This window comes from Acomys minous (assembly GCF_964271855.1).
Source record: "Acomys minous genome assembly, chromosome: 12".
Taxonomy (NCBI): Eukaryota; Metazoa; Chordata; class Mammalia; order Rodentia; family Muridae; genus Acomys; species Acomys minous.
Genome location: NC_140493.1, coordinates 24,696,181 through 24,757,128, shown reverse-complemented (window position 1 = coordinate 24,757,128; position 60,948 = coordinate 24,696,181). Strand labels below are relative to the sequence as shown.

The 60,948-nt window shown below is 48.0% G+C and overlaps 3 protein-coding genes across 7 annotated transcripts; 2 read left to right on the top strand and 1 right to left on the bottom strand.

Moving 5' to 3' along the window:
* Positions 1 to 4,195: 4,195 nt before the first annotated feature.
* On the bottom strand, positions 4,196 to 12,445 carry LOC311579914 (apolipoprotein L3-like). The gene is made up of 4 exons (XM_084750959.1): positions 12,333 to 12,445; positions 9,893 to 9,978; positions 8,481 to 8,607; positions 4,196 to 5,597 (listed from the first exon to the last, which is right to left on the bottom strand). The coding sequence occupies exons 2-4, from the start codon at positions 9,933 to 9,935 to the stop codon at positions 4,742 to 4,744; spliced, it is 1,026 nt and encodes a 341-aa protein (XP_084607085.1). The 5' UTR covers positions 9,936 to 9,978; positions 12,333 to 12,445; the 3' UTR covers positions 4,196 to 4,741.
* An 11,953-nt stretch (positions 12,446 to 24,398) lies between these two features.
* Positions 24,399 to 29,152, top strand: LOC311579783 (apolipoprotein L3-like; the record flags this gene model as incomplete). The annotated part of the gene is made up of 2 exons (XM_084750626.1): positions 24,399 to 24,448; positions 27,857 to 29,152. Coding segments are annotated over 2 exons (543 nt in total), but the record flags the coding sequence as incomplete, so codon positions are not given.
* Positions 29,153 to 31,685: 2,533 nt separating this feature from the next.
* Positions 31,686 to 48,704, top strand: LOC311579906 (apolipoprotein L3-like). Of its 5 annotated transcripts, none has more exons than XM_084750938.1 (6): positions 31,686 to 31,855; positions 42,812 to 42,889; positions 43,652 to 43,778; positions 44,200 to 44,304; positions 45,044 to 45,145; positions 45,973 to 48,704. In XM_084750938.1, the coding sequence occupies exons 2-6, from the start codon at positions 42,877 to 42,879 to the stop codon at positions 46,835 to 46,837; spliced, it is 1,212 nt and encodes a 403-aa protein (XP_084607064.1). In that variant the 5' UTR covers positions 31,686 to 31,855; positions 42,812 to 42,876; the 3' UTR covers positions 46,838 to 48,704. The 5 variants fall into 5 exon arrangements, with proteins under 5 accessions (XP_084607064.1, XP_084607062.1, XP_084607061.1 ...); XM_084750936.1 differs by having other exon boundaries at positions 42,792 to 42,889; XM_084750935.1 differs by lacking the exon at positions 31,686 to 31,855 and adding an exon at positions 35,566 to 35,982 and having other exon boundaries at positions 42,792 to 42,889.
* The last annotated feature ends 12,244 nt before the right edge of the window (positions 48,705 to 60,948 follow it).

Genomic DNA, 60,948 nt, shown 5'->3' with positions numbered 1-60,948 from the left:
CCTGGAACTCACAGAGATCCACTTGCCTCTGCCTCCCTGAGTGCTGGGATTACAGGTGTATGCCCACCACATCCTTCTCAGAGTGGGATTTTTATATCTACATTTTTGCTGCCAGTATCAAGTGGTCAGGGCTCTCAAGTACCATGGATTGTTACTTAGAGCCTATCAGTTCTGTGGCTCGGGAAGATGGGCAGAGGCTCTGACTGGGTCCCCGATTCCTGATGCCTCTGACCAGTCCATGCCCTCTTAAAGCTTCTATTTACAGTGGGATTGTTGATGTTTCGGTGTGCCAGGCAGCAATGGCAGGTTATAGCCTCTCTTGTACCAGTTTTCAAATATGCATGTGCATGCATGCACACATGCACACACACACACACACACACACACACACACACACACAGATGGACATACGCAAACACAGGTATGAGCACCAGCACACAATAAGGACATCGAACTAACTGGGGAGCCCTGTATTCTGACATCACTTTGCGATGCTAGCAGAGAGTACATGGGTGTTCCATCATCCTGTGAAGGGGGCCTTCAAGACAGGTCTGTGCACAGATCTGTCTGGAGCTTTTAGCCTCAGACCTTGTAGAAGCTCCTCCGATCAAGCTCACCAAAGCCCAGGTCCTACAGTGGCTTCTCCCAACACCTCCAGGGTAGGCTCAATTTTCTTAACAATTATATTTAATTATAAGCTTTCTAACAGAGCGTACCTCACTTACAACCAGACTAACCCAAACAATGGGAAAAGGAGATTAAAGAACACAATAATGAAACCTTAAGGATATCAGTTCCAGGGAACGATTCTCCTGGTGTAGTCAGCAGGCCCTCAGCAAAGCCGCAGTTCAACCAAGGTTGCTGCTGGAACCTGGAACAGCAGCTGAGGCCCAGAGCCTCAGCCGAGCCCAAAGCCTTGAAGCCTTCCCTGGAGCAGTTCTCTCTAGGAGCATCTCTCGAAGTGCAGGGATGAACAGCCAAAACAATCCCAAGTCCTCTCTCAAGCCCCCTATTTTGGGCTCATATATCTAACTACTCTCAAAGTCTCTACTAGGATGTTTTCAGCTGGCAACATCCAAGCTTCCCCATGAAGTGGTTTGATGTCTAAGTGGAAAACTTCCTTCTCTCTCACTAGTATGTTCCCCATCCCACACTTGGGATCAGCACAAGAGCATGTTTGTGTCCTCTTCGCTCCACTGATACCACAATCCCAAGGGCAGCCTTCTTCCTCCTTGAGAGTAACTGACTGATTTGCCTATGACAGGAGTGTCTCAGGATCTTTGACTGATGGACGGATGGATGTTACTAGTGCCATGTGAGGAGGAATGAATAATCCAGCACATCTGAGAGGTGTCTCTATGAGGCCAGTCAGAGGTGGCCATGGCTCCCAAAGGTTCCTTCTCTCAGCAGCTGGTTTTGGTCACTGACCTCAGCACAGCAGCACAAAGACTCCCAAGGTCCCTGATGTGTCTTCACTGGTGCAGAAGCCACCCCTCTACCCCTCCCTTAAGCCTGCATTCCCTCTTGGACACTGGATATCAGTTTTCTAGTTATGGTGCATGCTCAAACTAACAGTGATCATGTGACACAGGCCAGGCACGAAGGGCAGGCTGATAAGGACTTCTGGGACTCTTGCTACAGAGACAGATACGATGGGAGGCCAGGCTGTCCCTTCTCTTTCTTCTTGCTTCACAGCGTCAGGACTCCAGAGACATGAGGACCATGTGCCAAGCAGAGCCAGGGAAGAGGGCAGAACATGATGGGACAGCATCTTTGGTGACCGCACACATAGGCTATAGCATCTGGACCTTGGGGCCCATTCTTCCATATGAGAGAGAGGGGGGCACTGCAGATGTGGCTGAGCAGTGGGACACGCACCTAGCATGCAGGAGACCCTGGAAGTTGGAGGAAGGCTCTCTTAGTCTGTTCTGAACCTGCCTAGGACCGAGCCATTCTTGGATGAGTGTCCCCTGCATAGGTGTTTCGAGGGATCTTGGATGGTGTCTGCCTTGTCCTGCTCCTAGTGACCAGGAAGTCCAGGCAGGGAGCCTCCTTCCCCAGCAGTGCTGAGCTCTCCAGATGAGGCAGGACAGAGACTGTCTGCACGGCCTTTCAGTGGCAGTGGGATACCCTGCCTCTGCTTCAGCGGGGAACACAGGGGTTAGGACCTCATGCTGCTCCCAGGGTCAAGTTCAAGGCCTTCTGCACAGTACACAGCCACAGCTCTCCTCTCTGAGCAGCCCCTCCCTCACCACCCTCTCCTCAAATCTAGATGCCTTCCAGAACTTAGTCCTTTTCAGGTCCTGACATAACATTTCTTTCCTGATGATTCCTCTCAGCCTGGATGTTCAGGTTTCTTATGGCACTTTTCTAACCTGCCTCACAACACCTAGGTGTCCCCTACCACCAGGGGACTTGGCATGGTTCCAGTAGCAGTCCAGCGTTGGTGGCCAGGACTGCTGTGTAGCCTCTTTCTCTAGGGCCCAGCAAGGGTCCCATAGGCACCTCACATCTAGGAGGGAGACAGCAGAGTGTGTCCTTGGAGACAAATGTCAGGGCCAGAGCAGCTTGCTTTGTCCAGGTGGTTGTGGGTTGTGAAAGAACTGTCCAGACAACCATAAGAAAGTACAGAGATAAGCCAGAGTCTCCAAGCACCAGGAAGTGCTCTGCCTCCATGAGACAGAACAAGGGAAACAACAGGCAGGCAGTAAGTAACCATGGAGACCCCTGGGACAGAGGTTGAGACAGAGCTTGGCTTCCTGGAGCTGGCTAGTTCTGACCCCCGGGATGCAGGGGTGTGTCTGAGTCTGTCCACATTCTTCTCCCAGGTACACAAGACAGTGCCTGCCATTTTAGGCCTTCCCCCAAAGGCTGTGCAGAGACCAGGTGATACCAAGAGGACACAAGCCCCGCCCCCAACTGCTCAGCCTCTTTTCTGGGATCTCAGACAAGCCACTGTCTCCTGGAGCCTCGGTTTCCACCCAAAGACTGATGCAGAGTAGGAGCTTAGAGACACGTTGGGGGACACACCCAAACCACAGCTGCTTATATCTCAGACATCAGCCTTCGTCCCATCCTGCTCAGCACCAGCACCTCAGAGCCAGCTTCACTCACCAAGCTCCTGAGACTGGCAGGCTTGGTTTCTTGCCCTCCTCTATCTCTTTGCTCCCCCATTTCTCAGTGGAGTGGGTACCTTCCCTCTAGGGTTCCAAGCATTCTGTCCTCTAAGCTGAGGCCTGGCAGCTCAGGAATCCCACTTGAGGGCAAACCTCTCTCTCAAGTCCAGGGAAACCCATCACGGCTTGGAGTCCAGTTCTCCTAACACAGATGTGTAAATAAAATGGGTCCACACCTTTCTCTAGAGCTGTAGTGAGGATGAACAAGTGAGAAAACTGAACACACCCCACAAGTAAGCGAGTTGTCTTGCTCTGGCTGAGTTTGAGCAGCACCCAGGTCTTGTTAGGGTTGGGTGTCACCACTGGCTGTGTCTCGGGGAAAACCAGACAGAGGGAGAGAGGGAGGCTTCTCTTCTTAGCAGCTCAGACCCAACAAAACCTCATGCTCAGGTGCTGATCCCCACCTGCAACTCACTTTGTCCACCCACTCACAGGACCACCACAGGCCGACTTTCTAGATTCTTCTATACGCACCACATGTTGTTTGTGGATGCGGCATGGAGTTTAGGCGGAAAAAATCTGCACCTTAGGCTCAGGAACCACTCCCCTTCCCGAAGATCACTCTCCACACCTCCAATTGCCAGGCCCCATCTCCTCAGGCACACCTGCCCCTCCTCCCCAGTCAACAAAGCTCTTGGCTCTGGAGTGGTTGGTGCTGACCGTGCTCTGCTGAAAGTGGGGAGAATGGCACTTGGAATCTGCCTTTACTTCCTACATTGCTTCCTCTGAGAAGTTCCCAGCATCCTCTTCGGCCGACTCCACAACCTCCTGTGCCACTCCTCTGGAATCTTCAATGGAGGGACCAAAGTCTTCTCCTCTACCAGAGACCTGCATCTGGACGGCTGTGGGATCCTTTGCTTTGACCGGGAGAAGGGTCTGAGAGGGGCTGGACACCAGGGGACAACATAACCCTTTCTTTGGGGGCCTTTTCTTATTGTACAAAAATGTCACTGGGTTTGATCACCCTGTCCTCACAGCCTGAGGGAGGGAGAGCCAGTGACGACTCAGGACACATACACTCTAGATTTCAACACATTTATTCCACTATTTGGTCAGAGTTTTACAATCATTCTGTAAGATACACATCTTTCCACATTTTTCAGTTTAGTGTGTAATTACCACATGTGATACAGGGCTGTGCTGTGCTGTGATTTTGCAGATGGGGAGACTGAGGTGAGGAACAAGGCATCCATCATCTTTCACTGCAGAACTCAGAGCCTGAGTCTTCAGGTGGAGTCAATCTGGACCACACTTCCTCATAGAAAGCTTTTTTTTTTTTAAATAAAAATACCTTTCTTACTCTTATTGTTCTTCTTTTGCCAGCATGACTTTAGCTTGTTAGAGAAAAGCACAGTGAAATGCGGGACTATGTAATGTCCCTAGAAGCACAGGCAGCCATGACGGGCTCCCACGATCTGACTGAGGAATGGACCGGAACATTTTTGAACCCCTTAACTGTCGAGATATGGCTACAGACTCATATGGTGGGGAATAAGACACTCTGATCTCTAAGTGCAAAGACATAAGCAGAGCTCCTGTCACCTTGAGGGCCTGGGCAGCGGTCACTAGGGCAGGTCTTGCTGCAGAGCCTTGTAGGTCTGCTCGAATCCCTGCACCTTCTTCTCTAGCTTTTTAGCTAGGTCCCGCAGTGCCGCCCCTGACTCTGTTTTTGCCCCTGTCGCCAAATCAATTGAGTCTTTTATAAGATGATAGCCATCGATTATTAACATGATAGTGGGAAAGGCTATTGCTCTAATCCTGGCTCCTCTGGTCATTGGGAGAACGGAGTCGGGCAAGGCACTCTCGACCTCCATAGAGCCTACGTCAGAGATTCTACCAATGGTTCTGAGGTTCCTGCCTTCTGCTCTATAGAGAGAGATTTCCCTGGCAACCCTGTAGGAATGCATCAGCTGTCCCAGTGTTCTCCATCCAAGGACTAAATCCAAACCTGTATTTATAGCTACGATTGGAAACTTAAAAAGGATCAACATCTTCTCAAGTATGCTCCTGCTGGCTCCAACTAGACGCTTGGCTTCAGCTTCATCTATCCATATCCTTGCTTCTTCCGCAGCGCTGCTGGCGGCACCAGACACACTTGAGAGTGCTCCTGTCCCCGCTGCAGCTCCTGAGACAAACAGTCTGACCCCTCCAGCCGCTGGTCCTGCCCATAAACCAGCGATATCAGAGGCAACACCGAAAGCACTGGACACCAAGTTGGAGATGGTGCAGTCCCTGTGCACCTTGTCAAGATGGTCAGCCAGGTCTCGGAGCTTCCTGATGTTTTCTTCAAGTTTGTTTTTCAACTGAGGAAATTCTTCCAAAATTCTTCTTCTCTGTAGCTCCCTTTCAGAGCGTTCATCTTCTGTGGGCCTCTGTGCTACATGCTTCTTCAGCACCTCACGCAGTGTGGCTGTCTCCTCGCTGTGATGAAGAAATCAAGAGCATGAGAAAAACAGACTTTTAATGAAAAAAAAAAACTAGTAGTTTCTTCAAACATCACTTTCATATTACAAACCCACTGGAAAGTAATTTTACAGAGACCCATAAGCTTGCACTCCATCATAGGCATTTAGTACACTATAGGTGCCTGTCGTCTTAGTCCATAGGGGTCATTGTGTAAAGGAGAGGCAAGACACCATAGTGGAAGGCACTTGATAAAATGTCTCCACTCTAGGTCAGCATCATTGCTCTCGGTGGTAAACCTTTGATGAGCACAGGGATGTGGTATCAGAGCAAATACTGAACCTCAAGAACTGTGTGTGCTGTGAGGGATGCACCTGCCCCAAGAGTCTCCCCCCTGCCCTTGCTGCTGGGAAGTCGTCTGCATTCCTTGCAACATCCAGCCTGCAGGATGCCTTGCTGCTTGAGGAACTCTGCATTGGGATGTGCAGACTGAGCATGCCAAGAGTGCAGTCCTCAACCTGAGAGGCTCCCAGGCCTAAGCAGTCGAAAGCAGCACATCTGACCTCATGAGGCAGTACACAGTGACAACACACTTGCTCTAAAAGCTTTGCACAAAGACCTCCACCTACTGTGCACAGGGTCAGCGTTGAGGATAGATTTGGATCTTGTCGGTAAGATACTTCAGTAACTATCTGTATGTATTTCATGTGGGGAAATACAGGGTCTGCGATACAGTGTTTGTAAGAGTTTCCTATATAAAACTCAGCCTTAAAGAGGTGAGGTGTGGTGGGGACTTTACAGCAATCTCTAATATCCAGAGGAACTAAGGCCAAAGGCATTAACCTTGGCAAGAATCCCATGAGGCCCATTTTAGTAGAATTGACCTGTTGTTGGTGCCCTTGTAAGGGATGTGCTGTCTCCTGCTCTCACTGCAAGGTTTCCCTAAGTCCCAGCTCTCTGTGTGTGCAGAGTGGCTCCACCTCTGTCCCCTGGGGTAATAGGCCTGAGCAGTGTCCTTGTGGCCCCTAGGGCCTGCTTCACCATGGATGTTCTTTCCATGGGTGGGCTTCCTGGTGAGCAGGAGCCATGTGACTCAACACACTCTCAATGCAGCACAGCACTGCACCCTGAGGAGAAGAAAAGTCAGACTTGCAGCTCTCTCACAGATGTGCCTGGTGCATGTCTTCATAGCCTTATTTTAACCCTCTGTGCTCCATGGTCAACTGTGACTATGTGACAAACGATCTGCTATGTGAGTTTTATGGATTGCTTTTGAAAGTTCTCAGTCCTGTAGTTGGTTTAGCCTAGTCCGTCATCAACAGTTGGTGTCAAAAAGGACAAGAAGGCTCGGGGGCAATGAATGTTTCCTCAGACTTTGACATTTATCTTTGAAAACTTAAAAGTAAAGGAAAGCATCTCCCTCAGAGCCCTGAGATGCTCCATATAATTTCGCCGGCTCTCTGCTCTCTCTCTCGATGCCAAAAGCCCGTTCTCTCCCTGGGTGCAGCTCACAAGGTCAGTGGCTGCCTCCACTCACTGAGACAGGACAGCTGCCTCTCATCCTGGCTGCATGCTGACTGCGAATCCACCACCACCTGCTAGTTCTTGTTCAGGATCCTATAGGCAGAGGTTACCAGGCTCACAGACACCACAGCTGGTGACAGTGTCACAGCTGAACACAGCAAGTCCTCATGCAAAGATGCAGTGGGCCTGGAGACTACACACAGTGATTGGTCAGTCAGGAATCCCATGACTTTGGACAAGGACATAGTGGAGGGCTTCGCATCAGGAGTCCCCGTCAGGCTCAAGTTATGCGAACTGTCCTCCAGCAGCACTGACTCTGAACTCTCTCTAGTCACACGGCCTTCCTAACTAACATTCCTAGAGCTCCATGTAGAACGGAAAAGTGTCCAAAATGCCATTGTGACCTCTACAGCAAAGACAGTGTGTGGAGGGCACAGCCAAACACAGCCCTGCACACCCGTGGACCATGAGGCTGGAGGCGGGGTTCACTCCCCCTCCCTCTTCATGTCCTCTGCTAGGCCTCCCTTTTCTACCTTCCTTAACCCCCTCTCCTTCCAGATGTGCTGTCCTAGCCTTCTCCCTACGCCCCATTCCAAGGTCAGGCACAGTCTCTCCTGAACCCTGGCAGAGACCCTGGTCCTGGTGTGTCTGGGGTGAGGGAGCAGTTCTGGACTTGGTTCTCCATCCCTGACCTGTTGCCCGTGGCAGGCTGTCTCCATGGCCCATCAGACTGAACTCCTGTTCCTATAGAACACAGCCTGTGGCTCCTAATCTGAGTGAGGACAGCCAGGGTCCAGCCCAGCTCTGTGCGGCTGCATCATGTGCACAGACGGATCCTGCTTGTGGTCCAGCTCCTCAGATGGGAGGAAAGTGACCAAGCCACAACTTGGGAACATGGGTTGGTTGTGTCTACACTTTTCTGACTTGTCTCAAAATCAGTTTTTTTTTTATTACAGGAGACCCTGATAATTACAGGAGACCCCTGGACCTGGTTCTTTCCACTCTCAACAGTAGCTCTTAGCTGACTTTCAGGAGCACCCACTGTGCACTGGGAACATCCTGAGAGCTCCACACACATGATCTTATTTCCTACACTACAGCACCATGGCGGTGAGACTCACAAAGCTGTAACTAATTTGCCAAGGACACATAACCTTAGATGGCAGAAATGGTCCTGGCACCTTGAGTGGCACCTTCAATCAACCTGAGGTCATTTCCATGAAGGAATAAGATGGTGGACACACTCCTCTTGGATTGTTGAGAAGGAGAGTCTGGAAACCTATCCCTTGGGAGCGCCTAGGGTGGGCATGGCTGCCCAGGAAATAACCCTTATCATTATGGTCTGGCGGGCAGGGCAGGGTGCACCATGTGGGTAACCTTGACAACTTTGCTGCCTCCACAAACGCCTTCCAAGCTTCATCTTCAGTTATCAGGGTCTTCAGGTCTTTTATGGCGAGGTGGTTCGTCAGAATCATATAGATTTCTTGAAAGACGTGTCCTCCCACTATACACCAAGGAGAAAAAATGAGGTTAGAGGACAATGTGGAAGAGATTAAACGGCAAGTACCGGGAGGCGGACACATGTCTCAGCATGTGTATGTGGGTCCTCATGGAGTTACCAGGGTCAGAGACTCAGTGCTGTGCCCCAAATGCGCATGTCCAAGCTCTTAGGCTCAGCAGCTGTATCTGGGGACAGAACCTTTAAGGAAGTGAAATACTGCAGACCACGTGGTGCCATAAAGCAAGAGTGCTGCTCAGTGGGTCTGGGGTCCTTACAGCAGGATTCCAGATGTTTATTGTCTACATTTGCCATCATTTTATCATCTGTCATGTGTGTGTGTGTGTCGCTGTGTGTCCTCTTCCCCTGCACTTGTTTCCTACTATGAGAGAGAGTCAAGTTCTTCACAGCAAGGGCTCTCTATGAAGTCACCTTCTGTATTAGCTACTTCTCTGTTGCCCTGACAAAGGACCATGGCAGGAGTCCTTTAAAGATGATTTCCTTTGTCCTACAGCTTCAGAGGTGAGGTGTCCATAGTGGCAGCTAAGAAACAGAGGCAGGTGACAGAAGCTGGGAGGTCACATCTCAGCTGAAGCTAGGAAGCATAGAAATGCACTGGAGGGGGAGCAAGGCTATGAATTGTATTTTACATTGCTTTATTTTACTTTATATTTGAGACAAGGTCTCACTGTGTAGCCCTGTCTAGCCTGGAACTCACTTTGCAGCTCAGGGGAGCCTCAATGTCACAGAGATCAAGCTGCTTTAGCTTCCCAAGGGCTAACACTAAGCATTTACACTACACTAGGCAGGGCTATTTACTCTAAAGCCCATCCATAGGGATTGACCTCCTCCAGAGAGGTCATACCCACAGGGATGGACCACCTCCAGTGTGGCCACACCCACAAGGATGGACCACCTCCAGAGTGGCCACACCCACAGGGGTGGACAACCTCCAATGTGGCCACACCCACAAGGATGGACCACCTCCAGTGTGGCCACACCCACAGGGACAAACCTCCTCCAGTGAGCACCAGTCCTGGAGAACAGACATCCTTTAGTGAGTACCCGCCCACGCCCACAGAGAAGGACTTCCTCCAGTGAGACCTCAAGTCCTCTGTGTTCCATAACCTCCTCAGGCAGCAACACAACTGGAGACCAGCGTCCAGATGCAGGAGCCTCTGGGGGTATCGAACACGCCAGACAGCACACTCACACACACAGTGACACACGACTCCTCTTCCACAGGGACCTTTGTGACATGGAAGCAGACAGAGAAGAGGAAAATGGCTACCTGACACTCCCGCAAGGAAGTCCGGGTGCTGATAACAAGCCATCGGATTTCCAACAGGTTTTCTTATGGCTCTTGGGTTGTCTTAGCTGGAAGAAGAGGGAAAAAACTGTAAACTGTAAGCTGCATGAGGACAGCTGTAGGGAGGTGGGAGGGGCCAAGGCCCAGGAGCTCCACAAGGTGGCAGTGAAGGACCAAAGGACTGACAGAAAGAGTCCCACTCCCCCAGTGCCCTGTAGGGCTCCTTACAGGTATCAGCCATCTGGATTCACCCTCTCACGTCATCCTGGCCAAATCAGAGCCCCTTGTCCTGTTAGCGTTGAAGGAGGATGTCACCAGCTAGGGACAGAGCCATGAAGAAAAGCGTTATACAACCTACACCCAGGAGAGATGCTCTGTGAACGACATGGTGGGAACACAAGCAGCTGATGAGAGCAGCAAATCCATACTGTGTGTGTGTGACACACAGAGACCCTCATACAGCATCCTCATGGCAGGAGGACTCCAGTGAGCTGCACTGGGAAATGAGGTGAAGACCACTGAGGTTTGCTGTCTCCCCTCACTGTATTGCTAGACCAGGACTTAACCTCCAGCTGCTCTGATTGGAGCCTGGTCATTTACATAGGAATCTCTGCTCTCTTAAACACACAGCAGCATTTCCTCCCCTTCTTACTCATGGCAAGGCCTGTGCCCTGTCAGAGGGTTAATTCTCAGGTGGCAGAGTGCCCTCTCAGAGCCCATACCCTCTATTCTGCAGGAGCCTGCATCCCACCAGGGCTAGAGTCCTTCAGACCCTGTCCCTGTCCCTGTCCCTGTCCCTGCTCTGGCCCATGCAGTCCCTCTGTCCTTCTTCCTAAGTGTTCAACCATCATGTGAACTGCAGTGAGAGAACACTGTCTTGGGGAACCTTCTGTGCTGGGGCTCTTAGCTGTCAGATACTTCTAGAAGTAAAATAACTGCACCACAGAGCATGACCATTTAGCTTTTTCATGGCCTGAGGCTCAATGTGCGTTAAATAAAGTGTGAGACCCTACACTCACGGGGCCATGGATGAGGTGGACATTCTCCTAGACTCAAGTGCACAACAGGCTTCAGGGAACAGCCTTGTGCATGGGGTGGCCTCAGCACTGGAGAAGCTGAGGGAGGGTGGCTGCTGGCAGCTGAAGCCAGCTGAGACTCCCATAGATCCCCACTTCTAACTAAGCACATTCAGCACTGAGGTGTGTGGCTAGGGTTGCAGTTCTGTGGTGGAAAGCCCCTCAGGGCACCATGCCCAGAACTCAGTCACTAGTGATACGAACAGACAAGATAACCAGTCCTTCCCTGTTGGCTGGTCCAGTCCTTCCCAGCCCTGAATGTCTAGATTCCCTGGGGGCACTTCTCCACATTGCACCTGTCTGCTACCCAACTCCATAACTCCCCATGGACCAGCGGAATTGGCATGATTCCTCAAGCAGTCCAGTGCTGGTATCCAGGACCATCTGTGCAGCCTCTTTCTCTAGGGCAGAGCAAAGGCTACACATGCCTACCAAATCTAGCAAGGAGACAGCAGAGTGTATCCATGGACACACTGTGAGGGACAGAGCAGTGCTTTGTTCCAACTGTTAGGAAAACCATATGGAAGTAGACAGAAAAACCAAAGTCTCCAAGCACCAGGAAGTGTTCTTCCTCCATGAGACAGAACAAGGGAAACAACAGGCAGGTAGTAAATAACCATGGAGACCCTTAGGACAGAGCTTGAGACAGAGCTTAGCTTCCTGGAGCCAGCTAGGTCTGACCCCAGGATGAGGGTGTGTTTCTGTGTCTGTCTTGTTCTTCGCCAGGATACACAGGATATTGCCTGCCATTTCCCCCATCCCCCACAAGCTGAGCAGAAACCAGGTGACACCCAGAGAGCATAATCCTGTCACCCACTCTTCAGCCTCCTTTCCAGGATCCTGAACAAGCCACTCTCTCCTGCAGCCTCAGTTTCCACACAGAGCCTACATAGAACAAGCCCTCAGAACAGGTGTGAGAAACACTGCTGCCCTGAAGGGCTCCTGGGATCTCATCAGTCAGCTGTTGATGTCCCCTTCCCACCTCAGTGGCAGCACTCCAGAGCCAGCTTTACTGAGCAGCCCAAGGACTGGCAGGCTCAGGCTCCTGCCCTCCTCTGTCTCTTTGTTTCTTCCATTTCTCAGGGGAGTGAGCACCCACACCAGACACCTTCCCTCTGGGGTCCTTAGCACTCTGTCCTCCAAACTGGGTCTTGGCAGCTCACTGGCCCCATTTGATGTCTTCCCCAACCTTTTTGGTGCTTAGGAAAAGCAGTCAGGCCCAACAGGCCTGACAGTCCAGCAGCTAACCCCGCCCCCCATTGCACTCATAAAATGGGTCTACACCCTCTTCTAGAACTGTGTTGAGGATGAGCTAGTGGGGGAACTGAACCCCTTGCCTAACTTACCGAGGGGTCTTGCTCTGGCTGAATTTGAACAGCGCCCAGGTCTTCTGTGGGTGTAGATGTCGCCACTAGCTGTGTCTGTGTGTCTTAAATGGACAAAAACTGGAACTCAAAGTGAAAGTGAAAGAGTTTGCTGTGAAAGCTCAGATTCAACAAATCCCCAGAGTCAGCTTGCTGAGCCCCACCCACACTTGACCCCTTGTCCACGCACTCACAGGAAAGCCTCTGGCTGACTTTCTTTTTTTTTTTTTTTTTTTTTTTTTTTTTTTTTAATACATTTTTATTAATTTATACATATTACATCTCAGTTGTTAGCCCATCCCATGTATCCTCCCATCCCTCCCTTCCTCCCACTTCCCCCCCCTACTCCCCTCCCCTATGTCTGTGTCTGAGGGGGATCTCCTCCCCCTGAATATGCTCATACGGTATCAAGTCTCTCCTTGGTGACCTATTATCTTTCCTCTGAGTGCCACCAGGCATCTCCATCCAAGGGATATGATCAAATATGGGGCACCAGAGTTTGTGTGAGAGTTAGATCTTCTTCTCCACTCAACAGTGGAGAATGTCCATCGGCTAGTCCGGGTAGGGGTTCAAGGTTTTTACTGCTGGCTGACTTTCTAGATTCTTCTCTGCACATCCCGTTCTCCATGGTCTTTAAGAAAAATGATCTGCCACTGGAGCCGTGCTTCCCAATCTGTGTGGCATGACCCCTTTGGGGATTGTAGTGTCCTTTCATAGGGGTTGTCTAAGACCATATGAATGGTATTTAAGAAAGAAAGAAAAAGAAAAAAAAACCACCTGGAGAGATGGCTCAGAGGTTAAGGGCGCTGGCTGCTCTTCAGGAGGTATTGAGTTCAATTCCCAGCAATCACAGGGTAGCTCACAACCATCTTTAATGAGATCTGGAGCCCTTTTCTGGCCTGCAGTTTACATGCAGATGAAGTAATATATATATATAAAATAAGGAATGTTTAAAAAAGAAGAAAAATCCCCACTTGCATCTTTCAGGTACAGGGAGTCCCCCAGATAGCTCTTCACGTCTCCAATTCTGCCCAGCCCAGCCTCTCAGGCACACCTGCCTCTCCTTGCCCCTCAGTAAAGTTCTGGATTCTGGAGTGGTTGGTGCTGACCCTGCTCCGCTGAAGTTGGGGAGCATGACACTTGGAATCTGCCTTTACTTGCACCCATCATGCATTGCTTCCTCTCAGAAGTTCCCAGCATCCTCTATGGAAGAATCCACAACCTCCTGTGCCACTCCTATGGCACCTTTGGTGGAGGGACCAAAGTCCTCTGCTGTACCAGATACCTGCATCTGAACAGCTGTGGGACTTCTCTGCTTTGTCCAGGAAAAGGGTCTGAGAGGGACTGGACACCAGGGGACAACATAACCCTTTTTTCGGGGGCCTTTTTCAATCTAAAGAAATGCCACTGGGTTTGATTGTCATGTCCTCACAGCTGAGGGAGGAAAGCAGGTGACTACTCAGGCCCCATATGCTATAGATTTCAACATTTGTTTCACCATTTGTTACAAGTTTTACAATCGTTCTGTAAGATACACAACTTTGCCCAATTTTCAACACAATGTGTAATAACTACATGTGATATGGGGCTGTGCTGTGATTTTGCAGAAGGGGAAACTGAGGCGAGGAATAAGGCATCCATCAGCTTTCACTCCACACCTCAGAGCCTGAGCCCAGAGCAAGCCAAGATGGAGCCTTGGACACCAGATACTATGGACCACGCTTCCCTTGGAGACAGACTTTTGTTTCTATATCTTGAACACTTTCCTTCCTCTGGAGTCTTCCTCCTTTCACTGACAGGACTTTAGATGGGCAGAGAAGAGCCTAGTGAGATTCAAGACCCGGGAAATGGCCGCTGAGCCACAGCCAAGCATGGTGAGCATCCCTGGATAAGAGTGAGGAATGAACTGAGACAGTCATAGACCCTTGAACAGTCAGGATGGGGCCACAGACTCATACGGTAGGGGTTAGGACACCCTTCCTGAAGCCACGTTTAGACGGGTCCCAGCCGCTCCCTGAACGTCTGCTGCACAGTCTGACACAAGCTCTCAGCCTGCTATACCCAGTGCACGAAAATGAAAGAGGATTTTCTGGTTTGTGGCCCCTCATGAGAAAACAAACCACCAGGCACGATGCCTGCCAGGTCCCAACCCACTGATGACCGATGGTCAGGAGCTGATATGACAACAGCTTCTCTGGCTTGGGTGGCATAGAAATGGAGCCAAGAGTGAAGGTCGCTGGTGAAGTTTGATCTGAGCTTCAACTTCCAAGAAAAGGCAACACGTTTAGGACTGGTGTGCCGAAAGAGGGCTTGGTCTCAAAAGGAGGGGCCTGCTTTACATGGATTTGTGGAGAGGGAATAAGCTTGGGACTTTGACATTCACATCGCACATATACACACATATTTTGGTGCCTTCTGTTTGTCGGCCTGGGTGAAGAATTCATCTTAAGATGGGGGAATAGGAGGCTGTTGCAGCAGGGCTGGGAGGAGAGGGTGACAAGAGAGGTTTTGAAGACACAAAGAGGCATCAGTCAAGGGCCTAGAAGAGGACACTTGGGATAGAGATCTGATATTACTCTGCCACCTGCTCTACCCTCAGGCCTCGTGGGATGCAGAGCTGTGAAGGGTGCCCTCCATTGTGTCTGCTCTGAGGAGTTCTCTGGGGGACATTTGAGGCTCTCTTTTATTCTACACAGAGACCCTTGAATATTGGGAAGGACGTATGGCTAGAGAGAGCTTTCAAAGTCAGTGAGGTTGAAGGACAATTTGCATACCTTGATTGTCAGACAAGGTCCCTTGTGCTCATCCCATAGAAACATACTTCCCTTATCGGCTTGTTCAAGTTGAAGGGATTTCTGTCCTACCCACTATGACAGGTGGTGTCCAGCCCTTTTTTGCATCTTTGCACTTGGCCTTGCTGTGTCTGATGTGACATTGTCACCAGCTGTGGTGTCTGTTTGTGACCTTGGTCTCTAGGACCATGAACTAGACCTAGACCTGGCCGTTGGTGTGTCAGGAGTGAGTGAGGCGTGGGAGTCAGCCTGGAGCCGGGGCTAGTGGCAGCTCTGCTGCTCTCTGCTCCTGATCCAGGCAGGAAGAGCACGGGCTCTGAACATCTGCAGAGAGCAGGCAGGAGGCAAAATGCACAGCTCGGAGGAGTTTGAGTTTTATCCTTATTACTATTTCTTAGAGGTAGCTCCGTGGCCCAGCCTGGGGCAATGGTCTTCGTGAGCTCTTTGCATCTTTTTGGTACAGTCTTAGGTAGTGTATCTGTTGCTGTGCTGAACATCAGGAACAAAAGCAATGTGGGGAAGACAGGGTTCATTCAATCCTACGTGCACATCACAGTCCATCATCAAAGATGTCAGGGCAGGAACTCAAACTGGGCACGTTCTCGAGGTAGGAGCTGACCCAGAACCATGGGATCCTGTTACTTTCTGGCCCACTCTTATGCCTTGCTGAGCTGCTTTTTCATGGCAGCCCAGGGGTAGTGCCACCCACAAAGTGCTGGGCCCTCCAACATCAGGAAATGCATTCACAAAATGCACTACATACTTGCCCATGGCCTGCCTGATCTTAGGAAGCCTTTTCTCAACTTGTTTCCCTCTTCTTCGATGCTGCTAGCTTGTACTAGCTGACATAAAATTAGCAAGCACACACATCAACCAACCACAAGCTATGAACTCCTCTAAACCAATCACAGTGCTAAGAGATTTCTAGACGGACCCTCTTAGGGAAGACGGTTCCCACATAGTAACAGTTGACTACAGAACCAAGGCTAGGCTTAAAAGCAGCCAATGAGCTGGGCAGTGGTGGCTTACAGCTTTAATCCCAGCACTCAGGAGGCAGAGGCAGGTGGAGCTCTGTGAGTTCGAGGACAGCCTGGTCTACAGAGCAAGTTCCACGATAACCAGGGTGACACACAGAGAAACCCTATTTCAAAAAACCAAAACCCAAAACCAAACCAAAACAAAACAAAACAAAAAAACCCCCAAAACTAGCAAGCTTGAAGCTTCCTGTCCTTGGATGCAGTATGGAGATAGTGTTGCAAGTCACATGCCTGCTGCACAGCAGAAGCCCCACCCTGGAGAAAAACATTCATCCTGAAGCAGGTTCCAACAGTCTGCTTAGGACTGTTGCCCTGGGGGACAGAGATGGACCTCCTCTTCTTATACACAGAAGACTGTGATCTTATGGCCATCTGCCACTGAGGCAAAGAATAGGACAGCCCTAACTGAGACACCGAAAACTGATCAGTCCAATGACAGAGACCTCATGGGGCTCTTCACAAGGATACCTCAAGGTCTTCTTTCCCTCCTTACAGAAGGCTCCCCAGAGACAGGAGTGACCAAAGCCTCTTCTGCACCCCTTCTTTGCAGACACTAGTGACATATAATAAAAATGAGACCCAAGTGTAGCCTTGAAACCCGTTCAGCTGTGTGGACACCATACACAGGCAGGCGGGGAGAATTTCAAACAATTCTTTTTAGACTGTATGTGACCTCTAACCTTTGCCACCAGGGCAGCTTTGAAACTTAACATCTGTGCTGCCAAACCAATGCTGAGCCAGCTTTAGATTGGAGTGTTTCTTTGCTAGGCTTTTTAAGTCTTAGATGCTCAACTCCTGTGACCTCATGGCAGAGCTCCCAGGCAAGCACAGATCCCTGCAGGCCGGATCCTGCTCGGGCTACAGATGCGTGTCCAGCAGTCGAGGGAGAGAGAAGTCTAGGGAAAGGCGAATCCCTCACAACGCACTCACACTCTCTGAGTGCAAAGGGTTTGCTCTGATCCCACATCCTGTCATCTACAGAGTCACCAGTGGACAATCAATTTTGTGTTGATGACACAGATTGAAGGCTCTCTGTCCTGGCCACCTCTGCTCCTCTTCCTTTCTCTTCAGAAAAAGGCAGGCTCACATGGATTATCAACCAAACATGGCAAATCAAGTTGCAGTAAGACTAGGCACCTCCCTTATGTATTAAGGCTGGACAAGGCAACCCAGTATGATGAAAACGATTCCAAAAGGAGGCAGAAGAGACAGAGACAGCCACTGCTCCCACTCTTAGGAGTCCCACAAGAAGACCAAGCTGCACAACCGGAACATATATGCAGAACACCTATGTTAGACCCATGCAGCCTCCCTGGTTCAGTCTCTGTGAGCCCCCACGAGCCCAGGACAGTTGGTTCTGTGGGTTTTCTCTGTTGTCCTTGTCCCCTCTGGCCCATACAATCTCCAGATTTCCTGAGCACTACCTAATCTTTTGCTGCGGGTCTCTGCATCTGTTCCCATCAGTCACTAGGCAAAGCCTCTCTGGCGACAACTGGAGTAGGCGCCAATCTATGAATATAGCAGAAAATCATTAGGAATCATTTCACTGACTTTTCATTTTTTATTTTTTTGCCAGCCATGTTTGGGTCTATCCTAGCTCTCTGGGCTATCCACCTTCTGTGTCCTGGCTCTCCAGGCAGTGTCAGGCATGGGTTCCTTCTTGTGGCATGGGTCTCAACTGGACCCAGTCATTGGTTGGCCACTCCCACAACGTCTGTGCAACTTTTGCCCCAGCATATTTTGTAGGCAGTACAAACTGTAGGTCAAATTTTATGTGACCTGGTAGATGTTCCAGTCTCTCCAGTGAAAGTGTGCCTGGGTACAGCAGATGGCTGGTTCAGGCTCCCCATCGCCCATGGCTAGGAGTCTTAGCTAGGGTCACCCTCAGAGATTCCTGGGAATTTTCATCGCACTAGGTTTCTAGCTCCTTATCTTCTCCATGGTCCCTAGAGAAAGGGAGGTCAGCAGGGAGATGAGGGTCTACTCTGAGGCAGCCAGTGCAGTATCTCCCTTGTCTGAGTGGCTGCCCATTTTAGGAGGTGGGCTGGGCTGGGTTGCTCAAGGTGGTCCTGTGCCTTTCTGTTTACACCTCTGAATTCCACTAGGTGATGCTGGTGCTGGTGCTCACAGTCTGACTCCCAAAGCCGCTGTAGGGTTGCTACCCTTTGCATTAATGCCATGTTCCCATTGGCTGGACCATGGGTGTGTTATCAGCACCCGCACCCCTGACGTGGCAGCCACCCTGGGTGATAATTCTTGCCTTGTCACTGGTCAGCCACGCTGTTCTTTGGCAGAACTTCCGGGGTGTGCAGGTGAAGGAGGCTCTGCGTGTGAACCTGGAGGTTGACGTCCTCGTTTGTCTCTTTCAGCCGGATCTGAAAGGATCCTGTGGTTGCACACTGACTATATTCAGGGCTGGGTTAAGGTTCTACTTTGTTCATGTCCTGCTCGGTGATGTCCATCGTGGCCAGCCCCGCAGCTCTCATGGACACTGTCATGGCTGTGTATCTCCCTGTGCTGTCCTCTAACCACCAGGATAAAGTTATGCTGAGAAAAAAGAGGAAGAATTAAAACAAAAAATAAATAAATAAATAAATAAATAAATAAATAAATAAATAAATTTAAACAAGAAAGTATAGGTTTTTTTTTTTTAAGTGTGGCTCATGGCTGGAATCTTGACCGGTTCCTGAACTGTGGTATGAAAACAAATAACTTTCACAAACATGTTCCCAGCTGGAAAAAAAAAATCACAATCCCTCCCATTACCAACAATGATATTGATTTGGTAAAGCACCAAGTGTTTAATTTTTCTAAAACTCTAATCAAAGTTAATGAGTTGCCAGCAGTTGTATGAAGAGCTACCCTTCTCCTAGAAGCTGGAAGGGAATGGTCAAGGCGAAATATACATTTGTCATAAAGCCCATCTTGATCCACAGTTCGCTTTGTCCCTGGTGCCCAGTCTAGCATGTGGTCCCTTCTTTCTGGAGCAGAGTAGAACTAGCCCACAGCCTTGGAACTCTGTGAGTTTGTACACAGGAGACTTTGACCAGCAGGTGCGATTCAACCCCAAGTACTGTGAGAGACCAGAGCGCAGCAGTAGCATGTGCTGTGGAGAGTGCTGGGGACTTCTGAAAGGAAGCAACGCATGATGGTTCCAGGTGCAGAACAGGGGCTTGAGGCAGAAGCGCCATGTGGGCAGATATACAGGTGCCATAGATGCTGGGCACAGCAGCACCACTGTGTGTGCATCAACGAGTGTCGGCGCCGCACCGTCCAGTGGAAATAAGACACCAACAACCAGACTTCTTCTCGAGATCTTTACTCAGGATTAAGCTCAGTAGGAATGGCCCCAAAGAAGGGAAGGGCCAAGCTTAAGTACAACTCAAGGGCCAATCAGCTCATGCCAGGTGCCACCTCCTCATAGGTCCACATCAGAGCAGGACTGCTAGTCATCAGATCACCAGTTACCCTTGCACAGCCTTTTGCCATATAAGGACTTGTTTATCTTAGAGAGCGCTCGCCGTCGGGATGGCGGAAGGCGGAAGCCTGCGCCATGTTAGGCATGGCACCTCGCAGCTCTCCACAAACGAGATGCAGGGGCAGCTGAGGGAGAAGAGGAGGGAGAAAGGGGGAGTGGACAGAGCAAGGTCATTTAGGATGGTGATCTACGGAGGATCCCACAGTCTGTGATGGCAGGTCTTTCTTTCTCAAGTCCACAGAGAATTCCCAACCAAAGTGTCCTGGATTGAGAAGGACATGTGATGTCCTTCTAAGGTTGTTCCTCTGTGTGAGTCAGGAGGGAGTGTGGGATTGGGTGGTTCCCTAGAGGTGGGCATTCTATTGTGTGGGCTGGATCTTACTGGGGAAGGTAGGTCTTTCACTTTCAGTTGCTAGGTATAATGGGGACTCAGGTCCTCCTCCTCCTCCCTCTCCTCTCCCTCCTCCCCCTCCTCCCCCTCCTCCCCCTCCTCCCTCCTCCTCCCTCCTCCTCCTCTTCTTCCTTTTTTTCTTCTCTTATATATTGCATCCCGACTGCAGTTTCTCCTTCATCCCATCCTCCAGTCTCTTCTACCCATCCCCCTTGTCCCCCAGATTCAACTCCCCTCCATCTCTCCACAGAAAAGGACACGCCTCCCAGGGGTATCAACTAAACACATTATAACAAGCTACAGTAAGTCCTGGCACATACCAGCACATCAATGCTGGATGAGGCAATCCAGTAGGAGGCAAAGAGTCCCACAAACAGGCAAGAGAGTCAGGGATAGCTCCCACTCCTACTTGTAGGGTTCCCACAAGAACACCAGGCTGCTAAGCCACAGCACACGGAACCCTCCTCCACTGCTGGTGGGAGTGCAAACTTGTATAGTCACTTTGGAAGTCAATATGGCAGTTTCTCAGAAAATTGTGAATTGATCTAACTCAAGACCCAAATATACCGTTCCTGGCCATATACCTGTAGGATGTGCATCATATCACAAGGGCACTTGCTCAATTATATTCATGGCAGCTTTATTTGTAATAGTCAGAAACTTGTAATAATGGATAAATAAAATGTAGTAAATTTACACAATGGAATAGTACTCAACTGTTAAGAACAATATCATGAAGTTTGCAGACAAGTGAATGGAACAAGAAAAAAATCATCCTAGGTGAGGTAACCCAGACCCAGAAAGGCAAACATAGTGTATACTCACTTCTAAGTGGATTTTAGCTGTCAAGTAAAAGACAATAATGCTGCAGTCCACAGACCCAGAGAGGCTGAGTAACAAGGAAGGCTTAAGTGGGGATGCAATCTCACCAAGAGAGGGAGAAAGAATAGATTTCTCAGATGGACTTGAGGTGAGTGAGATTGGGAACAGGAGGGATCAAGTCACGGGGAGGGAGGGAGGAAATAGTGGGAGACACGGACAGAATCTGGGGGCATTTTGATGAGAGACAGAAACCTAGTGCAGTGGAAACCCCATGGAACCGAGGAGAGGAGCTTAGCAAACACTTAGTAATGGGGACACAGAGCCTGAACCGGCCTTCTTTGTAACCAGGCAAGGCCTCGGATGAGGGATTGGGACACCAACCCAGCCACAAAACCGTTGATCTACATGTTTCCCTTCCTGCAGAGTGTGCTGGCACTGGAACCTAACTGAATCATCATCAAAGAGACCAGAGAGGCTTCATTCAGCAACTGATGGCAGCAGATGCAGAGTCTCACAGCAAAACAGTAGGAGGAGCTCAGGGAGCCCTACAGAGGACTGGGAGGGGGCACCAGAGAAACCAGAGAGGTCAGGGACAGCCCACAGAATCACCTGACCCAGGCAACTGCTCCTAACTGGGATCCTGATGTGCAGCTAGTGAGCTAGTGGCCTCGGGAAGGACAGCTGTGTCCCTTCCAGCTCAGCCTCGGGGAAGATTTTGGTAAGTTGGGGGCCTCTTATGCCTCTCTACCTGCTCACCCTCCCCACAGATCTTGAACAGAAAGGGATCAAGGTAGACATCAGCCCAGGACACAGTCCAGACCTGCAGCCATGTTGGGCTCTGGCTGTCCCTCTCTCCCTTTCTGCCATAAGCACAAGATGAGATCAGATGAGATCACCAACTTCCCAGGGCTCTGCCCAAGCACCAGAGTGCCTGAGACCTGGCCAGCTGGTCTCCCACCTTCCACCTCCCAGGGGTCTGTTGTGGGTCCCCACTCCTTTGGGAATGAAGGAAGTGAAGGGTGTAGAACAAAGCAGGCAGGCAACCCAGGGCTCACTGGTACATGCATCCTGTGCACCCTGAGGTTGGACCTGGGTAGTTACTACTGTCAAGATCAGGAGGGACAAATGTTGACGTGGGATGTAAAAGGTACCCAGGAGCTGTGCCACACACTGTGTCTCTGAGCATGCCTCTGTGCGAGGCCCTGGAGACACCTGAATCTTGTTGAGGATTCTGTGAAGCAGGCTGAGCAGGTGGATGGCAGATCTGCCTCCCCTGGACCTCCTCTGCTCGCCCCCTCCACCGCACCGCCCTCTGTCCAGCCTGTGAAGAGTGGGGAAGTAAGACAGGCCGTCCTGAGCTTGTGAGCGGAATGTACAAGAGTGCGGACAGGAAGGGACACTTTGCACAATCACAGCTTCTGCACATACTCTGGCCATTGACCTGTGTAACCATAGGGTGAAGAGCTAGACCACAATTGGAGGTAGAGGAAATGATCTCTGGGTTTGAAAAAGCAGAAAGTCCCAGATACTTTAAATATTTTTGGTGGAGGACCCTCAGCACAGTGCTGGAGCCCTGCAAGCTGCTTGGGCAGGCAGTGGGGGAGGGGAAGGAAGGGGAAATGGGATGGAATGGAGAGAGGAGCTGCAGTATCAGGAGCCCCTCTGTCCAGGATGAATGGACTTGATCTTGGCCCTAGGAGGTAATTAAAGATGCTCAGGTTCCTGCTGTCCTGAGCCCTGGTCTCCCTGTCCCAGGAAGATGCCCTGAAGCCACTGGGAAGCAAGACTTGCTGGGAGCCTCCTCTCTGCCCTACTTGGAGAGAGCTAGGGAAGGGAGGCTCCCAGCCTCGGCTTCCAGCTGGTCATCCTGTGGGAAGGGCTGGGGCCATCTACACTTCCTCTTGGCATCTGTCCAGCCTGCTGCTAAGCCTAAGAGGCTCTTTGAGTAACAGATAAGTAGGAGACCTGGCTTTTCCTTTCCTTTCTTATGTGGTATTTGGCATCAGCCTAGGTACATTATGTACTCTGGACAAGAGTGTTACCACCAGCACCGAGTGACTCAGAAACAGGAAATGCACAGTCCGGAGGGTTCATGGAAGTATAGTCACCCCAAATCCCATCCTTTCTTCCTGACATCTTCTGGGGTCCTGTAGCTTATAAAACAGGACACAAGTGTTAGGGACAGCAGCTGGCTTGTCATACTGGTGTCTTTAGGAAGAACTCTAGTTACCATCAGCCTTCTTTGCATCTGGTGGCTCCCACAGGGTCATTCAGTCATTGTGTTATTGACTCCAAGTCTGGAAATTAATGTCTGGAAGAACCAAGGTCCAAGAGGAAGGGGCAACCTGGTGGGAAGGTGACATCTACATTTGGGTGGCCAGGTGTCTATGGCATCAAAGCCACTGTCTTTTTGAGGTGAGGGAAGACCTGCTACTGAACATTAATTTGCCTAGGGTTTATCAGGGCAGCTGTGGGGAAGGGAGCAAAAGGAAACTTTAGAGATTTTCTTAGGGATGCCTTGTCCCTGCCTCACCTCACTCTTTCCTCCCCACTTGACAGCAGCAACAGCTGTCTGTGTAGTCAGTGTTTTCCTGCCCTAAGCAAAAGGGACAAATCCTGTCATCAAGTGAGCTGGTGGTGATTATTGTCAGTAATGAAGAAGGGTCACCATGGAGACCCAAGGCTGGACCATGGGCGGTAGAGAGAACCTACCCTAGGACCAGGGCTTTGGATGGGAAGCCTGAAGGAGTGTCCAGGTGGGTGCTGTTAGAACGGGCGTGCCAGTTGTGTCCACTGCATCTGTGAAGATCCTGTCTATAAACAAAGAGCAGGAAGTAGAGTTGGACTTGGCAAAGAAACAACACTCATTCTTTCTTGCCAATGAAAGGTGCCAGAATACACTTTTGAGACTACAACCAGCTAACTGTGAAGACATGACTTACTGAGAGATATTCATAGAGCGCACAGTCGGAGGCTGGGAAGGCTCAGAGGATGGCCCAGGCACCAGCTTTCGTGTCTGGCGGGACCTTCTTGCTGCCCCATGTAAAGTGTCATCACACAGCAGGACAGAGCCAGTGTGCAGACTCAGGGCTCCATCTCTTCACAGAGCCGTGAGCCCCAGCATGGCAGCCCAGACTACGCACCACACTGCTTCAGTTGATGTTGCCTGTCGTCATGGCCACGCAGTGTCCACCACAGATGCCGAAACGTTTCTCTTCATCTCGCCCATTCAGATTCAGCCCCTTCTCATGGCCGTGTCTCCAGCTGATCACCTTTTCCTTGGACCTAACAGGACAGCAGAAGAACCTTGGCTAGAGTGACGGAAGCCTGAGGGGACGCCCAGGGCTCAGTCCTTCAGCAGCAGCTTCAGGGACAAGGGACAGTCACTCTTTGACCTTAGTTTCTCTGCTAACCAGAGAGAGCTATGAGACAGCAGCCTTCATTAAAGCTGCCCCCACCATATCCCACAGTGTGTTTTCCTCTTCCTTGTAGCCTGGAATCACAGACAGCTATAAAGAAAACCTGTGAGAGATCCGTGCCAGACACCATGGACGATGCAGCCCTCATGGCTTCCGGAGGTACTGACAACTAATCTCTCTCTGTGTCCTGGGGTGGTCTAGAACCTTCGATCTCCACACTGGGAGGCTGTTGGGTTGAGGATAGAAAGGGAGTCCCCCAAACTGGACAAAGGGGGAGTCTCCTGTCCCTGGGTACCCAGTTTTCTCCAATCTGGGGAGCACACCCAAGGATCCCCTCCTCCCTCCGTTGCCTCTCAGTAGGGTCAGCACAGACTGAAGAAGTGGAGGACAGTGGGCCATGTGGCTTAGTGACAAATCCAAGTCCGGGGACACTCCACACTCCTGACCACATGGGAAGTCACTTGTCCTTGGCCTTGCTTGAACCAGGCCTCACATGTGTGGCGGCTCCTTTGAATGGGTCCTTCACTTCACACAACAAGTCACAGAGTTAGTGCAATAGCAAGGGGCCCAGTTGCTGTGATAAAACATTGTGACCAAAAGCAACATCGGGTGAAAGGATTTATTTCACTTCCACTTCCACATCTCAGTTCATCCTCAGAAACAGTCTTGGCAGGAACTCAAAGACCTAAGGAGCCTGGGGGCAGGAGCTGATGCAGAGGCTGTAGAGAAATAGCACTAGCTGGCTTCCTCTTTTTAGTTGTAGATTTTCATTAGAGGGCTTACTAAGATCAGAGTGGCAGCATCAACACTAGGCTGTTCTGAAATCTCCCCCGTGAACAATAGTCCAAAATTCTGCATTTAGCTTCCAGCAGATTTTAGGACAGGGGCAGAAAGCAGACACATTCTTTGCCAAAATAACACACAAATGGTTTCCAGCCCAGTTGCTAATATTAATCCCCTTTGGAACATCTTGAGCCAGGCCTCCACAGACCACATTCTCTTGGCACTATTGTCTTCCAGGCCTCTATGAGGATGTCCCACTTGTAGTGTTCAAGCACGTTCCTAGTCCTGAGTCCTACCTATGGTCTTCCACAGCCCTTCAGAAAACAGCATGATCAGGCCTCTCACAGCAATAGTCAACTCCCCAGTACCAACTGCTTTCTTAGTTACTTTCCTACTGCTGTGCTAAGATACCACAACTTAGGCAACACATGCACACTAAAAGCATTTAATGGGGGTTTACAGTTTCAGAGGTGAGACTATGGGCATCATGGCAGCAGGCAGGAAATGTGGTGTGGGGCAGTAGCTGAGAGCTTACATGAGAGACAGAGAGAGAGAGAGAGAGAGAGAGAGAGAGAGAGAGAGAGAGGGAGGGAGGGGGAGGGAGGGGGAAGGAGGGAGGGAGGGAGGGAGGGAGGGAGGGAGGGAGGGAGGGAGAGAGAGGGAGAGAGAGAGAGAGGGAGGGAGGGAGGGAGAGAGAGGGAGAGAGAGAGAGAGGGAGGGAGGGAGGGAGGGAAGGAGAGAGAGAGAGAGAGAGAGAGAGAGAGAGAGAGAGAGAGAGAGAAGAGAGAGCGCACTACTGGGATGTCTGGGCTTTTGAAACCTCAAGTCTATTCGTAGCAACACATCCTCTCCAACAAGACTACAATTCTGAAACAGGTCCACCAATTAGAAACAAAGCCTTCCAACATATGAGCCTATCGGGGCCAGTCTCGTTCACCCCACCACAGCTAGCCTTACTTCTCCTATGTGCAATTAGTTCTACATTGTGAGTTCTATTTTCTTTGAAATTCTGCCTTTATCCAACCGTCCAATGTCACAACCCTCTGAGGAGTTGAAAGTCACATTCACAGGCTCAGGTGCTACTGTTGACAGGCAAGAGCCTTAAGGCACATGGAAGGCACCCTACAGTGTTGTCACTTTCTCTAGTCTCCCTTGTTCAGAGCAGAAGACATCTCATTGCAGAACACCACAACACCTCCCTGGTATTTGAATCTTTCCAGCTGCTGACCCATGGTCCCACAGTCTGAGGGCTTGCAGCAGAGACTTTTGTTTCTCTCAGTTCTAAAAGCGAAAGCCCACAATAAAGGAAGGGCAAGTTGGTTGTGGTGAGGCTGCTCTTCCTGGCTTGCAGCAGCAGCCTGCCAACTAAAAATCTACGCACAGCCTCTCCTATGTGCATGGAGAGAGGGGCAGGAAGGGACCAAGTGGAGGAAGGGATACATAGACACAGAGACCAGTGATGACAGGTCAGTAGATAGATGGCAGTTCTCAACCTGTAGGTTGCAATCCCTTTAGGGGTTGAACATCCTTTCACAAGGATTGCCCAAGATGTTTGGAAAACACAGATATTTACATTGTGATTCATAACAGTAGAAAAATTACAGTTATGACCTAGAAACAAGAATACTTTTTAATATTAGGGGGATACCATAACATGAGGAACCATCCTAATGTGTCACAGCTTTAGGAATGTTGAGAACCACTGAGAGAGAGAGAGAGAGAGAGAGAGAGAATATATATACATATATATTTATACATATATACATATATATACATTATATATTTATATATACATACATATATACATAAATACATACATACAACATAGGTTAATAAATGATAGATAGATAGATAGATAGATAGATAGATGGATGGCATTATACATGATGTCTATTCTTTTGGTTATCAATACCACACTCCTGTGAATTAGGGAAGTATATTTATGACACCACCTAATCCTCATAATTTCACTTTTGGGCATAAGGCCTTTTATACATGAATTTAAGGACACAACTCATACCCCAATATGGCTGATTCCATCAGGTACCCAGTCTCAGATGCTGAATTCCTTGACTGTTAAATGCCACACACTCCTGGCCATCTCAGATCTTCTATTCTGTCCTCTGGTGTCTATGGTTTCTTACATAAGGCACATGGCTACAGCTTCATCTGCCTACCTGATTGCCTACCAATCAGGTCAGCAGCCAATCAGGGTAACCACTGTCCCCAGGCCCAACACAGTTACATTTCTTCTCATTCTGTTTTTTCCCAAGTCCTAAGGAGACTCTTCATCCAGGAAGTTGTTGAGTATCTAAAGGACTCAGCAAGCAGAGAAGACCTGCAGCTCCTGTTGGCCAAAGATGAAGCCTGGGAGGTGCTTGTGGCAGAGGCGGGATTGTCCAGGTCATCTCCACAGGACTCCCCCCCACATGGCCCCAACTTTTCTCTAATCCCACATCCCCGTGCTCACCTACAGAGTTCACACTGGGCAAATATTTTAGTAGCGAAGTCATAGACCTTGAGGGAAGGCATCTTTATCATGTGCCTATCACTAAAGTGTGTCTTCACTGTGACTTCACACACTGATGCCTACGGACTAAGGACCACACAGGGTCTATGATCATCAAGCATTTTGTGCAGAATGCAAAGCCCTGTGCCTGTATAAAATTCTTTCCCACTAGTTTTATAACATAAATCTGTGATGTGAACAAGACAGATCATAGGGGAGCCCATCTTAGAGTGAACCAAGCTGTCTGTCTGATGTACTGACCTCCTCTGTTACAGAGTTGAGGAGGCAGCACTGCACAAGGCTCTGAAGCTGCTCCTAGAATGCTCAGCTCTAAAGGACAAAGACAGGCTTCAAACAGAGCTGCTGGCCAGGAGGAGGGTTATAGAAGCTAAAAGGAAGCTGCTGGAACACATCAGGAAGCTCCGAGCTCTGGCTGAACATCTTGACCAGGTACACAGGCGCTGCACCATCTCCAACGTGGTGACCAACTCCACCAGCACTGCCTCTGGAGTCCTGGGCATCCTGGGTCTAGCTCTGGCACCTGCGACAGCAGGGGGAAGTCTGCTGCTCTCAGCAGCTGGGTTGGGGCTGGAGACAGTGGCTACCGTGACCGGTGTTGCCACTGTGATTGTGGAAGAAGCAAACAAGTGGTCGGATGAAGCTGAAGCCAAGCGCCTGGTGTCAGAGTCCATGGACACTCTGAGGAAGGTTTGGGTAAGAGTGTACTCGCACATTCTGGAAGAACCTATGATCTCTTTAAAAGATTGAAAACCTTGGGGAAAACCATCGGTGCCATTAAGGTAGCCAGAGCCAACCCTCACTTAGTGGCAGATGCCAAGCGCCTCATGACTACTGGGCGAATCTCTGCCCGATGCGCTGGTCAGGTGCAAAATGCCTTTGACGGCACTGCTCTGGCAATGACCAAAAATGCCAGAATCAGGGGTGCAGCTCTTGCAGGAGTCTTCCTCGAAGTGGATGTCTATCAGCTTATAAGGGACTCAATGCATTTATATGATGGAGCCAAATCAGAGTTGGCCAAAGAACTGCGGGCACTGGCTCAGGAACTGGAGGGAGAGTTGAAAAAGATTGCACAGATCCACAGGACCCCATGGAAGCCTTGGTGACAGCCGCCAACCCCAAGCGATATGGAGGTCAGTGGCGATGATCTGGATAGAGTAGAGGTGCTGAGGCATTTTGTTAGAGGTAGAAGGGATGGTCTGTTTTAACTGTCATCTTGACACAATCTAGAACCATGTGGGAAGAGTCACAGTGAGGGACTGTCCAGCTCAAGCTGTCCTGTGGACATGCCTGAGAGAATTTTTTCCTTAATGGCTGTATGTGAGATGGTGAATTTCTCTACTGTGGGTGGCACTCGTCTCTAGGTGAGGATGCTGAACTGTATAGTAGAAAGCTGACTGAACACCATTCAGCATGCATACACGACTTCGTTTCCCATTGCCCTTGACTGTGGATGCAGTGCGGCTCACTGCCTAAGTTGCTTGACTTCTTCAAAATGATGGGCTATATACGTAGCTGGGAACTTTAAGCCTAATAAAAGCTTTTTCCTCTCCGTTTGTTTGTTTGTTTGTTTGTTTGTTTGTGCGTTTTGTCACGGATCTTATCATGGCAACAGAAACGAAAGTTGGGCGAGCACAGAGTGTGGAGGAGTTTGCGTTTCTGTGGCTCACAGTGAGGTTAATATGGACGGTGGAGGGAAGGGGGTCCAAAAAAAGGTGACAGCATCCTGCACTGAGGGACCAGAGAGGGTTAGAGAGTGTGGAGAACAGGGCTAAACCACAGAGTGGTTTGTGGGGATGACAGAGAGGGGTGTGCCGAAGCAAGCAAGAAGGTCGGGGAAACAAAAGAGCTGGGAGTAGGAGTCTTCCCAAACTCCCTCCCGACAGGACGATGCCCTGTGGGCTGCAGCCCTTGCTCTCCTGCATCACTCGTACCAGCTGTCCATCAGGCGGCTTCCATATGCTGACAGCGGTGCTGCTGCTGATGTTGAGGGTGGTGGTGGTGATAGCACAGTGGGCAGAGCTCTTGGCAAGTGGACAGCCCGTGCTGTGGACAGGACATGTTAATTGTTTTGGAGGAGAGAGTTGGTGGGGCCTTGGCATGGGTAGAGAACTTTGTATGGACCCAAAGGTCTGAGGGGGCTGTTTGTCCTGAATAGTACATCTATCCCCAGGGTCCCTTCCTACGGCATAAAGTCTGATTCCCCCACGCTCACCCTGTTTTTCAGGGGTTGGTATCATTCTGAAGGGATTTCTACCCCTCTCATTATGGCCACTGGATTCTGTTTCCCTGTTGTGCATCCCTTGGCAGGGGCTTTATTCCTATCTGTGGCTTCAACTATGTGTTTCCAGAAAGCCTCTGTTTCACAACCCCACTTTTTGTAATGGGACCTTTCTTGTTATTGGCAAGTGGAGGGCCCAGCCACAGTGCACACACAGAACTGTAAACTCTGTATATTTATATCAAAGCTTAAATTCCCACATCTTTCTTTCTCTGATACAACCAGATATTTAAAGTGGCCATCAGTGAGCAATGGCCAAGGTGGACTATGGGTTGATGGTCTGTAGTTACCCTAGCTATCAATTCCCCTGGATCTGTCTCCCTCAGTTCCCAAGTCCAGGCCAGAGGGCAGTGGGGGTAAGACCATGGCCCTGTTATTCATAGCAAACATAAAACTCATGAGGAGGTAGAGGGTCAGGGAGTGGAAGGGCCCAGGCGACCATAGTCTGAAGACAGTCCATTTTGTGCCTTCAACCATGGCTTCTGCTTTCTCCTAGGCCTAGGTTTGGTAGGCAAACCATGGCCTAGGTTTGGTAGATCCACGGTATAATGCCAGCTGCCCTCTTGGCCATAGGACTGAGGAGAATCCCAATGGTGGATCCTTTCCAGATGGATGCCAGAGCTCCCTTGGCTTCCTGATTGACAAACATGGTATTTCTGTGCTCGAACAAAAGGAAATTCGCGGCGGACTAGGAGGATGGCTATGTCTCTTGGGTAGTCCAGAGATTAGGGAGGATGGTGGCCATGTAGTGACTTGAGAAAGGAATGCTTAGAGAATTCTGTCAATTGCTGATCTCTGAGCTGGGGGAGCAGTTTCGGAGGTGTTGGCTCACTTTTCTTAACAAATATATTTTATAATGAACTTATTAACAGAGAGTGCCTCACTTATAACCCGACTAACCTAAACAATAGGAAAAGAAGATTAAAGAATACAAAAATGAAACCATAAGGATATTAATTCCAAGGAAGGATTTTCCTGGTGTAATCAGCAGGATTTCTTCTGCTGGAACCTGGAGCAACCAGAACCAGAGCCCGGAGCCCAAAGCCTTCCCTTGAGCAGTTCTCTCTAGGAGCATCTGGAAGCGGAGTGATGAACAACCAAAACTCCCAAGTCTCCAAAGGCCCCGCCTCCTGGTTTTGGCTCACATTTGTATCTCCTCTCAGAATTTGTTCAAGGATGCTTTTCAGCTGGTTAACAAGCAATCTCCCCCACACAAGTGGTTCGACTTCTAACGGGATAAACATCACCCGCTCTCTCACAAGTCTTTTTCTCATCCCTCACTTGTGTTCCAAGCAAAAAACATGTTTGTCTCTCCTTCATGGAGGTCTCTCAAACATAATCTCATAGGGGGTCAGTCCCTCCTATGTGGGGTGCTGCAGGCACAAAGCACAGGAATGAAAGGAGGTCTAGTCAGATTTTCCTGAGTTCTAATGAGTTTTGTTAGGTTTTCTTTTTTTCTTTTAATGTCCTGTTTATTCTTATTAGGTTTTTGCCTCTCACAAATTCGGTGATCTGTATGCAAAAGAAAGTTTTCAATCTATTTCAATCTTTAGCTATTAATTAAGAAGTACTCGGCTATGAAGGTCGGGCTGTTGTTGGACCCCATTGCTGCAGGCTGGGCAAATCAGGGGAGCGTTTCCTGGAGGAACGTTTAAACCACTGTTTGAGCAGTTTCAGTCTGGATACAGGAACACTTCTACCCAGCCAGAAGAGGTTTCTACAAACACTATCAAGTACTTGTTGTCCTCCCCTGGCAGGCCTGATCTCAGTGAAGTCAGTTTCCCAGAGTTCACTGGTGTGTTGGCCTCTCATTTGGACCCATCCCTGGTAAGGACCCTCTGTTTCTGATTTACCTGAATACAAACCTGGTGTCTGGCTGAGGAATCCTGTGCCAGGCTGTCCAGTCTAAGTACAGCACACCTTGGTCTGAGCAACTCAGCAAGTTTTGTGGATCCACATGAGTAGCCTGGTTAAGGTCAGTTACCTGCTTCCTGCCTGTTTCTGGGAGGATGACTTTTCCCTCTTGTGTCCTCTATCCTCTCTAGGTTTGAGCTGTTGTTGTATTTTTAATTTTTTTTTCATTTTTTATCTTGATTGTACCATAGTATGTCAGGCAATACCAGGTCTGGGATGTCACCAGTACATCCAATGGGTCTTGGAGCCATTTGCTGGGCAGCCAGGTCTTTCCTTGGGGAATCATCTTTTTGATGTCCTCAGGAGGAGAGGATAGCAATTCACAGGGAAACCCAAATAACCTCTAGGAGGCCCAAGGTTTTCCCTTTGTCTTTAATGTCCTTTTCCCCAGTGGCAAGAAGTCCTCTTTCTCTGTAGATCATACTGTGGACGTGCACTGTAGAAAAGCATAGTGATCGTCCATGGATGTGGAGATGGACTTTCCTTTTCCCCGTCTGAGATCCCGGGTCAAATCGATCAATTCTGCTCTCTGGGCTGAGGCGCCTGACATGGGTACATATTGTTTCAGTTAACGTAACTATTGCAACACTAGGTACCTGGTTTCATCTTTCATCTCATGACAGTCATGGATGAGTATCTTGTGCATCCTTATCAGGCAAGAAGGGCAACCATATTAGGGTGATGGCCTTCTCAAACTGCACTCTAAGTGGTCTAGGAGTGTGGCATGGTCCTGAGTCACACGGGCATTAGACAGGCATCACTCAGGTGTTCCTCAGAGGAGAGTCTTCATAGTGTGGGGTGCTGTGATAATAAGATGCTAATCCAAAGTTAACTTTTCTGCTTCTTTCATCACACTAGCAATAGTCCCCAAGCTCTTAGACTGGTAGAGCACCCTGTGGCTACAGGGCCCAATCCTTTGGCTAGGTACAATCCTGGACATTTCCATGGCCCCAAGGTCGGGTCAAAACCCCTTTACTGTGCCTTTTTGTTTAGTCTCAGTCCAGATGAGGAGCTCAGGGATGACATCCCCTTATGCCGAGGGCTTACTATTTCAGAAAGCTCTGCAATCCAGAGGCAGCAATCCCTAGCCACACCTAGGAACTCTTGAACAACCTTATCTCTTCGTCTTTGGAGTTGGGATCTGAAGAATGACCCTGATCTTACTCAGAGACAGGCTTCCTTAGCCTCCCCTCAGCTGGCACAAGAGATAAGAAGCCTCTGGTGTCCAAGGATGGGCTTTCTTAGCTGACATTCTGTAGCCGAAGGTCTGTACCCTCTTGCAGCAGTCCGACAGTGGCTTAATTTTTTTTAAAAAGTTTAAATTTTATTATAGTATTAGAGGCTAGGAGATTGTCACTACATACTCGAAGAGTGTGGTCCCAGAATGACTCTGGCACAAGGGCAGGCAGGAGGTCAGCAGATAGTGCCTCGTCAAACAAGATTGGAGATTTTTTTTTAAATCCTTGGAGCAACCTGGTCCAGGTAAGCTGTTCGCTGTAACCTCCTCCCTCTGAGTCTGTCCATGTAAAAGCAAAGATGGGTTGACTCAGCTCTGCCCACGGGATGCCGAAGAATGCATCTTTCAGGTCCAAGACAGTGGACACCCGTTTCTCTGGAAGAATCAGACTCATGAGAGCTGGAGGTCCCAGGTTTCTTTACAAGTGGGAGAGGTGTATGGCAGGGTGACTGGCAGGGCAGCAGGATGCCTGTCTCTCTAAGCCTAGCAATATGGACTATAATTTCCCTGTGTGTTTCCAGGGTCATTGGGTATTATTTCATCTGGATGGGGTGGGGGGAGTGACTGAACTGGCTTGTTGAATGATTATAGGAACTTGGTGTTGGGCCAGTCCTGGCGGGTTGGCTTCTGCCTCTACCCCTGGGAATCTTTGTTGGCCATGTGTGAGATAGCCCAACTGTATCCTCTGATTGGGGGCAGAGTGTTCAGCTAGAAATTGTGTAAGTCTAAATGTGTTTCATCAGCAGAGAAGGTGACAGTGGCTTTCAGTTTATGCAAAGATCTCAGCTCTAAATTGATTTTCTGTTGTTACAGACCTTTTGAGCTGCCTCCAGAAAATGGAAACTCTTTATTTCTTTATGTTTTTCTAACTTTTATAACTATTTTCTAATATCTGAGACTGACTGGGTGACAAAGGAAATCTTTCAGCCGCTGTCTTTAATCCTAAGGACCCAGCACCAATTATTTAAAGTCTCCTTGGTCAGTGTTGGACAGAAGGGAAAATGCCCTCTGTCCAGGCTGCATGGTCCAGCACTGACCCCCATCCCCACAAGGTCCGGGGCAGTTGTTCTGCTTTTTCCAGAGAATGGTAGGTTTTGAGTTTTTCAGTTAAACAGAGTACTTGTTGGAAAAAGCACATCAATTATGAAAGAGGAAGATGTGGAACTTCCTCTTCTGTTCAAGGGAACTTTTCCCATTCCCAGGGGCTCCTTAGAGAAGATGGCTGAGAGTGGAGAGCAGAGGGAGTGTGTGGCTGGGAAACTGTTTTTCCTCCCTGTGTGCATTCTGCTCAGATAGCAGATTCCCCCCCCCCCCTCACACACACATGAGAGGCCTGGCCCCTTTCCCCGCCTCCACAGGGACTGGGCCTGACTCAGCCCATGGGTGGGCCTCAAGTAAAACATAATAGAGCTCTCTGGGAGGACAGACAAAGGGTTTTTTTTTTATTGTTTGTTTTGTTGTTGTTGTTATTTCTTCTCTGGGAGAGCCAAATGGATTTACGTCCCTGACAAGAGGGCACTGGTCATAAGCCAGGGTCTGTAAGTGGGGCTGTCTCACACCAGAGAAAGCCACTGGTCAACACAGGCAAGTAGAACAGATGTGCCCACCACACATTCATACACCTGAACAGACCAGAGAAGTCTGGTGACGTCTCACACAGGACACTGGATCAGTGGCCATATCCAGCCTCCCTGTGTCCTAAAGAGAAGGTGCCTTGGCCATATTACCTGAGAGGTGACAGACCAGGTGACTTTCTAATTTGTTTCCTTTGGGAGTGGAGGGGTCAGACCCCTCTGAAGTATTAGACAGGGATTGATCAAAGGGACCTGGAACATCTCAGGTTTCACATCCCCTGTAGCTCCTTGACCACTGCACTCTTTCCTGCTCTGAGGTGTCTCTAGACATTTCTGTGGGACTTCCAGGACGGTTGTGGGGTGTCCACCAGAGAAGACTGCTTGGACTTGGATTTAAGCCAATAGAAAGTCTTTATTAGGCCACCAGCAACTACACCCGTGTTCAGAATGCCAGTGTAGCCTTGTGCTTTTCTCAGGGTGAGTTGTGAAGAACCATATCCTGGGTTGACACATTTCAGTTAACAAGAACACTTAGCCAGGCATGGAAATACAGAAGGCAGAAAGCAAGGTTAGTACATTTAGATACTTTCCAGAACTATGGACTTTGATGGACTAGATCTTTGTTTTTTCTTTCGGCTGGTGGTGCTGTCTATGTGCTGAGTTCTATGGCCTGAATGACACATCCATCATGGAGTCAGTTCTGCTAAGATCTGGGGGCCTACTAGGTTCTGGGAGCCTGTCACACTGAATGGATGTGAAACTTAGTGGTTCCAGGTTCTAAGCAGGAGTTTCTGGAAGGAGAACCTGTGAAAGCAGATGTTCAGAGGCTGTGCACGCCATCCTCTGCAGCACCATGGTCAGCATCAGCAGGAACCAGGAGGTGGGGTGCTGCTGAGGCTGCAGGGGAGAGAGGGAGGGACTGACCATAGGCCAGGAGGTCCCAGAAGTGATCTGTGGAGGGTCCCCCAGTCTTTGTATGCAGGAATTTTCCATCCAGTCCACATAGGACACCCCCTCCATTTGAAATGTGCTCAGCTCAGAAGAACCTAGAAAGGCAGGCCTAAGGTCACTCCTTTGAGTGGGTCAGCAGGGAGCACGGGATGAGTATTGAGTAGGACTGAGCAAGCAGCAGGGTTCGTGTGCTGTTTTGGTTTCGAGTTCCTTGAAAAGTGGTGTTTTCTCTATCCTTTTTTTTTTTTTTTTTTGTCTTGGGAAAAAAGAAAATTTTGGAAGCGGAGCTTTCTCTTTCATTTTCTGGTTTGGGTATATTAGCAGGAGACAGCATTTGCTTACGACTTGGATGCACAGCTGGCCACTGCATCCACACAGCTGAGGACTGCTGGGTCCCATCTAAACTGAGCGTGTTGAGGATGGCTGGTAAGTTGGGGGCAGGTCTAAGCTCTCCCACCTACATACCCCCACAGGCACTCTGAAAGTGGACGGTGGACTTGTTTTATTGATAAGGTTGACAAGGCCAGGCATCTGCCTTGGCTCAGAGACACAGCAGCAGTAAAGCTGCCCTTGCGGTCAATTTGGAGTCAAGCTGTTCCTGCATTTTCATCTGCCCCAAACACAAGACAGGATGAGAAATTCCTCAGATGAGACCCCGGAACTTATGGAGACTCAACCTGTGTCGAGGGTGCCCGAGACAGAAGACCTCAGACATCAGTCGGCTGGCAGTGTCCCTCCATTGGGAAATGAAGGAAACAAAGTGACAGAAGGCAGGGGACCAAGACTCTCTGTTCTTGGGACATGGACACCTAAAGATGACTCTAGGGTTCTATGTCTTAAGCAGAATAGAGACAAGGGTTGGTGTGTGTGTGTGTGTGTGTGTGTGTGTGTGTGAGACAAGGATTTTTTTCACTCAACCTATTTCTGAACCCTTACTCTGGGTCAGGCCTTGTAAGGAAAGTGAGGCTTCAGAAGAGAGTGACTTGACCGGGATTCTGAGTCAGAGCCTGACATGCGGCTGGCAGCCATCTACCTTCTGTGTTTCATCTGCCCTCTGCTTGGCTGTTAGGGGAGCAGTGGGAAGGAAAAGGCCTTATTGTCTATCCAAGTGGGGATTGGGACAAACCCATAAGCCTGTGTGCTGTAGTCAGACCTAGCTCCAGGAAGCCAAGTGGCCCCTCCTACCCACTCCTGGGGCACTCTTCCCAGCTTTAGGAGTTCTTTCTAGCATCATTGGACTTGGTTTGCTTAACCACCACCACCCGACTGCAAAGTCAATTCCTTCTTTCCTTTGGCATCAAAGCTCAGCTACTGCCAGCGGCTGCTTGTGCCCTGCACATGTGCTCCCTGGGATGTTTCCTCTGACCTTGTCTGCTGGGACACCAGGGTCAGCTGTGCTCCTACCTGAGCACATTAAACATTGTCTGCTGGACACCAGGGTCAGCTGTGCTCCCACCTGAGCACATTAAACAGTGTCTGCTGGGACACCTGGGTCAGCTGTGCTCCCACCTGAGCACATTAAACAGTGTCTGCTGGGACACCTGGGTCAGCTGTGCTCCCACCTGAGCACATTAAACAGTGTCTGCTGGACACCAGGGTCAGCTGTGCTCCCACCTGAGCACATTAAACAGTGTCTGCTGGACACCAGGGTCAGCTGTGCTCCCACCTGAGCACATTAAACAGTGTCTGCTGGGACACCTGGGTCAGCTGTGCTCCCACCTGAGCACATTAAACATTGTCTGCTGGACACCAGGGTCAGCTGTGCTCCCACCTGAGCACATTAAACAGTGTCTGCTGGACACCTGGGTCAGCTGTGCTCCCACCTGAGCACATTAAACATTGTCTGCTGGACACCTGGGTCAGCTGTGCTCCCACCTGAGCACATTAAACAGTGCCTGGCGAGAGGAAAGAACCTTTGGAAATGGAGCTGACAGGAAATCACCCTCTAGCATGAGCATTGCTAGAGGAGAGACCGTGTGCCCATGGATTTGGGGGAAGCTAGGATTTAAGATGGGATGACAATCAAGGGACAGAGGATCATGGGAGACAATGTGACAGAGCCTAAAAGAGAAGCTACATGCTAGGACGTGGAGAGGAGGCCACTGAGACTATAGTTAGATTAAAATATTAACATAGATTGCTGGATGCAGAGCAAGGCACATGGACATAAAGCTGCAGAGAGAGGGAGCGTGAGGACAGAAATCTGTCACTTCTACAACTTTTCCCCAGAGGGTGGGGCTCCTGGCCAGAGCGCAAAGCCAGTCAGCATCTGACTGACTCTGAATGGCAGAGATGAAGATAAGTGTTTGTTCATGAGTTCCTCTCACATCCATTGGCACAGTGATAGGAGGTAGGGGCCAGAGAGGCATAGAGACAGGGAGGGTGGGGGGGAGGGAGGGAGGGTGGGGGGGAGGGACGGAGGGAGAGATAGATAAGTGGCCTGTGATCTAACTGGGTCTTCTGTCTGTCCAAAGGGACTGCGATGGCGTTTTAGACTTGTCTTGAATTATTTCTTGGATTTATATACCTTAGACTACTTTATCAGACCTGCAGGATTGAAATCTTTCTTAGCGTGAAGCTTGCCAGCAAGGCAAACTGTACCTGTGAAATGCACTGAGCAGACAGCTGGGGGTTTGCTGTTGTTACAGCTACACTTACTCACCACTGTCCTCAGAGACCCGCGAAGGGATAATGTGAGCAGGCAGTCCCGTCTAAATGGTTTTGTACCGATTAAGATGACAGAGACTCACTTAGTCCTTTGAGGCTTATGTGGTCACTGCAGAAGCATCCTGTCTTCAGGTGTCAGACAAGAGCACCATTTAGTTTCCACTTGTCCCACAGACCAGCAGGCCTTCAGCTGTCAGACCGACGTCTGAAGAATACTTCCTGTAGATGAAGAACTTGGAAAAACTGACCTTAGTTTGACAAGGCAGAACACCGCAGTGAACCTAAAGTGTCCACAATTTGTACAGGTTCCTGGTAGCCGGTGAGGCATGGAGCAGTTTCATCCAGTGGTTAGCGCGTTATCACAGTCCTCTGGGCAGGGTTTCATCTGTCTTCTTTGGAGACCTTAAAGTTTCTTGTTAGGAGCGGGGTGTCTCTGTTTATTGTGAGAAGTTTTTATTGATCATTTAAAATGTCATATTCAGCAGATCTCTGAGAAGTTTGAGGACCAAGTTTTATTAAGTATACCTGATTTTAGGCTTAACCTTTAAAAAGAGGTGTAGGAGGCTAAATGAAGCTAATTTGGTAATTAATCACCATTGTAAGAATAGTTTTGAACATACTAAAGAATTTGATTATTTGTAAGGTAACTTAGCATTAACTTGCCTGTCTTAATTCTCTTTAACAGTTCACAATAAGTTAGTACAGCTTTTATAAGATTAGGGTTACAGCTTCATCCCCGCTATGTTTGAGGCCTAAAGTTTGAGTTCACTATTTAATTAGATCTTTTAGCATCAAAATAAACATAAATATAGAAAACTTTCACTAATAGAGACTGTCACAGTTTCACATATGTCTCAGTTTAAGCTGTTGGCAGTGACAGGACAGGCAAGGGTTAAGTTGGAAAAGCGGTTGCTTTGGCTGGCAACCCACCTTAACAAATGATGCCTTACATAAGATCCTAAGAGACTGGCAACATTCCAACCTCTCCTCAGATACTTAGCCTCATAGAAGGCTCAGCTGGGGATTCCTTCTGGAAACAGTTATTTGCACCATCCACATCTGTTACTGAACTTTGAGTCACAGGCTGTGCAGCAGGAAGCCAGGTGAGAGATGGGGAGTGGCTTATACATGGAAGAGGGGCCGGGCCCTGCAGAGCTGGGAAGTGACCCGTGGAGGGGCCATACCCCCACACCCTCACTCCATCCCTGCTCTGAGTGACAAGAAAGTCTGTGACCTAGATATAGACTGCTTTTGTCAATAAGTACCTTACCAAGACCCAGTCTTTCTACCCGCCCTTCTGGCTTCATTTATCTCAAGATCCTTATGTCTCTGTAAGCCTGTGGCCTGTGAATCAGGAAGAAAGAGAAGTCCCAGCCATCCATACCGACACACCCACACACATCTGTCCCACACAGCAAGTGCCCAGAAGCCCTCCAGCTGCCTCCCCTTTGTGTCAGCTGCTCAGGACAGGGTCACACACTCACTGCCAGACTGAAGAGTTGTGATTGACCAGAATTTCGGGTGGCTCGCATCCAAGAGAAGAGGCAACCATTTGGGAGGGGACAGAAGTGGCTTTGCATTAGATGAACGGGCTCTGGATCCTTTGGGGCCGCTGTGCTGTTGGGATGAAGTCAACAACTGGGGGCTCACATCTGGACATGGGCAGATGCACGTGTGTGTATATACAGATGTGGATGCGTGTGTATACAACATGGGTTGGATGTGGACAGGGTTGCTGTGGCTCAGGAAGAGAAGGGAAACTATGAGCCATTACCATGTTGGATGGCATACAAGGACACCTCACAGATGCCTGAGCTTATTCTTTCCTGCTCATATGACACTAGTAAGATACATCTGTACAGCGCATGTCAGTCATCCCAAGCTCATGGGCACCATGCTGAAATCAGACATCCAGTCTGGGTTATCTTCCCCCACCCGCCTCTCTCTCTCCCTCCCTCCCTCTCTCTCTCTCTCTCTCTCTCTCTCTCTCTCTCTCTCTCTCTCTCTCTCTCTCTCTCTCATTGTTAATTTTTCAATCACTTTTTTATTCCCCGAGTGTTTTGTATTCCACTGTCTCCCACTTACCATCTATCTTACCCTGCCAAAGAAGATACTTTATAATCTCCCAGGCGGCACATGTTTGGGGGATTTGAGGTGGGCGGTGGGGAGGTTGTTGTATTTGTTTGTGTTAGGAAGGAAATATGTTTGTTGATTTATTTTTCAAGACAAGGTTTCTCTGTGTAGCCTTGGCTGTCCTGGCACTTTCACTATGGACCAGGCTGGCCTCAAACTCACAGAGATCTCTCTGCTGATGCCTCCAAAATACTGAGGTTAAAGGTTTGCCCCATCACCCTATGAACTTGCTGTTGTTGTTGTTGTTGTTGTTGTTGTTGTTGTTTAAGTCACAGTCTCTTTTCAAGCTTCCTGTTTCTACTGGAGCCATCTGTGACATCTTCCAGGGACCCCTCCTCACCTGAGCCTTCCTCCTTTGAGAGACGCTTCACTGCCCCTTCACATGGCTTCTCAGCAGGGAGACAAAACTGATGCCTGAAGGCAGAGACAAGCTCTGGAGCACCTCACTTCAATCATGAGTTTGTGATTTTGTCCCCGCTCTCAAGCCACCGTGAATACCCTACAGAGTGTGGGGTTGGTGAACTATCCTAGCTGTCATCCTCCTGTCTCCCTCTCTGAGAAGCCACCCCAGCCGGCCATTCGTCCAGACTGTCTGCCACCTCCGTATCCTCTAGACAGCCTCTCCCCGCACTTGGGCTAACTCAGCGTTCGCTCTCTAGTTTGGTGTTTTAAATTTTAGTTAGAGTAGCTGAGCAGGACCCCAGGTCTCCTGACGAGCCTGGGATAGCAACCAGTGACAGCATACATCCCAGATGGCACGGGAGCCATCTTCACCCCTCTCTCAACTGGTGGCCCTGGATGAGTCACTTCAGAGCTGGTTCTCTTTCCTCACCTGTGAACAAGGACAAGAGTGGCACACGCTTAGAAGGTTTGGAAAGAATGCTGAGTTATCAGTTACACGGGCAGAGGGTGGTGCTGAGAGTCACCATTATCTTCAGCTGTAGCCATAACAATGAGTCCATTACTCTCACTTTAGTCAGGTCCCAGGAGGAGCTGGTGCCTTCCCCCAACTCGGCCTCCAGGTGATCTCAGTAAAGTTTCTCTTTCTCATTCCATGTTGTCCCCTCCTCCACAAAGACTATTGATGGCTGGAAGAAGGAAGGAGTGAATGCCTCACACTCTGCTAGTGACTAGATGTTGACGCCCTTTAACCCAGTCATCTACTTCCACAAATATCACAAGGAAATAGTCTCTAACCCAGGCACCAGCAGGCAGTGAGGATGTTCCTTGCATTATGATTTACATAAGGATTAGGAACATCATAAAGTCCAGTAGTCAGGGAGAAGAGCAAGGGTCAGAGGCAGCACACAGCAGGGCTGGGGCCAGGCAGGACTCCAGGGCCTGAGGGCACCAGGATATCACAGGAGCAAGGAGGCTGTGCTCCCTGGGAAGCTACAAAGGACCCCAGTGAATTTGCTAAGATGAGGACCTGGGACTTGGCACAGGGCAGTGCTGTGCACACTGAGATCCATTTATAGCACACACATACCACAGTGCACACAGTGCTAAGACAGTGGAGCTTAGTCGTCTGAGAGCGAGATGTGGATTAGAATGCCCCGGGTTCAAGCCCTCCCTCTATCAACACTGAAAACACACATCAGGTAAACATGTGCCTGTCCCTCCTCCTTGACATGTGTCACAAGAGGCCAAACCTAATACAGCATGTGCAGTGGTTTCATTGTATATGAGGAAGGAGCTCAGAGCATCCTGGAGAGTAAGTGTTGAGGCTTGAACAGGAGTGGCCCCCATAGGCTAACACCTCTGATGCTCGGTCATTAGGGTGTGGGGCTACGTGAGAGGGATCAGGAAGGGTGGTGGAAATAGAGGAAGTGTGTCACTAGATGTGAGCTTTGAGGTTTCAAAAACTCAACATAGACCAGTGTCTCTCTCTCCCTGCTGCCTGTGGATCTGGAGGCAGAACTCTCAACTTCCCCAGCACCATATCTGCCTCCGTGTGCCATGTTACCCACCAGGATGATAAACTGAGCAAACCTCTGAAACTGAAAGCAAACCTCAATTAAATGATTCCTTTGTAAGACTTGCCTTGGCCATGGTGTCTCTTCACAGCAGTAACAGTGACTATGACAGTAAGTATACGAAATAACCATTAATACAAATGTGGTTCTCATGCCTAGGTAGCTAGCAGAACATTCTTCTCCATCTCTCTTTCTGTGTGCAGAGTCTGTTGTTTCTCCACAGCTGTGTCCTCATCTGACCCCTTCTCAGCAGTGTTCCCAAAGAACAGGTGTCCTCCCCCTTGGCTAGGGAGAGGGCAGCAGGCTGGAGCACAGAGCAACTTTGTGAATGAGCAGTTACAGACCCAGGGAAACAGGAAAACATTGGATAAACTTCTTTTGGTCCTTGGCAGCCACCGTTGAGAGAACTGTGGGACCCAGATCCCTGGTCACTACAGCTGTCCTCATTCCATCCCATAGGTTATTTTTTCCTCCTGTAGCCTGGACACCAGGAGAGCTGCAAGGAACTCCTGTCTCTGACTGACCTCAAGCCCCAGCAGCTGTCATGGACCCCGCAGGTAATGAGTCTTGTTCTGACCTCCTGCCCATGGCTTGTGACTGCCAGAGCATCCTTGCTGACAGCCTGCTGAGTAGTCAAAGAACCAGGAGGAGAGTGCCAAGGGGAGCACAGGGGTGCCCAGGCCTGGGTCAGAGTCGCCCCCATTTCCTCACTTTGTCTTGGGTGAATTCTCAGGAGTCACCTCCTCAGTACCCAGCCTGGAAAATGGATCCAGGTGGGAGGAAGGGACAAATGGAAGAAGGAAGAGAGAGAGGGAGTGCAGAGGGAGGGAGGGAGTTTTTCCCTGTTTCTACAAGGGCTCTAACACTATGGATTAGGGACCTCATTCATGCCTTCACTTACTTTTAATTACTTTATGTCCTTAAAGCTCCATCTCCAAATACGGTCACCAGGATCAGGGCTTTTCCAAATGAGTGTGGGACACAATTCAGCCCCCACCACAGTGACACCATTAAAACAGCTCATGAGGCAGGTACTCAGAAACACATTCACCAGCTTCACCGGGATGCCATTCCAGCTCTTGTTGTTGTTGTTGCTGTTGTTGTTGTTGATTTTGTTTTGGTTTTTTGAGACAGAGTTTCTCTGTATAGCCCTGGCTGTCCTGGACTCTCTTTGTAGACCAGGCTGGCCTCAAACTCACAGGGATTGACCTGCTCTGCCTCTGAGTGCTGGCGTTAAAGGCGTACGCCGCCACCACCGCCCGGCGCCATTCCAGCTTTTATGCAGCGTCCTCTAACTGTTCTTTTTCCTTCTCATCTAGAGAGAAAAGGCTTTGTTGAGACTGTGGCTGGCTACCTCCTAGACACGTGGAGCACAGAGGACCTGCAGCTCCTGCTGGCAGAGGAGGGAGCCTGGAAACAGTTTGTGGCAGCAGCTTATATGTCCAGGTCACCTCCCTGGGGGACGCTAGCAATGCAAGAGCCCAGGCCTGCTTGGCTTTTTCTGGGCAGGAATACTCTCCCTGGCAGAGGATGTAGTTAGGGTTCAGGGTGTCCCTTCTCAGCAAATATTTCTTCCAAGCTATTTCCTATCGGAGAACAGAATCTGATTGGGGAGAGATGGCAGCAGCCACAGGGGACAAGACTGTTCCTGCCATTGCCAGTGCGTGTGAAAAACGTAAAACGATGCATATGAACCGCACACGGTAGGCAGCCAGCACATAGTAGGTATTCATCCAGAGTCAGTTTTTTAACGTTTCTTGTGTGTGTGTGTGTGTGTGTGTGTGTGTGTGTGTGTGTGTAGTTTTTGCAGGTGGGTGAGTGATTTGAAAAGCTGTCTCCCTCACTCAGTTGGTCTCTCCTGTTACAGAGAAGAGGAAGTTTGCTTGCGTGAAGCTCTTGGTGAGATCATTGCGGATCCTGATATGGAAGATGAAGACGAGCTCCACCATGACCAGCAGGACAAGACAGAGAGGTACTCAGCCACGGAGTCAAAGACAGCTTTCTCTGTAGTTGGGAAGGAAAAGGAACAGAGTTCGAGGAGCATGCATAAGAGTTTGCATGGATCAGGGACAAGCTGGCTAAATGCGTTTCTGAGCACCTGCCCCAAGTGGGATTTTATGGTTTCACTGAGGTGGCAACTGAGTTGTGTCCTACACTCTAAAAGCCCTACGCCCTGTGGCCATGTTGGAGATAGAGCAGTAACAGCAGAGAGCGGGGCACTGTGAGGCCCCTCATGGGATTCCTGCTGAGGGAAGCAAAGGCCTAACACACCACAGGCTGGATGTGGGGATCTGATGGAGAAGCAAGCACCAAAAGTAGGATGCTCTCACAACCTGTCAGAGAGATCTTGCCAAGCCTGGACAGGCAGACAATCTGCACAGGGAAGACATGGAAAGCCAGGGCAATCCATAGTGGGGGGGGGGCAGTTTAGAAAACTCAACTAAGTTTTTACAATAAAAAAAAAATGGATGTTGTCAACCTAAGTGTCAGTGTTCAGAAGTGTCGTGAGTCTTGACCCAATACACCACCCCTGGGAGTGGCCTGGGGTCTCTTCTGTCCTGGAATGCCATGCCTTTAGTGTCTCACTCATCTGGGAGTCAGAAATGATAGCCACTTACTGTCTTTTTCAGGTGTAGACGCCTTTACAGGACGTGCTTAGGGACCTCCATGATATGAGTTCTCAGTTCTGCCTGCTATGAAAACTCTTGCAGGGGCACAGTGAGATGCTTCGGGGATGAGCCCTCATGTGAACAGGGGACCCACTGTGTTTCTTCATCTTCACTCACAGCTGGAAGGGAACGTTCTGTGCTGTGGTGAGTGGATGGATCTCAGCTGGGAGGGGCCCCACCTGGCCAGGGGTACACTGCACTGCAGTACAAAAAGACCTCCTGCTGCTAAGAATGTCCTATGTAGTGTTTCTCTCTTAAGGAGGAACAATTTTCATACCATGTCAGCCCAAGGTCTCCAAGCAAACATGGACACCCTTGAAAGGGAGACACTGCAGGGTGGACAGGACATGTCCCAACAGCAGAGGCTATGCTTGCGGGGAGTGATCTCTTCAGCAAAACTAACATTTCCTAAATAGAGGAGTTAGGATTTTCTCTGACCTCACTTCTCTGTCTTTGTTTAGAGCTCCTAGGGAGAAGTATTTTAGTAGTGATGACACTGAACTTGAATGAAGGATTCTTTATTACATGTGCAACAGTGAAAGTGTGTGCTGGAGGACCAGGCATGTGGCTCTGTGGTATAGAGAACAGACAGCTCTTTATTGGCTGAAGTCCAGTTTCCAGCATCCTCATGGTCGCTGACAACTTTCTATAACTCCAGTTCTAGGGGTCTGATGTCTGCCTCTGCCCTCCACTGGCACCAGGAAAACACATGGCACACAGACACACATGCAGGAGAAGCTCTCTTACACATAAAAGAAATTTTAAAAGGACACATATACATGGTTGTGTATTCTTTGTGTCCTTAACAGTAAAGGCTGCTGTGGTGTGTCAAGCCTGCTCATGAGGGTGAGAAGGAGTGTATACCGTGATAACATTGTCCCCCACTTCACAGTGAATACTCTGTGGTTTCCACAGGACAGATCTTACTTTACAAGCTGTCTTCCTCACTCAGTTGGCCTCTCCTGTTACAGGCAAGAGGAGGACGCCTTGAGTGAAGCTCTCGGTGAGGTCATTGCAGACACTGACATAGAAGATAAAGAGCAGCTCCAAAGCACCCTGCGGCACAGGGAACAGTTTTTGCGTGCTTATCCTCAGGTGACACTGGAGCTGGAGGAGCGCATCGGGAAGCTCCGTGCGCTGGCAGACAAGGTGGACAAGGTGCACAGGGACTGCACCATCTCACAGGTGGTGGCCAGCTCCACCAGTGCTGTGTCCGGGGTCCTGACTGTCCTTGGTCTGGCTCTGGCACCTGTGACAGCAGGAGTCAGTCTGGCGCTTTCAGCCACTGGCTTGGGGCTAGGAACAGCAGCAGCTGTGACTAGTGTTTCCACAACCATTGCAGAAAAGGTAAATACAGCGTCAGCTGAAGCCAAAGCCAGCAAGCTGGTACCAACCTATAAAGACACAATGAAGGGCATTAAAGAAGTGATTGATCAGAGCACCCATAGGGTTCTTTCTGCATCTACAAATTCCATCCCCAACATAAGAGTTATCATGCAGAACATTGATGCCATCCAGCTGACCAAAGCCAGCCCTTCCCTAGTAAGAAATGCCAAGAGTCTCATGACCACAGGGAAGATATCAGCCCGAAGCACTAGACAGGTGCAGAAAGCCTTTGAGGGCACCGCTCTGGCCATGAGCAAAGGAGCCCGGATCCTGGGTGCAGCCACCACAGGTATCTTCCTCCTGCTGGATGTGGTCAGCATTGTGGAAGACTCAAAGCATTTGCATGAGGGCGCAAAGTCAGAATCTGCTGCAGAGTTGAGACAGCAGGCTCAGGACCTGGAGGAGAAGTTGCAGAAGCTCATCCAGGTCCACGACAGCCTGATTCAGTGATCTCTTCCTCTTCAGGGCAGCTCAGAGGACAGGGGAGAAGGATGTGCTGGACAGAGCCATGGGAGCCCCTGACAGTACCCCTTTATAGCAGTGCCCGCTAAAGAGAGAAGCCACATTAAGAGACAGGAAGAGACATTAAGAGACAGGAAGCCAGAAGCAGATGGGACACTCTCATGTCCTCCCACCAGACTCCAGCTCTTAGATACAACAGCCTCCCAGCATCCCAACTATGAACCAAGCTCCCATCTGGGGAGCACAGCCAAGTCCTGACCAAGGCACAGCATGGCTGCTCCTGAGTCCTGCCCACCACACGGCTCCGAGCTGAGGCCCACCATCCTCACTGTCCACCGAGCTGCCGGCCTTCCCACTGCTTAGAGACCTTTTCCTCCATACTAGTTCTGCCTAATTGTGTTTTTCTGACTATTTCTAAACCTTACAATCAGACTGTGGTTGTGAACATCATTTCCTGTTCTTGGTTTTGGGTCACGTGGGTGCTTTGGTGAAATTCTCAGAGAGTATAAAGGGAGGATGCTGGGAACACCAACTGTCCAGTCATCACAAGTTCTTGGTCACATGTGACAGCCGGGGTGCTAGTGGAAGGAAAAGTGACAGCATGTAGCTGGTGAGTTGGCGAGGCCAAGAATTCTGGGTGCACTGCCTGACAAAGTTCCAGTGCCCCAGCAACCGGATGTCCTTACGGCCTGCTTGACAAAGTCCACAAGCACCTGGATGCCCAGGATTGATGCTTTACTGTAGAAATTCCTGTTAGAGGCTTCTCTCCAAAGGCTAGAATTGAAAATTAGTAAAAGCTGATACTAATAAAAACTAATAAAGTCATTGGTGATTCCCTGAGAAAATACAGCTATGCAGAAAATTGAGTCTGCTATAAAACTTGTTCAAATTCATTGTTAGATTATTAATAAATGAGTTTGGTAAATGATTTAGTGGATTTGGATTTTAGAAGAATTATTGAACAAAAATTTTAGGGAAACTTTGAAAGCTGACAAATTATAACTAACATCACTAGGTCTTTATGCTCAGTTTTGAAAACAAGGAACTAGTTTAGAAGGAGAAGAGATCCTGACCGTGTCATTATCTACAGACCTTGGTGCCTACCTAGAAGCAAAAGAAAACAGTTTTAAAATTCTAGTGTTCCTCCACAGATTATAATAAAGATAGAAATTACATTGATGTAAAAGTTCATAATGAGGTTAAAGGAAAACATTGGAAACAGCCCTAAAGTCCTAATAGTTTTCTATTCTTTACAAAACTGCAGTAAAGATAGAAATTGTATTGATATAGAAGTTTAAGACAAAGTCACAGAGACAGGCATGTTGTCTCAGTGAACAGCTTGTCCTTCTGAGTAAACAGGACAGGACAGGACTTTCCTGGTGTTATGGAAAGACAAAAGGACAAGCTGCTTCCAAGTAAAAAGGCTACATAATATTTTTAAATGATAGCTTTGTTTTAAATATAAAATAGGAAAAGAAAGGATTAATTAAGGGTCAGGAAGACAACTTTAGGGTATCAGGTGGAGGGATTGATTTTTGACCTATTAACTATATGCCAACTTAAAGCAAAATCAAATAGAGTCACGTTGTTTAATACCTTTTGTAACCAGAAGGCTTTAAATACCAATGATTAGGAAGAAAGTTTTGAGTTAAAAGAAACCTGATTTCATTCCTAAAGTTAGTTTTTAGTTCTCAGGAAATCTGCTGTTTGCTTGCTTTGTTCCCCTTGTTTCTATAACCTTATGGAACCAAAAATATTTCAAGCTGTGTAATCAATGATTAAAGTTTTTAAGGAAATGATTTTGTGTATAAATAAAGCTTACAAGAGACAGAAGTTGTCAGAGTAGGTAAAGCCACTAAGGCTCCCTCTCTGTCCCGTCTCTCATCAAAAGAACTGAATGGTGTCCCGTGTCTGATTCTTTCTTCCCTCATCGCCCTTCTTCAGGCCCCACCCTCATCCAGAGCTGGACTCCGGCAGTAAGTTCTGCTCTCTGATACAGGACTCTTGGGGAAATCACAAGGTTTAATTCCTATTGGTATTTATAATCTGCTGCAATTGGATGAGATCTGCTGAGATGAACATGAAGGGCTACACTTGCTCCATAATTTTTGAAAAATTAAATTTGTGAACTCTGACCTGGTCGTGCTTCGTGTGTTTCTACAAATGTTAGCATGCGTTTTCTAGATTGTTGACTATAGAAGATTGATAGTGTATTCAACATCTCCTCTTTGAAAACCTCTTTCCTTTATTTTGTTTTAACAAGAATATTTGAAATTTATACTCGATCCATTTTCATTCTTTTTGTCACCCTGCCTGCTGACTGTGGAGGTAACCCTGAGGCTGCAGTACAGTGCACAGTGTCCCGTCCAGCAGGGCAGCTCAGGCGGCCTTCTTCCCAAGTTCTGACCAATGGAGACTGAGAGGTGGTCTGTGGGGTCTCTAGGTCTTGTCCATTAGAGAAACATCCTTGGGCTGCACAGCCCTCTGTCTTTCCTATGGGCTGGAACGTGTGACCAGGGGGAACACGATGGAGAGCAAGAATCTCCCTGTGGTGCAGAGCAGGGGCACAAGCGACTCCTGGACAAGCTGGGGAAGAGAACTGCCTAGCAACTTGTACCTCAGTGTCCAAGCTCTCTGAGTCCTCTCTACTGCGGAGCTCATGTGTGAATATCGGTGAACCTCACGACAGCTGCTCAGCATCTGGACCTTAAGTAACCCAAGAGCCATCAGCAGACTCCTCCCCATTCTTGACTTTGAACTCTTGTCCTCTTCCCAGACTCTGGTCCTTTGGGACATAGATTACTTGATGACCTGTGCCTTTGGCATGGAACTCATCGAGGCTCATACCCTCTAAATCTCTACATCACATCCCTTTGAACGAATGACCACTTAGTTGTCCAGTACCCAGTATCCAGGTAGCTCCCCCCAGCCTTCCAGTCCAGGCTCACCTCACCTCCATAGTTCTCCCCACCTGGGAACACTCCCTCCTTTACAAAGAATGGTAAGCAAACATGGTGGGTGTTGGGGGAGAAGTGAGACTGCCTACGTGACTTCTCGTCGATGCAGCATTGCCTCATGGGTGATGAGAGTATTCTAGCAGGCAGAAGAGTATTTTCAAACCAGATACCTTTAAAAAGAACTTAAAATTAATCCATGTGACGTAATAATGTGTCTCAAGTTTTTAAAGTGCTGCCAATAAAAGAAAAGCTATGGAAAAAGACAAGGAGAGGCTCAGGGATGGGCCGAGGCCCCTGAGAGGGACAGGAGAGATGGACAGGGTGAAAGGGAGGACAGTGCAGAGGAGAAAAAGCTGTGACCATGTCTGTCCCTGACGAACATAAGTGACAGACAAGGATTGTGCTGTAGGCGCCAACCCTGGAAGGGTACTGCATTCTGTTCTGGCTTTTTTAGTGCGTCCTGGTATGTGCGAGAGACTAGGGAGGGCCTTGTGATGAGCTGTGATTCCTCTGCCATGAGATGGGGAGAAACACTCATGCACACAGCATTGCAGATGGCTGACGATGGCTTGTGCATAGTCAAGACAAAGCCTGTTGTAAAGGGCTGTAACATCTGTGGTTCCAGTTACAAAATAAACTACTGAAATGAAAAGACTGTGGACGCAGCAGAGCACTGGGTGGTTGCCTTGGGCGCAGAGAAGGCACAGGACCCTGAAAGTTCAACACCAGGGTGCCACCTGGTGGTGCTTGAAAAATATTTCCCTTGGTTGTCACAAAGGTGCTATGAGCCCATAACTGTGGTAAATAATCAAGGACAACTGCAAACCCACGGAAACGAGCAGAGACAAAGGCAAGGGTACTGCAGTGCGTTCTGTGGTCAAGCTCATCAGGCAGGCACGGCATAGGAAAGCTGTTGACCACATGGCAGCCATGAAGCAACAAGGAGTGACAGGTGGAGACACAGCCAACGTATGGCATTTGGTGTCGTGCTCCCAGTGACCCCTATCTCTAATAAACCCCACTTCCTAATAGACTATTCAAACTTTTACTCATTCAATAACGTAAAGCAACCATCAGGTCAGAGGCCTCCCCCAAGCAACCTCTGCCAACTCAGATGCACTCGAGGCAAGCTCTGAGTCTCCGTGTTGTCTTGCAGTTCAGCCAAGGGGGCAGTCATGATGACCATTCCCACCTCGCCTTCTGCCCTTACCCCGCTTTTCTCCAACTAGTTTGGAGCTATTAAAAAAATGTAGATGTTTCTAAGAGCCCTGACAAGTTTCCGGATGCATTTGTTGATGTCATCTTCTCCTCCCTCGCTGGGTAGAGTGTGACGATGACCTTGTTCCATTGCTGTGCAGAAGACACGAAGGAGAAAGTAAGTACAACAGCAAGGGAAGTGCTGTGGCCACCACCCACCCAGGGAGCACTGTGGACAGGGTGGACTGTGATCCAAGCCTCAATCACCTCTTGGCTCATGGCAAATTCTGTGTGTGCATAGGGGGAGCAAGAGTATAAATTCGGGGGCTCCTGCTCACAAAGCCATGAGCCCCAGAATGGACCCACGCACCATATTCCTTCAATTGATATTAGCTGTTCCTGTTGCTACACGGAGCTCCCACTCCCAGTGGCCATAATATTGCTCTTCGTCTGTGCCATGTGCCCATTCAATCTCTTTTCTAGCCGTAGTTTCAGCAGCTCACCTTCCTTTGGAACCCTGACAGGACAGGATGCCACTGTCTTGGCTAGGATGCTCATAAATGGCACAGCCATTTCTGCCAGGTGCTAGTTCTGTGGCTTTGCCAAGTCAGTTACCACTTCCTCACTTAGTGTCATCCTGATTGAAATTTAGTGTAAGAAAAACAGGATCGCATACATTGAGTGCTTAAAATATAGTCAACACAGTAGGTGCTTCTGAAAGTTATATTTGAAAGCCCACTGCAAAGAAACCCAGAGCCAAAAGTCTCCTTGTAGGAGAGAGGACTCGAGAACTTGCTTTAGAACAAGTCAGAAAACTGAAACTGATCAATTTGTGGTCCCCAGTTGTGGCTCAGTCACTTTCCTCCCGTCTGAGGAGCTGGGACAACAGCAGGATCCGTCTGTGGCTGAGGAGGCAGAGAGCTCACGGTGCAGCTGCACAGAGATGGGTTGGACTCCGACTGTCCTTGCTCAGATTGGAGCCACAGGCTGTGTTCTATCGGAACGGGAGTTCAGTCTGATAGGGTATGGTGACAGCCTGCCATGGGCAACAGGTCAGGGATGGAGAACCCTTCTGAAAACCCAGACAAACCAGGACCAGGGTCAAAGACAGCGTTTAGGAGAGACTGCAAGTGACCCTAAACTGGAGGTGTAGATTGAAGGGTAGGACAGCAGAGGGGAAAGACAGGGAGGAGTTGAAGGCACAGAGCAGAGGCCTCCAAGAGGACATGTCACAGGAGGAGGGTGTCTGTTCACCCTGCTCTGACATGGTCCATGCGTGTGCAGGGCTGTGCTTGAGTGTGCCCTCCACACGCAGTCTTTGCTGCAGAGTTCTCAGGTAGCATTTGAGACTCTCGTCTGTTCTGCACAGAACTTCCTGTATATCAGGAAGGACGAGACAGCTTCCAAAGTCAGTGTGGTCAGAAGGCAACTTGCACAACTCCAGAGTTGTCCAACTTCAGGGGCTTCGGCCTAGCATTTACTACAGCTGGGTCTCAAATGTTCTTGACTTGTTCCATGTGATGCTCACGCACCCCTCCTTCTGTCACAGGAAGAGGAAGCTGTGGTACAGGATGCTCTGAAGGAGCAGGAAGCACTCGTGGCTGTGGGTGACAATGACAGCCTTCAAGACGAGTAGGACAGGAAGAGGTTTCTAGATGCTTCCCTCTAGTCAAAAGGAAGGTCAAGATGAGCATCAGGAAGCTCCGAGGCCAGGCTGACTGGATTGATCAGATACACGGGGCATGTGCCATCTCCACTGTGGTAACCAGTCCACAGGCACTGCCTCTTCAGTCCTCAGCATCACTGGTATTACTCAGCCCCCTTCACGTTAGGAAGCCATCTGTTGCTCTTAGGAGTTGAGCCAGAGCCGGAAATAGCAGCTACTGCCAGTGGTGCTACCACTATGGCTGTGGAAAACATGGAATGATCCCGAGTGGTCGAGCTCCCTGTGTGCTGCCCGCTCCTATATTAGCTAGACTTTCCACATCAGCCCATTTGAAGGAAGTGAGTGCAGACAGCTTTCATCAGAAGCCAACTTGTGGTGTGTAGTGTCAAACGGCTTGGGGGTCAAGAGGACACACGGTGGCACAAAGGATGAAGGCCTTTGTCACCAAACAGGATAGTTGAGTTGAATTCTGAGGAAGCCTGTGGTGGAAGGTGAGGACTGACCTGCTTGTCCTGTCCTGCACGGCAAATCGAACAGGGTCCTCAAATATTTGCAGCCCCTTATCTGGAATACCAGTCAGTGGAGACATTTACAGGTAACATAACAAAAGGTGATTGCTTAAGAACCATTACTGCGTCCCATGAAAGCCTTCACTTACCAGGAAACTGGGACAGAGGGGAGGACATCCCATTGAGACTCTGGATGAGAGAAGCATGGGAGAATAGCAAGGTAGAAGGATCCAGAGGGTCCTAGAAACCTACAAGTAGAACATTATGGTAGGCAGATTTGGGCCCAGGGGTCCCGCTCAAACTAAAGCACCATCCAAGGACAATACAGGCGGTAAACTTTAAACCCCTACCCAGATCTAGCCAATGGTCAGAACACTCTCCACAATTGAGTGGAGAGTGGGATATGACTTTCTCACGTACTCTGGTGCCTCACATTTGACCATGTCCCCTGGAGGGGGAGACCTGGTGGCACTCAGAGGAAGGACAGCAGGTTACCGAGAAGAGACTTGATACCCTATGAGCATATAGAGGGGGAGGTAATCCCCCTCAGGAACAGTCATAGGGGAAGGGAATAAGGGGAAAATGGGAGGGAGGGAAGAATGGGAGGATACAAGGGATGGGATAACCATTGAGATGTAACAAGAATAAATTAATAAAAAAAAGAATAAAAAATTAAAAAAAAAAAAAAGAACCATTACTGCAGGCCCCATGCCTTTAGATACACAATTGCTCAAATTGCAGGCTGGGCAGCTGACATCATAACTTCCATTATTGGAATGAATAATCACAGAGACTTTACCACTCACTGGCACATAAGGAGCAGGAACACAAGCCACCACAGGTCCCCTTTTCCAGAGCAGAGAACCCTTTCTTGGCTGTACAGTCATGCCCCTCATCATAGCTCCAAGCTTGCTAACATAAGATTGATAATTCCCCTTTCCAGTTCTTCACAGCCCTGCAGATAAAGCTGACTCCAACAATAAGGGTGGAGAAGGACTTGTACTGGAATAAACACTGGTGCTTGCAGCACTCTTATATGAGGTCCAATCACAAAGCCTAAAATTTGAGTGTCCGGAATGGAAATATTCCAGAAGAGTCTCCGCAAAGCACCGTTTCCAAGGAACAGTCAGGTAAGTGCGTTCTTGAGGTCCACAAGGAGGATGCCTCATGGGTACTGGAACACTTGAATTTTCCTTTCCCCTTCATATACAGGGAAATCAAGCAGTCGAGTGTTTTTGACAGATACCAAGACCTCTACAATATCCCAGGAAAAAAGTTGAAGAAAAGGAGGATGAGGAATATATATCCAATAAACCTTCACCTCCGACTTCAAGATGATCAGCAGACTCATCCACGCCAACATCCCCTTGATGCACAAGCCTCTCGGGTAGCCAGCAGGCAGCATCATGTTCCTGTGAGAAAACACAGACAGAGCCTCATCTGCATATTATCACAGGGGTGGGTCCATTCCACTGTCCAGTTAAAGAATCCTTCCATGTCACTCTAGCGAAGGATGACTGAGTATTAGTGTGCCAGAGCCAATCAGCTGCAGAATTCCCCTTGGCATCAAGCAATAGAAAATTCAGAATAAAGAGAACATGACTCAAAGCATTTTTGGGTGATTGGGGATACAGCTCTTCCTTCTTTACTTTTTGTAAATAGGTTTTTAATGATAGAGTGAGCTCTCTCCATCATTCCTTGTCCTTGAGGATTATAAGAAATACTTGTAATATGCTTTATAGAAAAAGAATCACAAAATTTTTGAAAAGTTTTACTAGCATACCCTGGACCATTATCTGTCTTAATAGCCTTAGGCACACCAGTGTGAGAAAGGGCAGATAAACAATGGACAATATCATTTTTGTAGCTTCTCCAGACTGGAAAGAAGCAAGTATATACCCAGAATAGATATCTATGGAAACATGAACATATTTAACTTTCCAAATTCAAGTATATGTGTAACATCCATCTGCCAGCGTTGGTTAGGCATCAGTCCCTTGGAATTAATTCCCAAATGTGCTACAGGCAAAAATTGAGGACAGGTGGAGGGTGCCTTCACTATGGCTTGAGTTTGTTCTTTAGTAATCCCATATCGAAGTCTTAGACTTTGACTATTAAGATGATGTAAATCATGGGCCTTTTGAGCTCTTTCTGCATTTGTAAGGCACACCAAATTTCTAGTAGCTGCATCTGCCAACACATTACCTGTAGCCAAGGGTCCAGGTAAGTCAGTATGAGCTCTTAAATGTCTTATAAAAAAGGATGTTTTCTTTTTTGAATAGCTGTTTGAACTTGAACTAGCCTGTGATTGAGGTTGGATTTGTTCTGCGGTTTCTAACAGAGGAATAGCCTCTGCTACCTAGACATTATCTGAATATAGATTAAAAGCACAAGAGGTATAATGCTGAAAAACAGGAGCTACCACTTGTAGTTCTGCAATTTGAACAGACTTAGCAGAATTAGAAATAACATATGCCTGTCCCTTGACTACATAACTAGCTTTTCCATGAGAAGATCCATCAGTAGAGATCAACAAACCATCATCCACAGGTTGGAATAGAATTGTTTTTGGAAATATAACTGGATGTCTTTTCAAAAAGTGAAGACGCTTCTTAGAGGGATAATGATTATCAATAGTCCAACAAAAGTGGGCACAGGCTTAATGGCCAGTCATCAGTATTAGCAAACAGCTAATTCTGATGTTCCTTAGAAGATGGCTGAATAACAAAATTGGATTCCTTACCAAAATATTTTCCTCCTTGCAATTGACCTATATGAATCAATTTTGCAATAGCCAAATAATATGGTAATATTACCTAATTGGGAGAAGATGGTAAATGTTCCCAGATCATAGGAGCCTCTTGCCAATATACTGCAGTATGTGCTATATGAGTGGCCAAAATAATATACCCCAAAGGCTTGTGATAATCTATATAGATTATGATTTGATGGGAAACAGCCTCTTCTATCAATGCCAAAGCTTTTCTAGCTTCAACTGTAAGCTCCTGGGGTGAATTTGGAGAGGAATCTCCTTGTAAAATTTCAAATGAAGGCTGCATAGCTCCAGTTTTCCACTTTAAATAAGGTCTTAACAAACTTATATCACCAAGTAATTTCTGAAAATCATTTAAAGTCTTTAACTGATCCACTCTCAATGTGATCTTTTGGTGTTTGACTTGAGAAGGAAAAGACTAAAAACCCAAATATGAATATGAGTCTGCTTTTTGGACTTTTTTGGGAGCTATCTGCAGACCAGACAGAGATAACTGGGTTTCCTTAGAAGCATAACATAAAAGCACTTGTTTCCCATCTATCCCAGAAATATCACCCATATAATGGATGATATAAAATCAGTATATTTTCCTCTAACTTTTTGTAGAGTTGCGGCTACAAGTTTTTGACATAGGATAGGACTGTTGGCCATTCCTTGAGGCAGAACCCGCCAATGACACCTTTTCATTGGTTCTTTAAAATTCACAAAAGGTACACTAAAAGCAAAGTGAGGGCAGTCCTTTGGATGTAGGGGGATAGTGAAAAAAAAAAACAGTCATTAAGGTCTGTAATAATTTTGAAAGTATTTTTGGGAGTAGCTGCAAGAGAAGGTAACCCTGGTTGTAGTGCTCCCATATGTTGCATTGCTTCATTAACTTCTTAAATCTTGTAACAACCTCCATTTCCCTGACCTTTTCTTAATCACAAACATAGGAGTATTCCAAGGAGAGGTAGATCCCACAACATGGCCGGCAGTCAGTTGTTCCTTCACTAACATCTGTGTTGCTTGAGTCTTTTCAGTAGTAAGGGGCCATTGATCCATCCATATGGGTTCATCAGATATCCACATTATACGTTTCAGCATGGCATGCAGTGTGGTCAACAACCGCTGGGAAAAACTTCTAATCCTGCAGTCCCTAAGTTTCCCTTAGCTTGGACAGGGTGAATAATGCCTGTCTCACACTTTCCTAGCCCTTTTCCTGGCAGCTATCCTCACCGCAGCACTTGTTTCATGATTACTTCATTTGGACTACACATCATAACCCCCATTCATCCCAGGATGTCCCTTCCCCATGGATTTACTGGCAATTCTTCCACAATATATGGCATACACGTGATTCCTTTCTATATCTTTCCTTATGAGCAGATCAGCACTCTGCTGATCAGGGTCTTGGGATTGACCAATTCCTCTCAGGCTGGTAACGGTGCGTGTTTTAGGCCAATGGGGCAGGCCATTGCTGTCCAGAAATGGTAATGACATCTGCCTCAGTGTTTATAAGGCCCTTAAATGCTTTTCCATTTAGTAAAAGCTTTAACTGAGGACATCCTTTGCCTACTGGTTGCACCCATTAAACGTCTGAAGACCCAATTATTTTTTTATGTCTTATGTGCCTCCTAGCAGCTTTGTTAGGTAGCTGAGGCATGGCAATTAACATTAACTGAGGTATGCACTGTTCAGTCTGGATTACAGAAATGCCAGTAGACAATCTAGTCATAATTTTTATTTTTCCAGTATAATCAGAGTTCATAACTCCTGGTGCTACATGTAAACCTTTCATAACACTACTGCTTCTTCCCACAATTAATCCCATCATCCCTGGAGGTAAAGGTCCATAAACTCCAGTAGGTAAGGCTTGCATTGCCATTTCAGGGGTTAACACTGTGTAGGCAGAGGGACTAAGGTCCAATCCTGCACTCCCTGGGGTTGCTTAGACAAATTGTAAAATGGATTTGTGGGGTTCTGAGGAACAAATTTCATGGCCCCATAAACTTGTTTCTGATTCTTGGGGGCCTGGGGCTGGCACCAGAAATTGCAATCCTCTTTACTATATGAGGAAGAATCCAATTAGTTCTTTTTATCAATTGAAATCACTTGATTTTGAGGTATCTGTTGTTAATTTCTCCCAAAAAGATCACTACAAGCCCTCTGCCAATGTTCATTGTCCCATAATGAGGCAATCTCAGCATTAGTAAAAGGTACCACCATCTCAGCCGGATCTATTCCAGCTGACTGGCAAAGTCTCATTTTTCCTTTCACAATCAATTCAGAAATGTTTTCTGTGTAGGTTTTTTTATTTTTTACTTTGCGTGGTAAAAATATCCATTCTAAGATACAATCTTCCCTTTGCATAAGAATTCCTGTGGGAGAATGAGTAGAAGGCAAGATAACTAAAATACATGGCTTCTTTGGATCAATGCAGTCTATATAACAGTCTTAAAATTTCCTTTCTACCAGAGCCAATTCGTTTTCAGCTTTAGCTGATAGCTTTCTTATGCTATTCAAGTCCTTATCACCTTGTAGGATTTGAAATAAATTACTTAGTTCTTGGGTAGCTAAACCAATTGTAGGCTGCAGCCAGTTAATATCTCCCAACAATTTTTGAAAATCATTAAGAGTTCTTAATTGATCTCTCCTTATTTGTACTTTCTGCGGTCTAATTTTCTGTAGGTCTATTTTGAATCCTAGATAACCAACAGAGTTCCCTCTTTGTATGTTTTTGGGGGCAATCTGTAATCCCCAACCAGGCAAGGGTTTTTTTAAATTTCATAAAAAATCTGTTCTAATATACTTGCATCTGAATCAGCCAATAAGATATCATCCATATAATGGTAAATTATGGATTGAGGAAATTTCTTGGGAATTATCTCCAATGGCTGTTGTACAAAATATTGACACAAAGCAGAACTGTTTAAGATTCCTTGTGGTAAAACTGTCCAATGATATCTCTTTATTGGACAGCTTCTATTAAAAGTAGGTACTGAGAAGGAAAATCTCTCTCTATCATGTTTATGTAAAGAAATCATGAAAAAGCAATCTTTTAGATCAATCACTATAATAGGCCATTCCTTAGGTAACAAGGAAGGCAATGGGATTCCAGATTGTAAAGTTCCCATAGGCTGAATAATTTTATTAATTGCTCTGAGATCTGTTAAGATCCTCCATTTTCCATATTTCTTTTTTATGACAAATACAAGAGAATTCCAAAGGCTGTTGGACTCTTCTCTATGTTGAGCCTCCAGTTGTTCTTGGACTAGCTTTTTTAGTGCCTATAGTTTTTCTTTAGTCATAGACCATTGTTCAATCCAAATAGGTTGGTCAGTCAACCATTTTAGTGGCAAGGCTATAGGTGTTTTAGCAGCAGTGGTTTCTCAATATGATCTAGAAGAGTTGGCCCCGGTTGTATGTATCTTGTTTATAGACAGCCTGGATAGACTGTAACTGTCTTTGATAATCCCTTTTTATAGTTTTAATTTTTTATCAGGAGTATCACCTGTTTTCTGGCTTGTTTCTGAAACTAGAGGGATGTTAACCTGGATTTTCCATTGTTGTAACAGATCTCTTACCCATAAATTTATGGCTATATCAGCCACATATGGCCTTAATTTTCCTGTTTGACCTTCTGTCCCTGTACATTTAATCCATTTGACACTGTCTTATTTGAGATAATGTTCCAATCCCCAAGAACTGTGTAGATACCTTTTGAAGTGGCCAAATTGGATGCCAGGAATCTTGGAAAAATTATAGCGACATCTACATCAGTATCTAGAAATCCCTCAATCTCAATGCCATTTAATTGTAAATTGTAATTTTAACTTTGGCCTCTTATAGTTTGCCAAATACTTGTTTGTTTGTTTGTTTGTTTTTTTAGTATCTCCAGTACCTTATTTTATCTCTAAGGGCATTGCTACCTCCATTAAATGGGTTTCCTAAATCTTCAGTAGCGCTATTTGTTTTATCAGACCTTGAATTTTCTTGTTGTCTTTTAGAATAATCGCTTTCTGTTGAACAGAATATGAATGGCTCATGTTGTTTTTTGTTGAGCCTTGAGCTTAACCCATTAATCGGTTTTCTGAAATCAGGGAATTGCCTTGGGTATCCTTGGATGACCTACATTTATGAGCCACATGACCATTCCTTCCACATCTCCTACATTTTACAGGAAATCCTTTCCCTGCATTATTACCATTGTAGAATAATTTATCTTTAGGAATGGTTAGTTCATTATGATTTGAATTTTTACAGTCACAACAGTGAGCATTTTGTGTTTTGATGTCTCCTGTAGTTTTTGTTCAAATATCACTGAATCATGAGTATTTACTTCTATGTCTGAAGTAATTTTAATCCATTCATGAAGAGGTGCAGATCTTGCCTTCAAGAGTCTAAAAGCCTTTTTACATTCAGCATTCAGCTGATAAAAGTAATGGTCCTATTGAGCTGCTCCATAAGTGAGGCCTCATCTTTCTACCATGCCAGCCATTATAATTGGAGACATGGATCTAAAATGACAGTCATCAAATCTCTTGACCCTTTTGGAATTATGTGATTCTGTGTGGCCCAATTAAGTGTCTGTTTAACACACTGTAAGTGAAACCCATAACTTCTTATATCCTCCTTACACTCTTTTAATTCTTGTGCCTCCATAGGTTGCCAGTCAAAACCCTGATAACCTTCTGGATTTTCCACATCTCTTGTTAGTTCCCTTAATGAAGGGAGGTGAGCATTTAGCATTTGAAAATCCTATTCAAAAAGACTCTCAAACCTGAAATGACCTCAACTTTGAATTAACAACACACAGATAAATTTTAAAGCCACCTTCATGATATAGGTTACAGTACAAGCACTCTAAAGTGAATAACAGTTAGAGCTGTGTCCCTTTTCCGGCAATTTGAAGGCCAGCTCAAGCCTTCTATGACCTTCATTCTTAGCTCTATCTCACCCAGGCCACGGCTGCTGTTGGCAGTTTCAACTTCTGTCCATCTGTCAACAAGGAGGGTGGT

Excerpts from the sequence above, each read along its gene's own strand:
- LOC311579914 (XM_084750959.1), bottom strand. The coding sequence starts at position 9,935 with ATGGCTTGTTATCAGCACCCGGACTTCCTTGCGGGAGTGTCAG. Across the intron at positions 8,608-9,892 it reads CTTCCTTGCGGGAGTGTCAG|TGGGAGGACACGTCTTTCAA; the intron begins GTAGCCATTTTC and ends CTTGGTGTATAG. Across the intron at positions 5,598-8,480 it reads GAGGCAGCAAAGTTGTCAAG|CGAGGAGACAGCCACACTGC; the intron begins GTTACCCACATG and ends TCTTCATCACAG.
- LOC311579906 (XM_084750938.1), top strand. Across the intron at positions 43,779-44,199 it reads GCAGCAGCTTATATGTCCAG|AGAAGAGGAAGTTTGCTTGC; the intron begins GTCACCTCCCTG and ends CTCCTGTTACAG. Across the intron at positions 44,305-45,043 it reads CAGCAGGACAAGACAGAGAG|GGGCACAGTGAGATGCTTCG; the intron begins GTACTCAGCCAC and ends AAACTCTTGCAG.